A 70,482-nucleotide genomic window follows, 5' to 3' on the forward strand; every position below is an offset into this window, starting at 1 on the left:
TCATTATTCTTTAACATAATTCCCATATTCATGGCTTCTTTCATATACCTGAGTATCCGCTTAAGAGCATCCCAGTGATATCTCCCTGGATCAGACATGTACCTGCTTGCAACACTTATAGCATAGGATAGATCTGGCCTAGTGCATATCATGATGTACATAATACTCCATACTACATTAACATAAGGAATTTTAATCATTTCTATTCTGTCATCATCATTCTGTGGTTTTTGAGTATCTGAGAGTTTCAGGTGTTGTCCTAGAGGATTGATACAGTTCTGGATTCATGCATATTAAACTTTTTTAATACCTTATGAATAAAATCACTTTGTGTTAGCCATAGCAAACCTCTACCCTATCTCTCCTGATATCAATACATAAGATTCTCCTAGCCTCTCCTAAGAACTTCATCTCAAACCTATCTTGTAGTTTGGATTTTAGATTTTGAATCTCATTTATGTCATTACTAGCAATGAGCATATCATCAACATATAACAACAGATAAGACATATCGGATTCTCCCATTTTCTTCATATATACACAACTATCATATTGAGATTTCACATAGCATATGTCATGCATATATTCATCAAATTTAAGATACCATTGTCTAGATGTTTGTTTCAGGCCATATAAGAATTTTTTGAGTAAACAAACCTTGTTTCATCACCTGGTGTTATGAATCCCTCAGGTTGCTGCGTGTAAATTGTCTCCTCAAGATCCCCATGGAGGAAAGTTGTTTTGACATCAAGTTGTTCCAGCTCCATATTCTTTTGTGCAACAAAAGCTAAAACAAGTCTTATAGAACAATGTTTTACCACATGTGAGAAGATTTTATTGTAATCAATCTCACTCCTTTGTGTAAATCCTCTAGCAACTAAATGAGCTTTGAATATGATATGTTATCCTTTAGCTGTAACTTCAATCTTCTTCTTGAAGATCCACTTGCAACTCACAAGCTTCTGATTTCTTGGTCTTTCTACTAAGATCCAAGTTTTATTGTTGCATAGAGATTGCAGTTCATCTTTCATAGCCTTAATCCATTCTTCCTTCTCAGGGCCATTCACAGCTTCATTGTATGTCTTTGGTTCATTGTATTCCAGCTCCTCAGCTGTGCAGAATGCATAGTGTATGAGATCAACTTCTGCAAATCTTGTTGGTGGCTTTATAGCTCTTCTAACTCTATTTCTTGCAAGTTGATAACCCCTCAGATTTTGACTTCCAGAATTATCTATTTCCCCACTTGAGTCTTCATCAATATCAACATCATCTTCTTGAATTTTGACATCAAGCTCCACCTTAACCCGTGTTTCCATATTTTCCTTGTTTGCAGAATTTCTCATCTTGCTTGAGGTATTCAGAAATGGCATGTTACTTTCATCAAAGGTCACATCCCTACTTATGACAATCTTATTGTTTCCTGGTTCAATACACCATAACCTATAGCCTTTAACTCTCTTTTGATAACCAAACATCACACACTTGATTGCTCTAGGATCAAGCTTATCTTGCTTGATGTGGGCATAGGCCATACATCCAAAAACTTTTAGATGAGAGTAATTTCCTATAGAATTATACCACATATCATCTGGGGTTTTGAAACCAGTAGCAGATGATTGACATTTATTAATCAAATAAGCAGCAGTGCTAGCTGTTTCACCTCAAAATCTCTTAGGGAAACCAGATTCAAACAACATGCATCTAATTCTCTCAAGTATAGTTCTATTTATGCATTTGGCCACACCATTTTGTTGTGGTGTACCAGGCACTGTTCTATGTCTTCGGATGCCTTTATCTACAAATTTTTTGAAAATTTACAGATAAAAACTCAAGTCCATCATTTGTCCTTAAACACTTTAAAATAGATCCATTTTCAAGTTCTACTTCTTGGCACCAATCTTTGAATTTATTAAAAGCATCATTCTTATTTCTTATCCAATCTTTTCAGAAACACCTGCCTCCACCATTGGTTTATGATCTTGTAGGACCTCATAGGTCTGAATGGGCATATTCCAATGGTGCTTTTGATGTGTGCTTCCCAATTGAGAATGGTGACTTCTTTGATTTGCTGAGGATGCATTGCTCACAGTTGGACAACCTTGCTTTGCCAATTCAGTGAGACCCTTCTGACCCACATGTCGCAATTTTTTATGCCAAATGACAGTATTACCATTACTGATTACATCAGAATTCCCTATCACTGTCTCAGCAAGAAGATGGTACATGTTATTCTTTCTTATGCCCTTCAAAACAAGTGTTGATCCCTTTAGAAGATTCATACAACCATCTTTTGACTGAAAACTATATTCATTGGATTCCAGCATTGCCAGAGATATCAAGTTTCTTTTCAGTTGAGGGATATATCTCACCTTGATAGTGTTGCCATGTAGGTTCAATCTAATGCTTCCTATCCCCTTCATTTACAAACTTGGTTGTTACCCAGCAAAACTGATCCAAGTTCTTGCTACTCAAGGTTTGTAAACCATTATGTGTAGGGGCACATATGGAAACTACAACCAGAATCCATTATCCATGAATTATCCATATGCTTATCAACAACATTTAGCATCTCTACTTCTCCTAGATTCTCTGTGCAATCTGCAGTGTTGGGTTGTTTCTGATCATTTTCAGATTGTTTCCTCTTCCATGCATAGCAATTATTTTTAAGATGCCCCAGTTTCTTGTAGTGATGGCACTTTCTGATGAGTTCATAAATAATTTTCACAAATAAAATTAGATAAAGCGGTAAAATGATAAAGTTTTCATTATTGGAGAAAAGTTACAAGTACAAGTGAAGAGCCAGAATCCATCCCCCATTTCTATGCATAAGAGCCCTATTTATAGATGACTAGCTGGGCCTAGCCCTAAAGCCCATAAAACAGTGTGATAAGGCCCAAATCATTGACATGGCTAGAGTCGTCATAGCTGGAGATCACCAGTGGAATTTGGCATAGCTGGAGGCCATCGGTGGAATCTGTCATAGCTGGAAGCCATCGGTGGAATCTGTCATACATGGAGGCCACTGGTGGAATCTGTCATAGCTAGACTTTGACATAGCTGTCAAAGTGGGCTTCTGAGCTAAACTGTCCCAAGAGCGCCCCCTCGGGTGCACAACGCTAGTGCATATTTTACTCCTCATCACTTTCTAGTTTCTTTTGCATCACCATCCTTTCATTTTTCTTTCCCTGAAGCCTTTGTTGTTGATCCATTTTTCTTTCATTTGCCAAACTTGGCATTCTTGATGTTCAGACCCTCTGCGAGTGAGTCTGGTTTTTCATCATACAGCCTTTGGAGTTCCTTTGCTCTTAGTGCCGATTGCACCTCCTCAAGAGATATTGTATTCTCTCGACCAAACATCATTGTATCTTTCAAGTTTTCCAAAGATTTTGGCAGAGCATTGAGGAGGATGATAGGCTTATCCTCATCTGCCAATTTCACATCTATATTTTCCAAATCATCCAAAGACTTGTTGAAATCATCAAGCTATTCACCAATGTTCATTTCTTCAGAGAATCTATATGAATACAACCGTTGTTTCATATAGAGCTTATTGGTAAAAGACTTTGTCATGTAGAGCTGCTCCAATTTCTTTCATACACCAGCTGCATTTGTTTCTTTTAAAACTTCTTGGAGAACTTTATCCGATAGACAGAGAATTATGGTGCTATGGGCTCTCTCCATAATCTTCTCCTTCTTCTCATTTGTTACATCAGCAACGAAATCCTTAACACCTCTAAGAGCTGCGCCCAAACCTTGCTGCACCAGCAATGCTTTCATCTTTATACGCCAAAGCCCAAAGTCGTTCTCGCCGGAGAACTTCTCCGCCCTCATATTTTCCGAAGGCATGATGTCGTGGATCTCATTTTCCACAGACAGCGCCAATCTGTGAAGAACAAATTCAACTTCGGTCGAGATCAACCAAGAACAGATCGAGCAACTGAAATAGAAGAAAACTAAAAATAAACACCGGAGAATTACGTGGTTTGATTATTTCGAATCTACATCCACGGAGAGTCAACCGAACGTTTATTGATTATGGATGAATTCACTCAGATACTAGAACACTCAAGAAATCAATACTGAAAAACTCTCGAAGAACTTTTCTTCTCTTTTTCAATCTCTCTTAATCTTAAGCTCTCTCACGCAGGGACAGATTCAGAATTTTTTTGTTACAAGGGCACAAAACTATATATATAAAATATGTTGAAAAAAATTACGTTGATTTGGGGTTTGGGTTAGGAATAGTAGGATATACTACATTCGTCCCATAATAAGTGTCTACTTTTTTCTCGGTACAAGAATTTAGATGGAGATAATTAAAAAAAATAAATAAAAAGTAGTAGTAGAGCCCACTTTTATCTTGTGAGATGAGATGTATATGATTAAAGGGTAAAAAGATTAAAAAAATTTATGGAACTCACTTTCTTTTTTTAGAAAGTATACATTTGCTATGTGGTGAAACAAAAACCTCTACCATATCGTAATAACCTGAATAGTCAAAACTCAGGAGCACCAAGACGATTCAGGAAGTAAAGAGCCTTGAAGAAAACGAGGAATACTTATACTTTTTATTTCTCCAAAATTCCCCTCTTTACAATGAACTACACGGGTATTTATAAAGTTTACAAAGAAGAAGGGTACACTAGTCTTTTTGATATCTCACGTACTCCTCGTGCAGAAAAGTTGGTGGCCGTCGTTATCTCTTGCGATTCGTCCTTTCACTAACGGATTTGCAGCTTTTCCAACTACCAGCAGAGATAAATTAAAATCTTCTTGATATCTGTTGAATCCGCGTAGGAAGGACTCTTCGATGCCAACTGAGTCTGCGCAGGAACAACTCTTCAATGTCAACTAAGTCTGCGCAGGAAGGAACTCTTTGGCGCCAGCTAAGTCTACGCATGCCTTTAAATTTCCAACAATCTGCACAGTCCTTCTTGGTTCTATACAATAAGGAAATGTTAGTTAATAAATAAATGGAGGTGTAAAATAATAACATGCACTGATAAGTATTTACTTCTCATCATTATGGAACAAAAAAAATGTATATATTTATTATGAGACGGAGAGAATAATAAAATTTGGAAGAATTTGAGATATAATCATATAAATAAACATAGTTAATTAATAAAAATAATAAAGAATTGGGGGCACATATTGGTTTGGGATTTAGGATTGTGATATAATAAAACTTATATAAATATATATATATATATATACATATATAATTAATAATAATTAAAAAAAATAGTTGTGGGGGCACGTGCCCCCATACTGGGAAACGTGCATACGTCTCTGCTCTTACACATGTGTCGTGTGTTACAAAAGAAAGTAAAAAACTCCCTATAAACTGATCCAGCTTGGAACAGATGCAGCACTCAAAACGGCCTCCAACGGCTATATTAACTAACTAAAAACAGTTAGTATTAAAACACCATTAATAGAAGTCGTAAACACGCTTTATTCTGTTGTCATACTTAACATTTACAATAGAGTGAAGGACTCTATATTATAGAATTACCATTGGAGATGCTCTTAATTAATGGCTCCACCCCAAATAACAGGTCATTGGTTTGGGTTCTGGTTAGGTTTGGGTCGAATAAAAAAATATTACTTGAGATATAGTATCATAGTTTGTAGGAAATGAAATACATATCAACTTAGTAGCACTGCATCTAATGTGGAACAAATTTCAATTAAATCATTACATGACGAACAATATTAACTTAAACGACGGTATCGAATAGTGAGTGTTATTTCATAATCTTAAACACCGGAAAACCTATGACTAATGATCAAATATCAAAGTGAAGAAAAAATGGGAAAAGCTGGGAGAGATCCACCGGCATCAACGATGAAGATATTGCCCGAGATGTAGCTGGAAGAATCATGAATCAAATAACGAACCACAGATGTCAATGCTGGATTAATGGTTCCATGTGTTCTCAGTGGAACCGAATTTTCCACCATATTTTTTACCAACTTATAATTACTCTGTCGAAATAAACTTTCAGTCATCGCAGATCTGAACAATGATGGTGCGATTGAATTCACCCTAATATTGTAATCACCAAGCTCGAGTGCCATAACCTATTCAAATATATACATAATAAAACAATGATATATCATACTTCCTCTGTTCAATAAAATTATGAAAACATGTATAGTATTAGACTGCACGGATTTTAAGAAATCCTATAAAATGTAGTGTGAGTGGAGAAAGGGTCCTACATTGATTGTGATGTTTAGTGAGAGAATTATTACTATAAATGGGCTATGCATATTTTTATGGGACGACGAAAAGGAAAAAATATGCATGTTTTTATGGGACGCAGAGAGTATATGTGACCAACACCTCGATAAGAGCATTGAAACCTACCTTGGTCATAGAATCAAGGCCAGATTTCGAGGAACTATAGGCAAGACTACCGCGATATTGTGTGCGATTTAGGCCAAAAACTGATGAGATGTTGATGATTGAGCCGCCGCGGCCGCTATCTCGCATCCGTGCTCCGACGTACTTGGAGAGCAACCAAGAGCCTTTAAAGTTTGTTTTCACCACATTTTCCCATTCCTCCTCCGACATCTCTATTGATGTTGCCTTAATCCCTATATATAGTTTGACGCAAAAAGCACTAGAGGTTTATTATAGTATTCAGGATGTAAAATATATCATTATCTAAATTTTCAAACGTATAATTTAAAAAAAGAAAGACCTACCATTAACACCAGCATTGTTGATCAAAACATCTATGCGCCCAAACGCATCCCAAGCTTTGTCCACGCACTCGCAGATGGTCGGGCCGTCGGCCGTGACATCGAGCTCCACCGCGAGAGCTCGACACGAAACGTCAGTCGGGACGTCTACTTTGTTTATTTGATCACAAAGAGAGTTGAGATTATTGATTCTACGTGCGGCGGCGACGATTCTACAGCCGGCCTTGGCGAGGTCAACGCAGAACTCGAGGCCAATACCGGAGGAGGCGCCGGTGATCATGACGATTTTGTCCTTGAGTTGAGACCATGGCTCCAATTGGTGAGGGATTTTAGTCGTCATTTTGTTTTTGATAGGAGGGTTTAGGTTTTAGCTTTGAGTTTATTATGGTATAAAGTAGAGGTTCTTTTATAGGCCAAAAAAAGCACATGGGAAAATAGGATGTCATTTTTGATAGTGCGTGCATTAACCATAATTTGGGCAATACTCGATGCACAAACTGCCACGTCAATCTAGATTGGTTTCCAAGAGTAATTGTCTGATGATGCTAGCTAGGAGAAATTGATTATAAAAATAAGGGTGCGTTTAGCTTGATTATAAAATTTTACCTTGAAAAATTATGAATGAAAAAAAATGAGAAAATATTATTTTTTTAATTTTTATTTTATATTTAATAGAGATGAAAAAATGAGAAATTATTTCACATCACTATCGAAAGATAATATTGTTCAATATTGGAGGAAAATGAGTTGCTCAAAAAAATATTTCACGTTGCTCCGATTTTATTATTATTATTATAATAAATATGTAAAACTGGTGGAGAAATAATAAAAATATATATTTTATCTCATATTTCATCAAAGTAAATCGACCCAAATCAAATTAATATAAATTTTTATCCAGACTAGACAGAATAAAAAGTTCTCTCTTTAAACGTATAGTCTTAAACTGAAAAACACAACCACAATTAATAATAAATTTTTATCCAGACCAGAACAGACTAAAAAGTTCTCTCTTTACACGTATAGTCTTAAACTGAAAAACACAATCACAACCATTCATTACACATAAAATATGTCTCGAATGGAGGCCATGTCATATTAAATATCTATAGCAATTATAAAAGAGCCTTGTTTTATAAATTTTTATTTGTCTATATATTTTTTCATATATACTTAATTCAAGGTTAATTGTATAATTTAATATATTATAAATATATTAAATCTAAAAATATATTATGATTTAAGATTTATTTATTAGTTTTATTAGAAGTTTAAATTACTAGAATCCTTGGAATTAAAATTATTTATGTAAATATGAAACCTAGAAAATAAACATGAATTGTATATCAATTTTTTTTTCTTTTTGGTCATTTTTTTGTCTGATGACGACAAAATTAGGTGATGTTGAATTAATTAAAATTATTTTTTATGTATTAAATTTAGATTACTTTTTTTTCTATTTTCAAACGTTATTCAGTAATTTGTTCAAAAAATATACTAAAATAATAAATTTATTATAAAATAAAATAAATATAACTTACACTCATAGAAAATTATGTATTAAAATAATTTATTTTTCCGTGTGAATACACATTAGTCTCTACTAGTTTCGGTAAATAGCACTTATCATCCAACTATCTATCATAGTATTAAATATTTTGGTAAATATCACTTGTCATCCAGATAATTGAACCTTTTTACAATCATGTCCTAAGATAAATTATATTGACAAATTGGTACCTAGCTTTTCAAACGAGCTCACTATTATGTTCCGACTACCAGATTTGGGCCCATTTTGCAAGCTGGCAAGCCTGAAATCCAAGCCAATTACTCATGTGGAATTATAGAAATAACGAAAATCTCAAAAACATTTTTTTTTTTTTTCATTTAGGCAACTCATCAAATAAATTATAATGTCAACTACATATTGGTGGCAAACTCATTAAATAAACTAACATCACCGAAAAAGAAAAGCACACATACGGAGTCATCCTCCTTATTGAATTTCCAGTGAACATGCATAATTGGGTGAAACGCAAGAAATATGGAAAAATATATAGTTCGCATAGATAAAGTTTAAAGATTAAAACAAAAACAAACAATTGAATCTATTGTGAGAAATTGGAAAGGAAAATAAATCATTTTTTTTAGATTGTCATGAGTTAATTGTAAATATGTTTGAAACGTTCCATACCAATTTAAGACATTATTGTAAAAACACCTGAACGTTAGAACGATAAACGGTATATATTTACTCTAAATATAACCTATTTACCTATACAAAAAACGCAAAAAAACTCCTATGCATCCCTCCTCAGACGACCCACAACGGTGACACTAGTTGGGGGTCACCAAGAAAAGACAAATTTTATGAAAAAAAATAAATTAAATGGAAAGTCAAGAAAAATGTGTGACCTGGGAGCTCAGCCGCCCCAAGGTCATCCTGCCATCCAAATTTATGTTGTGCCACATGGCATATTTTCATTGGTGTTTAATTTCTTTTATAAATATAATTTAATTACAATTTTTTATAAATAAAATATTAAAATTCTTATTAATTTTAACTCTATAAATGTAGCTTAGTTTTATTATATTCCCACACACAAATTAAATTCATCTCTTCCTAATAATTTCACATTCAATTATAGTATATGACAATGTTTAATTATAATATGATTATAATTTTTTTTTAAAAATAAATAAATATTTATTTTATTTTCTTAAATATAATAAATAAATATGTGATTTTGATTTATATTTTATTTTAGATATTAGATAATTAAAAATAAAGTGAAAAGAAAAAATATATAGTTTGGGTTGTGTAGGTGGATGAGAGGGAAATAAATATTTTATTAAAAAGTTTAATAAGGTTGAGTTGGATGAGTGTCACCACGACTGTGGGTAGTCTCACCATGTAGATGGATTATTCACTGACCCAGTGACCCCGACCAATTCACCTGAATTTGCTCTGTAAATGTCGGAATTTTAAAAATTAAAAGTTTAACTCATAACCTTAAATTTATTTAAAAAAGTGATGAATCAACTGTAGATGTTCCATAAGTTTTGAACATACTTTGGACATTTTACCGAGCAGATTATGGAACGTTTACATGCTTGGTTTCAGAAGAAATGGTTGTTGTTCCTCATCTATTTTATGACGCATTTGAACAACTATTTCATCCTTTTAGCTTTGCATTGGTTTTGCTTTTACTATGTTGCGATTTTGGAGGATGGATTGGGGGCCGGGGCTCGATGGATTTTTCACAAATACTTGGTGCGCTGAGGTTTGGATCCATGGGGAGTCTAGCTCCTTTGGTGTCTATTGTGTTTTGTATTTGAATTTTATTCGGCAAAACTTTTTGTTTTTTGAATTTCCCGTTGTAATAGACGAGTATCTTTTTCTCTCTTATATAATTTTTCTCACTAGATTTTCTCTGTAGAGATTTTGATGATGAGGCTCGGCCTTTAATTTGCGTCTTGTGTTTGCAAGGGTTGTTAGTTTTATTTTCATTTTCTTTTTCTCAAGAAAATCTCATTTAAATACTATTCATAATCGATAATACGGTAATACATAGGGATGTCAAAAAAGCTCAAAACCGACGGGTCGACCCGAATAGACCGATAAAAAAGGTGAGCTAGGGCTGAAAATCTTTAGCCCGAAAAAATTTAACCCGAATGGCCCGAACCGAAAATAGTCCGAGCCCGAGTGGGTTGGCCCGATTAACCGAACATTTTCTTAATAATTGATTTTTAAATTTTAATAGTTTACTTTTTAATTCGATAATAACATTTTGATACTTGTAGAATATGTTTTAATTTTTTCAACAGTTAATAACAAACATCTATTATATAAAAGTGAAAGAAAGATAGTCATTTATATTAAATTTATATACAATTTATATAGGAAACAAAGTTAAAGTTAGATTTTATGCAAACTTACGTTAAAATAACACTAATTTTTGTATCCAAATTAAGGCGAAATGCCATGATTTAAAAAATATGACAAATTTTTATTACAAGAATATGATTATTTATTTTTAAAAAAATTAAACATATAAAGATCAGCTTTCGGGCGATCCACATCAATTTTAGCTACCCAAAAAATCTGACACGAACTTAAGTACACAATGTGAATAAGTACGAGTTATATATTTTTTTTAAATTCAAGCTAAAATATCATCATATGGTCATGCAAAGTAAAGTCCCCTAAATTCCCTAATAATATACTGCAAGTCACAGTAAATGAACAAAGGAATTGTGACCATCTGTAAGAAAAAAGATATGATAAACCATATGTAGGTACTCGTGTTGGATGTTAGTTTCACTGTGTGGTGCTCAAGCGAGTTCTCGATTGCTTCCTGTATCAATTTGTAGGTACCTCTGGTACCTTTGACGTTTTTTCAATAAATTCTCTTTTCTTGACCAAAAAAAAATGATAAACCATATGTAAGGACTGATTGTAAAAATAAAGCTACAGAACCAAGTGGAATAAAATCCCTTCTGGTCAATTCATCAGTAACTGGGAACTATAGAAGAAGCCAAGTCTTAAGTGATTATTAGTTGACATTGATGAGTAAGATTTAGTACTGCTTTAGTCAAAAATACAAAATAGTGGACATTATCGAATCAAATCGCTATGTCTGAGTGGCTGTTACAGCCATCAGCCTTCTCAAGATTACTTCTTTCCCAGTGATCTCTTCCTCTCAAGACTTCACCTTAACCACCATTTCTGAACGGTTGCCATTGGAGTGTTCAAAAACGGGGCGTAGCGCTGGATTAATGGATTCGTTGTTCGCCAAATGTTAGACCATACACTTCGGTGGTAACTAGCAGTGGCAGGAGCATGGTACATAAGCTTCAGGAGCTGCCAAAGAAAGATATCCCAAACATTGTAAAAGCTTCTTTACAATTTTGATTTAACAGAGTATCATTCGAGAATAAAATATATAAAAAAAACCCGTCTATCCTGTTAACAACATTAGCACTTTATAGCAGAGTAGAATACTATTACGGTATCTCTCCGACAAAGATCAGCTATAGGTACCACCAACCCGAAAGCCAGTCTATATAAAGCCTCCTAAATGAGGATGACAAAAAGAGAGAAATAAATTGAACCATTATATACTATTACTGGAAACTCGAAACCATAAGAACTGGAGCCTACGTATCTGTCCCACCAATACCCAGAGAACCCATGGACTTGAAAGGAGAGAAATTTAATACAAACTGTTGGTAGCTGCAAGTTGACCAGTAGTAAAACAAGTTCTTAAACCCAAAGAAATAAAATATAAAGGGAGATTATCACCTGCCAGTACATAAATGCTTGTATAATGTTACGCTGCCACCTGTAGATAAAATTTGTGGTGAGCAAGAACATATCACAGCAAGCAATGGGAGTTTTTATTATCATTTTTAGAGAAAAACTATGAAACAAATATGAATTGAAGTAAATGTATAATGAAGGGCAACTAGAAGTACTGACGATAACAGAGATATAATCAGAAGGAACCCAAGTCCAATTTCAGCCTGTGAGGAGAGGATGTTAAGGGTAGTTGCATTGGATTCTACCCAAATGCAAGCATCTTCCAAGTATTTCCTGTAAAAGTCCCACCAAATAAGTCACTAACATGTCCAAGAAACGGCCTTCCAAAATGACAAGTGTGTGCCATGCATCAATGTTGTACCATTTTTTCGGTGGATAAACAAAAAATAAATAAACAGAAGAGAATATACAAGGTATTAAGGCATAACCCTAGGGATACAGCTCAAAGAGCTGGGAGGGCTACCCAAGAGACTTAGAAAGCCAGGACTCTCTACAGTTTCATTAAAATCTAGTGAGTACAAACCCCCATAATCCTAGCTTGTAAAAGCTTTGAGGATAGGAACAAATAACATGTGATATAATTCACCTAAGCTTTTCCAACATTTTCCTTTCTTCTCCCTATACTAGACAATTCACGAGACAATCAAACATCCACTAATGTATTTATCACAAAGAATATATTAGGGGTTATTGCTGGAAAATACCCAAAGTTTGCCAATTTTCTAGTTTATATCATGACCTTCTTTTTGCCAAAAAATACATGAATTTAAGATTGATTCTGAATCGTCCCACGGTGGGCAATTTCATCCAAATTCAATCTAATGTCGCAATGAGGAATGACAAGTCATGGAACTATTCAGATTGAATTTGGGCGAAATTGCCCTATTCTGCCCTATTACTAGTCCGCAGCGTTGCTTAAACTTGGGCGAAATTGTTGTCCGTGGGACGATATCAATCTTAAATTCATGTATTTTCTGGCAATAAAAAAAACGTTATGATATTAACCAAAAAATTGACAAACTTCAGGTATTTTCCGACAATAACCTCCATATATTACTACCCAACCCATAGCTAGCCCCATTTTAATCATATTTATGGTTCATTACAAGAGGTGTCAGGACACAGGACAATTTAGCTACCCAATCCTATTTCAAAGTTCGCATTGCAAAGCAGGACACAGGACAATTATAGCTAAGAAAGTGTATTTGGAGCAACTGCAAGACAAGTACAGGCTTTCTTACCTGTATAAGGTTGATCTACTAAAGTTAGTCCTCAGGAACTTTGCAACATATTCAAGGGCCCGGCACATTATAGGAAGTAAAGCAACTGCCAAGAATTAAATAACCAACTTATTTACCTTGAATAGAAGCATCATATATCAAGCAACAAAAGACAGAAATACCAGAAATAAGTAGTAGGTAAGACTAACATTTGAGACACAGATGTGAACTGACGAAGGTAAGGCAGTAGATTGAGTACATAAAATCTTTGGTGACTACCACCGACTGGAACCACACTTGCAAAGCCTGCAAGTTCCATGCTCTAGGTTTCTGCAAACATTGATTAGTTATACCAAGCACAAATGGTGCACTTACAAATTGTCTACAATCTAGAGCATTAGCAATTACATATTTGGGAAATGGGCTAATCTAGAACATTACCCCGTATAGAGAATACAATGAATACAAGGAAGAGCATGCAGTCCCAAAAAAGGAAAGCCGGTATGCCCGATTTGAGAGATTCCTCGGAACAATTGGAAAAATTGAAAGGACTGCCACGGCTAAGACCTGCCAATAAAACATGTAAATCAACATGAAATACTAAAACAATACTCCACCCCAAAACTAGCAGCAAACCCCATCAGCTTAAAGATGATGAAGTCTTTCACATCTCAATACCAAGGAATCTAACATACCCAAGCATTGACAGAAAATTGAATTGTTTGCTGATCCCAACGCAACGATGTAGAACTGGTAGGTGGAGTAGTTGAGGTCCCTGATGTTCTACTAGAGGACCCTACAAGATGATTTTCCATCGTTTCACATCAAAGAATAATTAGCTTCTACAAAAAAACATAAGACTGATAACACTAAATAAAGTGAAAGTTCAATCCCGTCCTAGGTAAAAGGTGGAAATTATGACTGAGAGTCTGAGACCTGAACTCCTTTGGCGAGTATCACTGGTGTGAGCAGTTGATGATGAGGATTGCTGTGTTGGGTTTGATGTTGTTGCCGACTGGGATGAGCTGCTGGTCGTCATTGGCTCTACAACTAGATCAGGATCCTGAACATTAAAAAACAAATAAATAAGAAACATGGCGTAAAAACATCAAGTAGAACTAGAAAATAAGGAAGGAAAAATGGTGAACTTCTCTTTTGTATAAAATGTGGGAAAAGAAAGGAGGCATTTGAAGGCATAAATTTTTGTTATCTCTCCTTTTCTCATGATAAATTTATCCATCAAAGTAAACGCACCCTACATATCAAATCCCTCCCTCCTCAAATGACCATAGAGAAATAAGACTCCCATGGGTTGTTTACTTTGAGTGATAGGATGGATAAATAAACATAATCTAAGCTAATCTACCATTTACATTGATGAATTGATTAATTTTGAACTTGTTTGTCCATCTTATCCTTCAAATACTCAATCCAATGCCTTACATACATGATAGAAATACATCAAGCAATAATTCTATTATCCCACTTATCACTCAACACAAAAGGTAATTCTGGCACCATTTATGTCTAGAGTCTAGTGACAATAATAACTTCGGACTACACTCAAATGGGCATTTTCACACTCATCAAAACAGTGAAGGAAGTTGAGGACGCAAATATGAAGCTCGAAAATGATAACAACCGGAACCTCACAAGCTATACAGCAAGAAAATAGTTCAATTTCCAAAAATTTCTGCATCGGAATTAAGTCCACACCATATTAAAAAAAAAAAAAAAAAAAAAAAAAAAAAAAAAAAAAAACCGAAAAATATAACTTGAACAGTGCAAGGATCTTAAATATCTTTTCAATTCCCACGCTAGAAGAAAGCATCAAGTAAGAAAGTAAAGAAAAAACAACGAAAATTAAGCCCGAAAATAAATCCTGATTAGTCTTGAATATAATCAACAAGGTTCAATCGGCGAAAAAACAATTAAATCCCGATAAAACCCTGGCGCAAAATCACATCGAAAAGAGATCTTACGATGTAACGCTGGTAGAACTTGCGCTTGTAGTGGTTGACGACGTCGTTGCGGGAGGCCAAGTGCGGCGGAATGAGAATATTCGACCAATAATCCGCCCAGCGTGAGTCGTTGTCGTAATCGTAGGCCGCCGCCGCAATTCGCTTCAACTTCTGCGGATCCTCTCCATCTCCGCCACCCATCTTGTCTGAAGCCGGTAATAGTTTGTTTGTTGCTCCTTCAAGGTAAATGAGAAGTGGGATTATAGATCTTTCGAGTCTACACTTGACGCACTTCCCCTTCGTGTTTGTTTCCGGCCGTCACGCTTTTTGTTTTCATTTCATATTTCGCCAATGAACTTTCTATATATTACCAAAAGACCCAAATAAATTTATAAATTCTAACAACATTTTTAAACAACTAGTTTTGCCCCCACGCGAAGCACCTAAGACATAATTTTATTAAAACAAAAGTTATTTTAAAGTATTTTTTATATTTAAAATTTAATCTTAATTAAAAAAAATTATTTTAAAGAATTTTTTATATTTAAAATTTAATTATTTATTAATATTATACGAGTATCAAAAATTTTATGTCATACAATATACGAAATTATCCACGCCATTTTCTCTTATACGTACAGATAACATGAGCTCTCTCTTTCTTCTTTGTTCTCAGTGTTTTTCTTAAACCTCAATTCTTCTACTGTGCAGCCACCACTCTGAAGTCGTCAACATCTTCGCGTCGTTGAATCCCTAATCCTCCCATCGCGTTGTCGAGCTGCGCCACCGAATTGCTCTCTTTTATTATTTCTGATAAGCTTCCCTCTCTATACCCGACAACCTCTTCTACAGAATTCGATGAACTTTCCAAGAGTTACAGTAGTTCCAGATCTACAAAACTTATGAGATGCAACTGCATGGAATGAAATTGTACGAATTCGTACCATCCATTTCAAAATCCGGAGTTTCAGCCAGATAAATGGATGGCCTAAATGGACCCGTTGGCACCATCCATTCCGTTCGTTCATAGATCTGCGCACATATGTGTGGCATGAATGGTACGAAATACTCCCTCCGTCCACCATTTCATGACCTAGGGGAGGAAATACGGGTTTTAAAAAAAGTGTATTGATTATTATTTGAGTGAAAAAAGGGACTCATAAAGTGTATTGTTTATTAGTTGAGTGCAGAAAGGAACCCACAAAGTGTATTGTTTATTAGTTGAGTAGAGAAAAAGTGTATTGTTCATTGGGACCCACCAATTAAAAAATATATAAATAGTTACTAAAAATGGGTAGGATATGAATTGGTGGACGAACAAGTAGGACATGAATTGGTGGATAGAGGGAGTATTTATTTAGCACCGTTCGAGGATGTTTACGTTAGCGGATACTGTCCAGCCTATCCTATAATACATGCCCAGAAATAAGGATTCACTGGCGCAACCGACGGAATCCATTTCAAACAATTGTAGATTTAGTCCAGGCATTTAGGCTTATTTCTAATGAATAAAATGTTGTTTCGAATTTGTGTTATTTCAAATTTGTGGTATTTCGTGTTATTTTCTGTTGATTCATACAACTCGTTCCAACAATTGTCTCAACATCACCTGGGACGAATGATACTTAATGGCATGTCCGTACCATTCGTTACAAGGTTTGTCGTGCTAAATGTTGGGACGAATGGTAAGAATAAGCCAGGTTGTACCTTTCGTCCCAAGGTCTGTCGCGCAAGTGTTGGCACGAATAGATCATTTTGTACCATTTGTCCTACAAAAATAGCGCAACTTTTTCAACAAAAAAACTATAGCCTTGTAGTTTGTACTAGCAATTAGCACAAATGGTATAAATATTAGATTTCACACCATTTATGTCAAAGTCTGTTGCGCCAGCACTTGTAACGAATGGTGCGAATATGTTATTTCATACTATTCATGTCAAAGTCTGTCATGCCAACCTTGGGATGAATTGTACAAATATGTCATTCTATTCCATTCGTCCCACAAATATAGCGCAATAAAAAAATTATAGTCTTGTAGTTTATTCTAACAAATCCAACTATAATTGAAGAACAAAATTCAAATCAACATTTTATTCATTTTCTTAATTTTCCAAATAATACAGGTATAAATCATATGATCAAATCAACACAAAATATTACAATTAAATTTTCATTTTTCATCATTTCCTTCACTTTCTTGCCTTGGAGGAAAGTGTCGTGCATGGACGGTGGTGATGAATTGGAAAACTAGAGATTATTGTCATCATTCCCAATACGTCTCCGGCTACAAACTCTTCACGGTTGGAATAAAATTATTTTTTCGTGCCACTTGTTCTTCACATATGTGGTACAGACCTCGGGATGGTTGGATGAATGGTGCTAATGGTTTCATTCGCACGAATTCTTGCTTGACAGATCTTGGTACGAATGGCATGGATGGGGATAATGGCACGTTGGCCCATTTCATTCCTTCGGGTGACACGACAGATTTTGGAATGAATTATACGAATTCGTAACATTTCGTTCCATATATTTTTAGATCTGAATTTGTATGTCATAATTCTCATAGATTTGGAAGTCTTGGAACTCATCTAAGATAGAAAGGGTTGTTGGAGATAGAGGATAGCGAGAGATAGAGAGAGATTTAAAAAAAATAAGAAAGTGATAGGAGTACATGGTACTATATCGGTGGCGTCAGAGCAAAAGTTTTAACGGTGCAACAGAAGGATCAGAGATTCAGAGCAGTGGAGGTGCGACAGATGAACTAGGGTTTTAGAGATATAGAGAGTGCAAAAGTAAGGGAGAGAGAGGTTGTGCATTTTTACGTAGAAGAAATAAAGGGTTGGAGTAATTCCATCCAAAACACTTAATTTTGGCTATAATTTATTGAAAATATATTTGGGGGACAACTGTTAATTTTCACTATTTTATATAACTAGTATAAAAATTGCGTTGTGTAAGTATTATTATTATGTTTGATTACATATATTAAATTATTTGCTATAAAAAATTATTATATGAGAATAAAATTTCACTAATTTAATTAGTTAAGTTATGATAAAAGAGTGAAATTGTGATAATTTAATATATTAGTAACAATTAAGAAAAAAAAATAAGATTTACATTAAATATCCCACCTAGGAGGTGGTAAACATACTAAAAAAGATTTGGATAATAAAAAATGGGCCTTTGTTTTGAAACATGATATCGGTATATTTATTCCGTCCGTCCACAAAAAATAGTCTTTTTTGTTATTTTGGGATGTCCACAAAAATTAGCATCTTTCTATTTTTGAAATTATCGATCACATGGTGGACCCTATTATCCACTTACAATACAATTAATTATCATTATAAACACAACTTTTTAAGTGAGACATTTTCTCCACTCACAATACAATAACTATTTTATTAAAATTAATGTCGTCTCTTAATAGGACTGTTTTTTATGGACGGATGGAGTACTTTTTTCGTCCACCAACAGTATTTGATGTCCACAAAAAGACTAGAAATCACCAATACTAAAAAAAAAGACTTTTTAGTTTTTGTGCTGATTGAAACTTCCATAACTTTTCGGCTACTTAGAATATATATGAAGCTCCACAATATCTTGATGGAAAGGTATCTGAACTTGGCTTTTTAATACAATCGATCGTTCATTATTTAGAGTTGAATTAAAGAAGTTATGCTCGAAACATTAAAGGGTGGTCAAGTTGGCAGATTCTATGAATTTGCTACCTTTGGATTCGAACTCAGGACCACGAATTCATCCAACAGGGTTACGAATCAACCATAGATCTTGATGATCTAAGGGCTGAAAGTTGTTTATAATTTATATTTTAAGAAGTGTTTTTATTTTAGTCATCCCCTATTTTATTAAATGCGATTTTATTGAAAAAGAAAAAAGAAAACCTAAGAAAAACCCTTGAAAGCACAAGAAAAACAGACTAAGGGCCGGGCCTCGTTAAAACCATTCTACGGAAAACCCAGAGGGAAAAACCGTAGAATGGAAAAAGAGTACCCGTCTAAAAAAACAAAAAAAGGTGGAAGAGAGCGGAAGGGTAAGTTTCCGGAACTCCGGCCTAACCATCGTCCCCAAACCAACCCAGCTCTCACCCCACAGAAACGGCAAAACATAGGCAAGATGGCCAGTTATACGCCGTCGCCAAAAAGCCCAGAGAAGAGAACTATACGGCCGGTTAGACTTCGTCGCCGTTAGCTCAAACAAGAAAGACAAACAAAAGAAAAAGAAACACCGAGAAGAGGCAAGATGGCCGGTTATACGCCGTCGCCAAAAAGCCCAAAGAAGAGAGCTAAACGACCGGCAAGACTCCGTCGCCGTTAGCTCAAACCAAACAAACGAACATAAGAAAGCAACACAGTCGGTGATACGCCGTCGCCGTGAGCTAACCTCAAAACCAAGACCCGAACTGAGGTGATAAACAAACGGCCGGTTATACTCCGTCGTCGAGCTTACCACCCACACAAGAACCGAAGGAAAAAGGCTAGTAGTTTCGGCTGGAATGACGCCGTCGCTAGAAACTACGCTGCCAAGAGGATCTCCAGCTGCGTCAACCACCCCGTGAGTAACAACCACGCAAGACCAGGAATTGGCACCGGAATTGTGAGCATGTACCGGCGAATCAACGAGCCAAACCGCAGCATCACTTGCCCACCAACTACTCGACCGAACGCTGCAAAAGAAACTAGCCAAAACACCCCCAAAAATCAAGAAAATCAAACAAACAAAAAAGCCCACCATGTGTTCGAACAAAGTACTAAGCCAACTTTGTTTCCCAAAAACCATGCAAAACGGGATAGTCTGCCATAACAGACTCACCCCCTGCAACACCTCCAAGAAGTTTACTACACTCCAGCAGACGATCCCGGCATCAACGAGAGACACGAACAAAAGAGTGAACTGCCATATCTTGTCTTGCAGCATGCTTAATTTATTCAATCTCATGTGGCCACCATCCCTCCTCCCGTGAAGGATTCGCCATTAAATCCGCCACCTGATTTCCTTCTCGATAAATATGTGTGATTTGCAGTTGAAACCAGGTCAGAGAGCTCAAAACGCCTGCCCAAGAAGCTTTAAACCGCCAAGGAACGTCCTCAGACCTCTTACGAAGCAGCCCAACAACATACGTGGAATCCGATTCAATCCAGAGTTTGTTCCAGTTTCTCGCCCGTGCAATTCGGATTGCAGTAATCACCGCCAGCAGCTCCGCTTCGAAAGCATATCCCATGCTATGCTTATAGTGAAAACATCCTCTAACCCATCCCCAGTGATCTCTAAACACACCTCCATAACTTAAGGCCCCCGGGGCACCCAGAGCAGACCCGTCCGTGTTGACTTTCATCCAGGGTGCCGTTGGAGGCCACCAACTCACGGAAATAAAGGTCGGAGGCGGCGCAGCACGGCCTTTAATTCCAATATTTCGAAGAACCATATAGTCCTCCCAACTATTGTCCATATGACCAAGCTTCTTAAAGTTCATCTCCATCTCCATGAAAGACACTCTCACCACATGAAGAAGCCGCCTCTAACAAAACTTGTAGTTATCGAAAATGCACTTATTACGTTGATTCCAAATAGCCCATATCATAGCAATAATCCCAGCCTTCCAGTACTTACTGACTTGAGTGCTCATCTTACGACCCCAAGCAAGAACCAAAAAACTATTAATGTCAGCTGAACTCAAAGCTTCCGGAAAACCAAACCAAATGCAGAAAGTATGCCAACTGGGTCGCACCGAATCACAGTTCCAGAGGATATGATCCGGCGTTTCAGCATCCCTTTGACAAAAAATGCACCAGTTCGGCATAATCAAGCCATGCTTAATTAGCCTATCATACGTCGGCATTCTTCCATGAAGTAAACGCCAGCAGACCAAGGATCGTCGGATAGGAATGAAGGGCTCCCAAATCCAAGTTCCCCAAGAAACCTTAGGAAATTTATGGCAATGATGCGAAAAGGCAAGGGCGGCGGTTACTTTGCCTTGCAAAGAAGGCTTCCAAAAACGCACATCCGAGTTGCCAATAGGCAGCAAAAGAATGTCACAAACCACCAACAGATAAGAATTAACAAATTCCTGCGTGAAATGCCAAATGCCATCAAAAAAATAATCCGCCACCGTCTGGTTGAGAGAGTTTTTCATATAGAAAGGAACTCCACATTTATCCGCAAGACGATACCCAAGCCAGTCATCTAACCAGAAGAGAGTTGAGTCACCTTTGCCAATATAGCTGAACGAATCCCAGATGAGGTCGCCAACCTTTTCACGCAGCCCACTCCAGATCGAAGAAGGAGCAACAGTTTTCACTTTGTAGAAAGAAGTGAGATATCTGCGTTTCATGATACATAGCCAAAACTATTGCCATCAATCACCCTCCACGCCATTTTCATAAGAAAACTCTTGTTCATAGTCAAAAACGACCGAACTCCAAGACCTCCTTCAGCCTTTATAGCACAAACTCTATCCCAGCTAACCGAACACGAAGGTTGCTTACTAGTATCCCCATTCCAAAGAAAATTCCTACATTTTGTATCCAAATTTTTCAGAAGAGAACGGGGCCATCTAAACACCATCATAGAGTGTGTAAGAGAGCTACTAATCACCGAATTAATTAAGCACAGTCTTCCTGCCATGGAAAGTTGAAGACCCTTCCATCGAGCAAATTTATTCACAATACGATCATGAATCGCCTGAAGATGAAAAGCTTTGGGCTTGCCACGAAACATCGGGACCTCCAAATAGGTAAAGGGCAGATCGCCAGTGGAGAGCGCCAAAATACGCGTCACTTGTCTTTTAGTTCTCGCGGCAATGCGGTCAGAGAAAATGATTTGAGATTTGGAAGGACTGAACACCTGACCAGAGATATCAGCATAAAAATTCAGAACTTTAAGCAGAGTTCGAGCATTGGTTTTCGTGGCCTTGCAGAAAATCAGAATGTCATCTGCATAGAGAAGATGCGTCGGAAAGAACACGCCTCTACAGAATTGCATAGGAACAAGATGACCCGAGCGAACACAGTTGTGTAAAAGAGCACTAAGAGCATCTTCCGCGATTCCAAACAAGATAGGCGATAACGGATCTCCTTGCCTCACACCCAAAAAAACCGCGGAGTTCACCATTATACAGAATCGAGAGCCGGGCCGAAGAAAGAATAACCTCAATCCACTTAATAAACTGGCTGGTATAACCACAAACTTTGAGGACATTAAGAAGAAAATCCCACCGCAGAGTGTCAAACGCCTTAGAAATATCAACTTTGCACGCCATGTTTTGACCCCCGCTAGACCGCCTCAAATAGTTGATTCCCTCCGAACCAAGCATGATACAGTCGTGTATCGATCTCCCGCTAATGAAACCGAATTGATTACTCGACACATGCTGAGCAGCAACAACACTCAGCCGCACCGCCAAAACTTTCGAAATTATCTTGAAGAAGAAATTCGAAAGCACTATTGGTCTAAGGTCAGCCACCGAAACAACAGAATCCTTTTTAGGAATCAAAATGAGAGTGTTGGCGTTACATCCAAGAGGCAAATAAGATTTGACGAAGAAGGTAATGACCGCACGCCAAATATCTTTCTTGATGATGTCCCAGCAATGATGGAAAAATTTCCCAGAGAAGCCATCCGGCCCCGGCGAACTGTTAGAATCCATTTGAAAGACCGTAGTCGTGATCTCTTCTTCGTTAGGAATGGCGGACAACAAAGAATTTTGTTGATCTGAAATAATCGGATCCAAAATAGCCTCAACCTCCACAATGTTTGCTTGAACATGCGAATTCTCAGTGAAAAGATTAGTGAAAAAATCCACAATGTGATTCCCAATTCTATTCTGATCAACACACGTATCACCATCAATGGTCAGGTGAGAAATGAAGTGAGGTTTTTTCTTGTACCTGAGCATGTTGTGGAAGAAATTAGAATTCCGATCCCCATCTTGCAGCCAAGCTGCACGACTTTTCTGCTGCAACAAAGAATTTTTCCGAGAAAGGATGTCATTAATGCTAGCTTGCGCCAAAATCTCTTTGTCAAACAAATCTTCAGTATAGCCCTCAACAGCAATTTTCTCTTGAATCTCCAACAGATCCTGCTGCTTCTCCATAATCATCAAATCCACATTGCCAAACGTGCTTTTATTCCAGTTCCGGATCTCCGTTCTTAATCTCTTAAGCTTGATTATAACCGTATAGATGGGACAGGAGTTATCCACCGGCGTCGACCAAGAAGCTTTAACCAAGTCCAAGAAGCCCGGATGTAAAGTCCACATATTCAAAAAACGGAAAAACTTCCTGCTGGAAGGAAGAGTCGACTGACAGCTCAACACCAGAGGAGAGTGATCCGAAGTGTTCCTCGGAAGAATCTACGAAAAGACCGTGTGCCAAGGGTTAGCGAAATTGTCCGAATAAAAGGCTCTGTCCAATTTGGATTCCACGTGCGAAGGCATGAAACGTCTCCCCGACCAAGTGTATTTCAGACCAATAACAAGAGACTCAATGCATCCCAACGCATTAATAAAAACGCCAAATTCCTCACAAGAAGTGATATTGGGCCTACAGTTGCTGCTCCTTTCATGAGCACCCTTGACGGCATTAAAATCTCCCAAAACCACAAAATTGTTCACAGCATGATTCAGAATGTCAATCCAAAGTACACGTCTTAACAAGTAAGTAGAAGCGCCATGAACAACAGCCACACGAAAGTTCTTGCTCTGCCAGTCACAGTCAACAATAACCACTTGATCAGAAGCAAAAATCAAATTCGTACGAACATCAGGTTGAGTAAAAATCTAAATGTTAGAACACATGTTAATACGAGAATTTTGAAAACAAGGAATCAAATTGAGCGATTTCTAGAAGCTACTAGGAGTCCTGTGAAAAGCAGACTTGGGTTCGATGATACCCAACAAAAGAGGAGAAAAGGAGCGACAGTGCTCCCTTAGAACAAGTTTAGATTCATCCGTGATGCCGCGGATGTTCCAAACCAGAATATTCATAAAAAACCGACTAGTTTTTTGTGGCTAGGGATTCCTCCCTTTCCACTTCTTCCGCCCAGGTTTTAGCTGCCACCTTTGTCATTACTTTGGCACTTGATGATCCCTTATTGGTAATCACGAAATCACAGGGTGTTTCTCCGGCTTCCCAAGCTTTGTAGAGTTGATCCTTTATAATCTCCATTGATTCCGCATTAGGTTCAGCTCTCATGTGAGGTGGTCTTCAGAGACGACATTTTATGTTATCAGTGGATTGATCTGGCTTACGTTCAACTCGAGCTGATCCCAGAGGCCTGCCTCTCTTCTTTGCTGTTTGCAAAGTCTCCTTATCCTTGTTTAAGCCCTCTGCATTCTTATTTTGCACCAAGTTAGCAATTCGATTGACCTTAATGTTCAGTTCCTCTCGATTCCGAGCCTTAGTCTCACTCAAGACTAAATCAGTCTGTCCTTTTTCCAAAGTATCAGCAGCTTCTATTCTTTCAACCGGGGACTCCAATTCCCTTTCTATGGCTTTATCCGGCTGTGCAGCCTGCTGCTCTTCTCCTAAGCTATTAGGATTCTGCTCCATCTCGATAGTTTCCACCTCCTCTTCATCTGAAGTCTGTTCCGAAGAAATATGTTCCTGCTCTATCTGCTGAACTTCATTCTCGCTGACAGGAATAGTGATCGCTTCCAAAAGATCCGGCCCGGAAACATGCTGAGAATTCAACACATTGAATCTGTTCTCCGAAGGCTTCGCTATTTCCTTATCAGTTCTGGGTTGCCAAGCAGATTTCGGCTTCCCGAATTGTAATTCCTCATCGCCCTTGCTTTTCTCTTTGGCAGCGTCCACCACATTCCCTTCCATGGGCTTCTTCTGTTGCTCTATCCCTCTTTCCACCTTCCTTTTAAAGCAATTATCCAAAGTATGACCCGTGATTTTGCATTTGGTGCAAAAGTACGGCAGTTGCTCAAAGCCAACCTCCACATAGAAGGACTGATCCGGACAGTCGACGTGAATTGAGTCCGGTAAAGGAAGAGCTAAATCCACCTCCACAAGAACCCTAGCAAAGTGTCCAACATCCCCATCCGCCGTAGCTCCATCCACTTTAATAGGAACACCCACCGAGTTGCCAATACTCGATATAATCTCTTTAGTCCAATATTCCACGGGTAAATAATAGATACGCATCCAAACTTGGCAAAGCGAGGAGATTTCCTATACGGATCAAAGTTTCTCACCCAATCTCGAAGCCTGAGCGTGCCCGAAACAAGATTCCAAGAGCTCTTGCGCTTAGCGTTAAATTTATCCTCGGCAGTGGTGAACTTTATCGTATAGAAACCTTTGCTCATTGGGATAAGCTTCCAATCTGACTTTGGCTGCCATAACATCTGTAGTTCTTTCTTCAGATCCGAAACCAACCTAGGTTTTTCCCCTTTTCTGAGAAGCAATCTTCCAATCATCGCATGTTGGAATTGTTTTATGCGATCTTGATACATTGTTTCTGGAATCTTGATAGAAATCACTCCGTTATTAACAACCGGTTGAACAATGTTGCAACGATGTACCAGGATACATCAGGTTTTCTAGCCATAGGTTTAATCCCCTATATATATATATATATATATATGGGCTAAAATAAGTACACTTCTTAAGATATAAAATAAGAATAATTTTCAGCCTTTAAATCATCAAGATCTACGGTTGATTCATCATCATATCGTAACAAATTTATTAGTAATTGATGTAATAATATAGAAACATAGAAAGTCAAAGCTTGGGAACAAAGGAAATGTCAAATGTTAATAACTAGGGGTTCTTACCTTATAGCCGAATGGCGAGGCAAGGAAGGCGGATGAGCGCCGACGTTGGGTGGAGGTGCGATGGGTTGAAGGCGAGGTGGGGAGAGGCGTCATGAGTGGAGGTGCGACTGGAGGCGCGTCATTGAAAGAGGCGTCGTGGCCGTGGGTGGAAGTGGGAGCTGGGAGGCACGGGTGAGAAAGGTGTTCTATTGTTCATATTAGGACTAATTCGGCATATGACCGTAGGAAGCACAGAGCAAATTTCATAAATCATATTTGTTCTAGCTAGTTTTAATTTTTAAAATAAGATCAATTCGGTTTAACCGACCGATTATCGATTAATCGAATTTTAAACGACTCAAATATTGATAGCCAAATCAAACCGATAAACTTTGGTTATCAATTAACTACTTTTGATTCAATTTCAGTGATAACTGAAAGATGATCGAACCTATTCTACCATCCGTATTTTTAAGTGTCTCACAACCCTTTTTGTATATTATAGATGAGAGTACATGTTACATGTAATGTAACTGACACACAATACATTACAAATTTATCATAATATACTAGGAAACGAAAGAAACAATTAACCACCCAAAGAATTTCATGAAGACATTCCCCGCCCCCCCAAAGAAAAAAAAATGATTACTGCATCTTCTTCTTTTTCTTCTCCTCATACCATCTTCGGGCCTCCATCTTCAACATATGATGCAAAACATCGGCCCACGAATCAATCGGGCCGGGCAAGCACCAATGCACGCAGTCATTATACAACACCACCTTCTCTTCGGGCCAATGCCCGTATCTACTCGGGTGGCCGTCGGGCCTCAGCAACATCATCTGCGTCGCGTCCATCAATCTCATCCTCTCATTCCCTCTCCCCTCCGCCGCCCGAAACTCCTCCAATTGGGTCATATACATATCCAGCGTCGCCCCGTCCAGCACCGTCTCGTTGCTCCCCAGCGGCCGCCGCCGCGTGCAGTCGCCGCCGGCGTTCCACTCCCCGCCCTCGAAGTGCGACGGCGCGAACGTCCGCATGAACGTGACGCCCGTGAAATTCTCGAGGGCCCGGAACGCCGTCCGGAAGGCCCGGCGGTAGCCGAAGGTCTGTGGGAGGTCGGTGACGTTGGGGAGCTGGCAGTAGCGGCAGCCAACCACGCGGCGGTTCTCGTAGTAGACGGCGGTGCGGGTGAACCAGTGGCCGGCGTTGATGATGAGGTAGTCAAAGCCGTGGATTTGAGAGGTCCACGAGTCGTCGAACTCGTCGAGGAAGAGGTTGAAGAGGCCCGTGTTTGTGGGGCCGCCGGCGTCCCTCTCGGTGGAGCGGACGAGAAACGGCGACCAAAAATAAGACATTGTGAAGTTGTAGTTGACGTACCTCCAATGCTTGAAGTGCTCGTCGGCCGTCGGGGAGACGTCGATCGGGTACTCCACCTGACCGTCACAAAACCATCGACTTAGCTTACCGCTATTCAACTTTACAAATACATTATGTTATACCGACAATCACAAAATGATAAATCAGTATTATCGAATATTATGTTATGTCAAGTAAGTAACTCGATTTGATTCCATGTAAGTTAGAAATAAAACTTAACTTTGTGAGAAAAGAAAGGAAAAGCCGAATCTTAGTAAAAGCTAATTGATTAGTGGAATCAAATCGAATAGTGGTAGTTCTTTGGTTTGGGTCGGTTTCAATCGTCGGTGTAACTAAACTGTGAATTTTCTATAAAAATAGTGTAAAAATCACAAAAAGTGTAAAGTTTATGTTATTGGTGTCACGTTTTTAATTTCTTTCATGTACAAAATAAAGAATAATAACTCATCAAAGTTCAGGATTTAGTGAGTCATCCCAGTATTAAATTAATCAAATTTACAAGTTATAAAACCAAATCTAAGTATATATACGTATCACAGTGCAATTTAGGTGGTTCTTTTCAACCAGACAAATTGAAAACTGAACTTAGAATACATTACTATTCGGATTCTTTAACTCGTCGTTTTTGTAAATAAAAAATTACACTTTGACAGTGATTCAAACAATTATTAGAAACGAATTTTATGCTGACGAAAATCAATCACAAAATAAAGAAAACCATATATATATCATCATATTATATACAAAAATAATATTCCACGGTGTACTTTACTTCGCTATCAATATCCATATACATGTTAGATATACTGGACATATATGCAAGAGTTTAATAGGTACAATAAAAAATAAAACAAAGAATGCAATATAGAATACGACTAATTAATATCGGGAACAAAATAATGTGGTGATTCAGCATATTCCCTAGTTTTTGGCCTATATATAGATTTTATACACTCTCGATCTATTCGATAAAAATTTAGCCACGCGAAACGGCGAAAGCACATGCACTGTTCCACTTTACAATTACATGTATGTATATATCACTATTATAAAAATAAGTCTTTTTTTTTCACAAAATTTGATAATATCTATAATATTCTTATTTATTGTATATTTTAACAAAATCTTGATATAGCTAGGATACTCCCTCTGTCCATTACTTATAGTTATAGACGTTGTTCATTTTGGTTCGTATAATTATTTTTGACTTATTTCCATAAAAGACAATTAACTTTTAGAAAGGTATGGACCCTATCATTTTTATCAATTTATTTTTTCTTCTTAATTTTCGCATCGAAAAGAAATGTGTCACAAATAATGGGACAAAAGGAATAATATTTTTTTAATCTAAAATTTCATAAATTAATTAAAACAAAATTTAACTATTTGAGTGAACTAATAAATCATCCACTACTATTATAAAGATACACGATGGCCACCAAGATAAAAAGGAAGCTGAAAATAGTCACTTTTGCAATTTGTATCTTATTATTATTAAATTAATTCACAACCACAAAATTCTTTATTCATGAATTGATTTTATTTCGGCTATAATTCACAACCACGAAGATTTTTGTTCTTAGGATTGACCTTATTTGCCTATAATTCAAAACGCTATTTAGTAGTGAATTCCCCTTATTTAATTTTATTTACAATTCATAATCACGAAACCTTTTTAAGCGTAAATTGATCGATTTTGATTACAATTCTAAACCATCAAGTTTTTTCACCGTGAATTAATTTTAATTTACATACATTCACAACCACGAAGCTTTTTAATAATATATTAAGTCTAATTCACATGAATCAGTACTTTTAAGTAAGAATTAAATGACTATCTTTTACTTTCCTCTTTATGACTATAGTGACTATTTTTTTTTATATTAACATTTAGGGCATGACTGGTATGCAGGAATGAAATGAGAATGAAATGGTGATTCCTGCATTTATTCTCAATTCTATGGTTAGTACTGTTTTTGTAATGGGAATCACTATTTCCGATGGGATGCCTATTCCCATGCATATGAGATTAGTCATTCCTCCCCTCCCCCATGATATTATGTATTCTCACGGATATGAGATTACTATATAATAAAAGTTTTTTTGTTTAATTAAATAATTAATAATAATAATAATTGCAAAAATAATAAAATAATATAATAATAAATAAATAATAGTAAAAATAATAAAATAATTTTAAAAATAATAATAAATAAATAATATTATTAATATAATAAATAATAATTGTAACAATATTAAAACAACTTTAGTAATAATATAATACAATAAAATTAATATATAATAATAATAATAAATAATATAATAGTAAAATAATAACATAATTTTATAATAAAAAAAATATATTAATATAATAAATAATAATTGTAAAAATAATAAAACAACTTAGTAATAATATATTAATAAATAATAATATTATTCCCACCGAAAGTGGTGCGTATTCCTTATTGGACTGTCCCACCGAAAGTGGGGTATTTCTTTTTTTGGCAAAAATTAGACACCCCTTATTTTTCCTTAATCACTCCCGTATTACATTCCTCTCTCCATACTTTATCACTTTATTACATTTTCTCTCCTACTTTATCACTTTATTACATTCTCTCTCATACACACTTAAAACACTAATCTACAACTCGTTTAATCCCGTGCCAAAAGAAACGCACCACTTTACGCGGGACGGATGGAGTAAAATATTTCTAATAATAATACTTCCTCCGTCCGCCAAAAGTGGGGCACAATTACTATATCGGGCGTCCGCAAAGAGTGTACCACTTTCCTTTTAAGGAAATGGTCCCACCATCCACTTTAATCTTTTAACCTTACAAACACTCTTTATTTACAAAAAAATTCACTCCAAATTCAATCTCAACCACCTATCTCATAAAGTGGTGAGACCTTTTCTCCACTACATCAAAATCATCACCAATTTTATTAAATCACGTGCCCACCTAAAATGCCCCACTTTTGGCGGATAGAGGGAATAATAAATAAATAATATTACTAATATAATAAATAATAATTGTAAAAATAATAAAACAAATTTAGTAATAATATAATATAATAAATTAATAATAATAATAATAAATAATATTAGTACAAATAATAAAATAATTTTAATAATAATAATAAATAATATTAATAGTAAAATAGTAAATGATAATAATAGTAAAACGATATATGATTAATAATAATAATAATAATAATAATAATAATAATAATAATAATAATAATAATTTATTATTATTATTATTATTATTATTATTGTATTAATTTTATTTTATTCCTATTCATTCATTCTTTGTAAATACCAACCATAGAAATCTTATACTCCCACCGTCCCTGAAATAAGTTCCTCTTTTTCCTTTTTGGGACGTCCCCCAAATAAATTTCTCTTTCTTTCTTTCCATTTTTGGACAACTACCCCACCACTAATAATACTTTATTTATTCTTACTTTTCACTTTTTCACCACTCCCAATACTAATTATAACACTTTTTCACCTTTTCACCACACTCAATACTAATTATAACATATTTTTCTCCACTATCAATACACTTTACCATTTTTCCTTAAAATCCGTGCCGTCCCCAAAGAGGAACTTATTTTGGGGACGGAGGGAGTATATCATTCCATTCCATTCCAATTATCACTCCATTCCAAAATCAATTTTATTCCTTTCTAATTCCATTTCTGCATACCAGCCATCACCTTACTATTTTCTAGATTGATATGCGAGAGAGAGAGAGAGGGAGAGAGAGATTCAAACAAATATACCTTACCATTTTCTAGATTGATATGCGAGAGAGAGAGAGAGAGGGAGAGAGAGATTCAAACAAATATACCTTATACAATATTGTGTGGGGGCAGGTGTGTCATTTTCGAAACAATAGTATATAGTATATACACTACTAGAGAAGAAAACACCAAAGTAGGATAACACTACAGTTGTTCATGTGGGTGTGGGGCGTTGGAATTTGGATTAAATTAAAATTTCGGCTTCAAAATCTGGAAAAAGGACAAATTCAACTCCCTATTAAACAATTGGCATTGCAGATCTAGAGATCATTGATGTGCTCACGTTGCCAAGATTGGATTCCCTCTAAACTATTTTTTAAATCCATTTTTATCTATTCCCGGAAAATTAATGACCAAACATTTACACTAGCAAAGACATCACAATTGTTTGTTTGTTTTTTTTTTTTTTTTTCTGCTCATATTGTGCTTGCGAATAAATAAAAATTTATGGTTGTAATGGAAAACATTATTCAATTATGCCGTACATGATCAAATTGTCTTACTACAGAGCACATCAATTATCTTCTTGCCCAATAATTTGTACTCCCTCCGTCCCACTAGACTTGGCACTTTTGAGTTGGGCACGGAGATTAAGAATAAAGGGTTAAAAGTGTAAAGTAGGTAGGGTTCACTTATTTTATGTGAGTAGAGAAAGTAGGGACCACATACTATTTTAGGAAAGTGCCAATTCTAGTGAGACAAACAAAAAAGGCAGGCAAGTGTGCCAAGTCTAGTGGGACGGAGGGAGTATAATTCAATACTCAATGAAAATTTAAGTGCAATTATAACTTTTTAATACGATGTGTATATATAATTACCTTTACTATTAATATTTATTTTAATGAATTCGAAAAGAGATAACCTTACACATGCCACTAACTAATTACTGAATCAAGTTCTCTATATTATTATAATAGACCATCTGAAAAAGCATATTATCTTTGTCCAATTTCGTATTTTGAAACAAAAATATCCATTGTGTACATGCCAAAGGAATCATAGTACTGTTACGGAATAATTAAATATAACAATTAAGAATCATTATGAGATATTGACGAAACTACTGAAAAGAAGCGGATATATATCCATACAGTCTTTTCAGCTTTTATTTCCAGAAATAATTGATCTTAGCTGGCTAATTATAGGATGATTGCAACTTCTAATAATTTATTTTGAGGCTTCTAATAATTAAGCCAATAATTTCCCATAATTTACCTAAAAAACAAATGATAGAGACCTTTATGGGGTCAAAAAATCACGATTGTCCGCCTTAGGTAAACTAACCCGATTTACTTATTTTACATAATTTGAACTGCTAAATTACAGGTTAACTAAAACATATTGATGGTCACGTCATGTATGTACAAAATCATGTGTTATGATCTACACGATATATATCTTTTATCTCAAAACTTGTTTAGTGCTCTCCTTAAATACGATACGTCGAGTCAATATTTATCAGAATTAGCCATTTATATAATATAATTATAATTTTAAATTAAGATACTATTGATGAGACAGTTTTACACAGAGCCTCTCTCTAAAATTAAGTGACACTATCCATCATGGGAGAGGATCAATTTTTTTCCTATGTTAATTAACTAAAAATTAATCTGAACCATTAATCTTCGTATGATTTTGCAATTGTCGTAAAAAGTAGTAATATATATATATATATATATATATATATATATATATATATATATATATATATACAAAAATATTATTTTTTCTGTCCCATTTTCTATTTTGGATTGTCCGGTTAAGAATGTCGCTTACTTTACATCTTTATCACATAATTCTTTTTTGAGATATTTCAAATAGGAGAGACGGACTGATATACATGTATACACAGAATTAGTAAGAAGGAGATAAGTTTTGATAAGCATATAAGAAAGGAGACGACGATACCCGGGAGAGGAGGCAGATCATGGATTGCATCTGGTTCCTCCCAACAGAATCTCCGACGAAGGCCAAGGACTTGCCGCGGACGATATCGAGGAACTGGAAGGGGTTGAACAACGGCAAATCGCAGCCGTCGGGCTTCCACCTCCACTTCATGAACTCGGAATCGGGGCGTCCATATTTCATGCAGTTTTGGTGCTCGTGGATAGCCCAGCACGTCTTGTTCGTGTAATACGGGGCCTCCGGGTTCCGGATCCATTCGCCGCTGAAGATATCACATTTCTCGCGGCTGTCGATTATCTTGATATCTTGTGCGGGAGGATTATTGTTGGGAGGCGTCGATGGCGGAGAAGAGTAGCGAGGCTTGTTTACGCGGATTGCTATCACGACTATTATCGCTGCCGCTGTTAGTATCCAAATGATTTTTGTTCTTCTTTTCAGATTACGGGCTTTTCGGAAGGGGTGAAGCTCCATGCTTTTGGAGCTTCAACTTTGGGGGAATGAGTAGTTGGGAAATGCCTTGAGCAAGAAAGATGGCCGGGCTTTGTTTGTATATATGAGAGAGAGAGAGAGAGAGCGTGGTTTGGTTGTGTTTTGGAAAATAATTAAAATAGTATCGGGAGGTCGCTGTAGACGAGTTTTCATTAGCAGGAATTTTGTATAATTTTTTCTAATTTTTCGGCTTATAATTAATTAGAGCTTCGGATTGTATTTTGTGATATAATTAGTAGGGCATGCGATTGAACAAGTTGAACTAATTACTTGGAATAACATGGCATATTTTTGACTTTAATGTAGTAGCACTTAATTAAGCGCGAGGACGCAATTAATCAAAATGATTTTGGACGACTTGGCAAATTATTGGATTTATATCATGTTTGAGCTCGAGAAAAAGGCAAAACAAATCCATGAAGCCTTGACGAAAGAATTGGAGGTAAATTATTAATTTTAATTGTGAAAAAAGAAAAGAAAATCTATGTTTGTTTAAATTCTTGAAGAACACAAATATAAAGAGTGAGTTCAAATGAAGAACACAAAATTCCTTTGTGTTAATAATTTGCACGGTTGGCATATTTTGTCTTTACTGTTTTGCAAAACTAACATTTTTGTCTCTAACAAGTTACAGGGCTGCATGGCAGCGCTGAAATACTTTCTCTGTAGGCATCGCTAAAATACTTGGTCTCTTTATTGTGAAGTCCTTTTCCTATATTATGTTATGGTATAAAAACTTTTCATCTTAAATCATGAGTTGCAAGAAATCATGTATGCTTAGCGGACTCGGGAGAGCAGCACATCGCTGACTTTACACAATACACCACTAGTTGAACACGAAGAAAGACACAGTTCAACCAGACTAGGGGGGTAGCTGATGAGGACTAAATCCTCCATCTGCGTTGTGCTTAACAATACTGAAATATATCTCTCAATTGTTGTTGTTATTATTATTATTATTATTATTATTATTATTATTATTATTATTATTATTAGAGCTTCCCAGCGCAGGTCTAATCAAATGTCTCAGATAAAGAGTAAGAAATCCACCTACGTAGATGGAATGAAGAATTATTGTCTACTTGCGCAGACAACAAGAAGCCTACCTGCGTAGACACGAGAAGCTTACCTGTGCAACAACTAGTCAACGACTCGATCAACAGTCGGCGCAGATGACGTATGGTAATTGAGCTCCCAAAGTGCCTGCGCCGTCAAGAAGTAATTGAGCTCCCAGCGCTGAAGACTCAAGTCAGAGACAAGAATTAATATAATAGGGCTTAGGCCCAATTATCTAAGTTAATGGGCCTAAAGGCCTTAGGTTTTATTCATATGCTTATAAATATAGGTTTTATCACTAGAATAGGGAGGATGATTCATGCTACTACACTTTTAAATTGTAACTCTTATAAGATAATGAAAACTTCGAAGACCCGTGGACGTAGATCTTATGATCGAACCACGTAAAACCTTTGTCTCGTTTATTGCTTTTATCGTTTTAGATCGAGCGGAGATTTTTGTTTCATAAACGTTGAAGGGAAAAAAATTCATCTTTTATATATTATATAGATGAGGAGCACTAATGAAAAGGGTGTGTAAAATAGGTGAAGACCGTATAAAGTAAATGTATAAAGTAAATTAGACACGAAGACTTAAAAAGGTTATGAGCCTTAATTATTTTTACTTTTAAACTATGTCATTATCATTGAAACCGACAAAAATAGAAAATGTGCCATTATGAGTAACTAGCATTTTCAACCCGTGCAATGCACGAAAAATATATTTATATTCTATGTTTATATAAAATTGATAAGGAACTCAATTATCATATTTATAAACGTAATTAACAATTAATTTTAACTAAATATATTTGAGTTGAATATTGAAAAAATAAAAAATAAAGAAAAATTTACAATAATAAAAATTGATAGTATTATGAAAAGGCAAAAGAGATATAAGTTAAAAAATGAAAATAAAAATATAAAAGAAATGAAAATAGATCTATTAAAAAAAATTTGAGAGAGGAGAGAGAATGTTTTAAAATTTTAATCTTTAAATAAATATAACTTTTACATTTTAAATCAAACATTTACATAAAATATATCAAATTAAAATTCTTATCGGAATCTTTAGTTTGATATGTATATTAAATATTTTAGAATTAGTCGAATTTCATAATTTTAAAAAACACTAAAACAAATTTTGTGTTTGAAACTTCATAATTTCAAACACAAACAACCATTACTAAAAAAGTATAAACCAATTCTAACACGAACTTTGTGTTTGTACACTTTTTTTTGTGTGTTTTCTGCATGCGATCGTGCAAGAGACTCCACAATGATGATTACTATTGGATTAAAGGTGAAGATTGCAAGTCTTGAATTGGCCCAAATGGGTTAGAATCGGCCCATCTCACTCCTCCTAGATCTCCTTCATTTATGTTGGAAATAGCTGCTCGTTATTTTTTTCATAGTTCATTGGAAGTTCTAGGAATTTTAAATTAGTAAATGCCAGTAAAAATTCATTAACACGAGAAAAATATTTTCACTAAACATAGTTTAACATGGGTAAATGATTGATTATAATATGGTTTTGAAAAGCCAACGAAACTCACTTTAACACTCATAAGACAAAGTACAAACAAAATATATGAAAGAATGACTAATCCATAAAATATGTGGTGAGATGTAATGTAACAGTCAATATGAGTATGTGGGCAGATATAGCAACTTAGTAAGTAACAAGACAGTAACAAATACTGTATCAGAAACGAATACCAAGAATGATAACCAGTTCGATTAAACAACCTACGTCAGGGGGGCCTCGCCCATGAAAAATTATCAACTGAAGTAAAGATATACAAAGGACTTACACAATAAGACTCTATCTTACTTAGCCTCTACATCTTCCCAAAACCTTACCAACAGTGAATAATTGAAAGCTAGACAATGACTAACTTCCTAGGCGCACCTAATCCCTTGAGAAATAAGAACCAACAATAAATAAAGGTATATAACTCTTTTACAATGTTTGCTCAAGTGTATAACTCACAAACACTATTCTGCTAAGTATAAAGAAAGTACAATGTCAGGAAACGTACTACATATGGTACCAATTAGGGGATACCTAGCAGAACAAGAATTCTCGACTACATTGCGAGAGCTGCTATGAACAAAAATCCTCAACCATCTTGAACGAAATATGGCCTCCTTATATAGACTTTATGCTTTCAATATTATCTTGTAGCCCAAGTTAATCATTTCCTAGTCGTAGATGAAAATAGGAGTTCTAGCTTGATGAGGACTCTGCTTGGATGATCTTGTTCTATCAATCTGATAATTCTTCTTCAAGAAATAAGAGTCCAAGCGTATGGTGAATAAATTTGTGAGGTATCTGATTGATAAGAAGTATATATATCCATACAACAATTATACTTCAAATATGAGATTTATGCTTATCCTCAAGAATATCAAATCTGACATATCTTGTAACAACTCATGTACCAGAGTCTCTATTACGGTCTATATAATGACAATACAATATAGATGATCCATACTCTAACAATATCTAATGCTAAAAAAAAAACAATTAGAATGAGTTGGCTTATCTATCTTCTCCTATTTCTCTCTTCAACAACTCTAGCAAAAAATCATTCCAAGCATCTATGGGTCCAGGCAAGCACCAATGCACGCAGTCATTCGCAAAGGTCTGATTGGGCGCGGGCCAATGGCCATATTTACTGGGGTGGCCATCCGGCCGCAGCAGCATCGCCACCGTGGCATCAAACAGCTTGAACTTCCCTCGACTTCTCCTCCCCGCCTTCTGCGCAATCCGCAGCTCCTCCAGCTGTATCAGATACATCTCGAGGCTGTAATCCTCGAGCGCCACCTCGCTCCTCCGGTAGGGCCGCGTCCGCGCGCAGTCGCCGCCCTTGTCCCACGCCGCCCCCTCGAAGTGCGAAGGCGCGTACGTCCGGAGGAACGTCACACCCCCGAAGCCGGCATCGGCTATGGCGCGGAAGGTCGTGCGGAAGGCACGGCGGTAGCTGAAGAAGGAGGTGAGGTGGGCGACGTCGGGCTCTGGGCAGTAGAGGCAGCCGACGAGGCGGGTGCGGAGGTGGAAGTAGGTGGGGCGGAAGAACCAGTGGCCGGCGGAGATGACGACGTAGTCGAAGAGGGCGATCTGGGAGGACCAGTGGAGGTCGGGCTGGTCGAGATAGAGGCGGAAAGGGCGGCGATCGTCGTTGGGGTCGCTTTTCTCGGTTTTGACTAAGTAAGGTGACCACAACATCGATATGTTGAAGTCGTGCTCTCTGTATTCGTACCGTTTGTTTTGGTCCAATGGATTCGACAGGTCTACTGGATTTGCCACCTGGATAATTACATCATAATTTTTATTGAGAATAACTAGAAAAACAATAATTACTTGTGTAAATGAGTGGCAGATCAACTATTCTCAAAACTCACATTATCAAACAGTGATATGACAAGTGTTACTCCCTCCGTTTTTTTTTAAGTGTCCTATTAAGATAAATTTATTGTTCCTTTTCAAGTGTCCTATTTTAAAATTTGAGAATAAAAAATGACAAAGTTCCTACTTTACCCCTTTTTAAGTGTCATATTTCAAAATTTGAGAATAAATTTATTACACTTTGAAAATAATAAATATGGGCACAAAAGTAATACTCCAACTTCCTTGATATATGTATTTTTTTTCCATGGGACACTTAAAAAAAACGGAGGGAGTATCTCGTTATTAGATGAGTTCATTTCTTTTTAATAATTGTTAAGTTGAATTAGGTCATTGATAAAGCATAAATATTGTATAATGAGTTGAATATAAGTTTGTGTAGGTGGAAGAAAATGGAATAACTTTTTTATTCAAATATTGAATTAGTGTAGGTTGTTCATAGACTATGTTTAATTTGCATTGTTTAGTTAGAAAATGATTATTTGGATTAAGTATTCTAAAATTAATTTAAATTTTAATTCTTTTATAATAAATTTTAGGGTTTCCTATATGAATTTTTTTTAAAATAATAAATTAATAATAAGACACGAACAATAAGAAACTCATCTAGGCCTAAGTGGCCTGATCCATTTTTTTTTTTAATTTAAGCCCGATCCATTTAAAAACTTGATATGGCGTACTAGTTTCAGTGACTACTAAGAAACTTCTTTGGTAGACTCTTTAACTTTGCTTATACATATTAAAACCATGGGTTAATTGCAAATTGATGGAGATTTTACATGATTTTTTCAACGTTTGAAAAGTCATGTTAAAATTTATAAAAATGACTTAATGAACGAAACTGTGGAAAAGAATTCTAATAAAAAAATCAAAGTAATCGTGAGAAATGATAACCAAATTTCGTAAATACATAAACATAGTATAATTCTTTGTTGTATTTTATAACAATTGTACTTGCATTCTTATATGTTCCATTTTATATACTGTAATTTTTCTAAACATATATAGTTTACTGTTTAAAATTATAGACTATAAGCGAATTTTTAATAGTGTAAAAAATATATAAAAGCAAATTATGTTAACCGAACCCCGAAACTATGAGTTTAAATGCAAGTGCAAATGTTTCTTAAAATCTTAATCAAACATATAACAAACTCATATTAATTGTTAGAAATGATATATATATATACTTACTCTGGACAAGAGACAAATCAAAGACTGCATATGATTCCTGGCCACAGAATCGCCGACAAAAGCCAAGGATTTGCCCTTGAGAAGCTGCAGGAATTGGTGCGGCTCGAAAAGGGGCAGCTCACAGTCGTCGGGCTTCCACCTCCACTGCAAGAACCCGCGATCAGGCCGCCCGAACTTGAGACAATTCTGGTGCTCCTGGATTGCGTTACACGTGTCGTTCGTGTAATATGGGCCGTCGGGATTCGCCACCCATTCGCCGGAAAATAAGTCGCACTGCTCCTCATCGGAAACTCGCGATCTTATCGCCCCACGATAGCTACTCCTCCCACTCATCATCGCCTTCACCTTATCACCCTGATCGTCGCTTCTGCTTATCGCCTGCCTCCCGGTACCTTGTGGGGCAGAATCTTTTTGCGCTTCACTTCGTGGCTTTCTCATTCTCTTTCTTCTTCCCTTCGTAAGAAAAATAACATCATTTTATTTATAGGAGGCTCTTAAAATATAATTTTACATATAAATTATAGTATATATAAATAAATTATTTAAATACACAAATTTTCAATTATTCTAATTTTTTTACACAGTTGTCAATTACTTTCAAAAATAACATTAATTAAGGTGGATGCCTGAAATATTTACATGGCTTAAATAATCGATGTGCTAACGATATAGTTTAATATTATATGATTGTATTAATTTATCATTTTAACTAGTTATGGTCACACTAATTCATCAAAAATTGATAATTGTACATATGAAAAATCATAATAATTGAAAATTCGTCTGTTTCAAGACATATTTTTTTAGGTTTGTGTATCAAATTAGAATTCAATGAAAATTTGTGTACCTTGATATAATTGCCTTTATGAGATTAATAAATTAACATTATATAAATAATTTCCCCGCCTTCAAATATAGAGGGGAAAAGAAAAAAAAAATTGAAAGAGCATGCACCTTATCATTTTTTTTCCTGACGGGGGCGAGGTGGTGGTCGACTGCGGTGTCCCCGGCAGCTTTGTCGTGGTGGCAGTGGGCAGGGTCGGCGGAGCAAGGGTCTTTAGGGTTTTCAGGTGGAGGGGGTTCTTCAACATGGGACGTCAGACTAATTGGATCCTCCAAATCCTCGTACGGCACAACCGACGTCGTTTCGTACAACTTTTTCGACGTGTCTCTTAATGCAGGGTAATATAAAGGGATTGTTAAAAGAATGATTAGAGCAACCAATGGAGCAAGCCTCGATGTTTTTCTTCGTGGTTGAGGCTTCCCAATGGGAAGCTCGGAAGCCTGGAACTTCATTGCGATCAAAGATTTTAACGTAATAACATTTCAGGTTAAAAAATTCTATATTGATTTTATTATATTTTGGAGGAAAAGAAAAAGGAATTTCAGGAAATGAGAAAGGTTTGAAGGAAAAGAGGTTGAAGATGAATGGTGTAGTGAGGTTGTAGAAGAAACATTAATGGTTTAAAAAATTTCTTTGCAGGTTTAAAATTTTCTATAAGGAAAAGAATGACTGTAGATGGATTCACATATTTAGTATCGTTGTTAAGTAAATTGTTGATTCTCGTACAAATTTGTGTGCAATGAGTGTGTGATAGCATAATAATAGATGAAAGGCGCCGAGTTTAATGTAGCATCGATCTATAAGATTTTATGACTCCTATTAATCTGGTGTATTGATGGTCAAACGCTTTCCAAGGGGAAAGATATTATGGTAATTAGAGATATGTGAAGGGATTCAGCTATGGCTGCCATTTCAATATGATGCCTCAATTAATTCATCTACTTTTCATGGTAACATGATATAGATCCCTATTGTCTCATTCACCCATAATCCTACGTGCTTCATAATATTTTGTTCATATAATTATCTAAATTCCATGCACAATTTTTTATGCTTATATATTATATAATATGTCGTTAATGGGCTGCTTTGGCGTTGCTCTCTAGCGTGATGGTCGTGGGCTCGTGGCAGAGGAGAGTTGATGTTCATGGTGTGCTTATGAGTAGTTAATCATCCTCGTCGAGCAAATCAACTTGGAATTACTATATAGGGGACGTTTACTTTTTAGAATTAGATAAAAATAGTAAGATTATACATTGTTTACTTCAATGGATGGAACTTTAGGATATCATAAAGCCATTGATTATTTCAATCATTTGAGCGAGTTTTACTTAATTTTAATCAATTGAAAGGGCGAGATCAAAGAAATGCATTTTATCAATAATACAAAGTAATCATCCTCCAGAAAATAATGTGTCATCACTTTGAATTTTGTTGGCCATTTTTGCGTCTGCGACGGTTTCAGAAGTCGGGTTCACGACATTAGTTGCACGACTACTGATGCCCGTTATGATTGTGTGATCTTCCGACGGTGCTGCGCGCCCGTTTATTATATATATAGTTTTTCATATCATGTTTCAATTTCTAAATACATAGCAAATGTATGTTATCCAACTTTAAAAGGAATATATATATATATATATGTATCCATGGTCGATGATGGATATTCATTTGCCCAACATTAATATTATATCTTTGTGGTTTCGAATATTGATGATATCTTACTATTAAAAAACTTTCCAAATTTTGACCATATGATTTCTTTTTAGCCATAATTTACAAATGTATTAGTGTTTTAAGGAATATGTTTTATTGTTAAGATATAAGTGTATATAAATATCAACTGTATCAAAAAAAATATCAATTGTTCATTATTTATGTCTTGAAAAAAAAAATCGGCATCGGAGAGGTGATAAAACTTACTTTTCTATGGTTTCTAATGTTCTTAAAATGTCAATTTTGTAGAGAACTGAGTGTTCAATAATTGTTTTGTGTTTGAATTGCTTTATATTGTGGAATATGATATTTGCTCGTACTCCGGCAAAATCTACAGAAGTATTATAGTTGGATTAGGAATAATAGTCTAAATAAAAGTTATAGATAATCTCGATACGAGTTTGTGAGTGAAAAATAATCCAAAATCAGAGTTCAAATAGAGGAGATATGAGCGAAATAAGAAAATCGTGCGCAATAGTGAATAATAATCACCAAAATTGTGAAGGACCAAAGAAGAAAATCAATGATCACCATTTCGATCGCCAATTTCTCACTTAACATGTACTCCCTCTGTCCCACATTTTTGTATCCATTTATATTTCTAATAAAAGTAAGTGTGACTATTACTCAACTTTAATTATTTTAATACTTACATAAAAAAAAATGAGACCCTTATTTCACTCAAAATACACTCAACCACTTTACTAAAATTTGTATCACTCTCAATTGAATATTAAAAATTGAGACAAAAAGACTAACATGATTTCTCCAAATATATTAGTATATGTGAAAATAATATGATGATAATTCTAAAGAAAAGTACTATTGTACTTCCCCTGTTCACTATTTTTTGATCTATTTTATAATGACACAAATTTAAAAAAAATTAATGAAATATATTGTGCGTGAAGTGTTCCATTTTATTGTGAATGAAAAATTTATTAAAAATAAAATGAATCAATAATAAATAATCGATCAAAATGATAAAATTAATTAAAAATTGATGAACGGATGCAGTATCATTTAGCAGCCACCAAATTTGACCACTTTTGTCAAGTACTATAGGAATAGGATGTTAGCATCCAAAACATCTTGAACTCTTTGATTACTGACCTCTCATCAACATATTTAATTGTAATCATGCTAACCTCACTACCTATATATAGCATTATGCCATTTGATTACTCATATTTAACCAGTAATTGTGTGCCGTCGTACCGCGTCATTCTCCACGCGTCCATCAAATGACTCATTGCTATCCTCTTTTTGTTACACTTATTATTTTATTATTATACCCTCCATTACTATTTCGGGCTTCAAGAATCTTCTTCATGCTTCCCACGCCAATAAATACTTACATATATGGATACGTAATGTATTAATATATTAATTACAACATGATTATCAAAACCTTCCGTGGATTAATAATATTTTAAATATATATTGTCTCTAGCTTGTATCGTCACAAATATGATTCGATTTTTGGGGGGTCTTTAAGATCGTATAAGATTATCAAAAACCTTCCGTGGATTAATAATCTTTAATATTGTCTGTAGCCTGTCGTGACCATATATATGATTCAATCTTTTAGGGTCTTTAATATTCTATGTGAAATCTAATACTCCATCCGTCCCACGAATCTAGAGCCACTTCTTTTCGCTTCTTTTCGGCACGAAAATTAAAGAGTTGAAGATTAGTGTTTTAAATATGTATGTAATAAACTAGAAAAATGATTAGGTAAGTGTGTAGATAATAAAATAAAAAAGTGATAAAGTAAAAAAATATACAATTAATTAAGATAAGTTTAATTAGAACCTCTTATTTTTTCTCTAATTTTTATTACATATGAAAATGATTCAAGGTTCGTGGGAGGGGAGGAGTATTAATTATTAGTATCAGTGAAACAATTCAGATACATTCGAAAATAAAACGATAAAACGCGCCAGATCTATTCATATTTAATGGGAAATCAGCAACATCCGATGTGCTTGAGTCAAACAAATAAAATCAATTAAAGTTAAGTAGTTATTGGAGTGGTCAAAATTGGTGAAAGAACAGTCAAAATAGCTTGACTTAAGAGTCAAAGTAGCTTGACTACTTATTATTATTATTATTATTATTATTATTATTATTATTATTATTATTATTATTATTATTATTATTATTATTATTATTGATCTTGGTAGTTAATAATTGTTTCGTTAACTTTCATTCTTTTTAAAATTTAAACTATTAGTATTAATTTTATTGTAGGGATCAACATATTTTAATATATGGAGTTTGATATAGGGCTGAAATCTTGTAATATCCACTCTTATGGTAGTATATATATAGATCCAAATTTGGAACCATATTTTGTTTACGTGGCGCATTAAGCACGCGACACGTAGCAAATATCTTCCAAAGCTTTTAAAGGCAAAATACACGGAGGGATACAAATAAAAATATGAACTATTTTTTCAGCTTTAGATCATCAATATTTGCGATTGATTCATCTCGTTATTGGATGAATTCATGCTCATGAGTTCGAATTTCATAGGTAGCAATAAATTTAATTTTCAAAATTCATACATTTATACAACGAATTCATATGTGTTCTATATAAAAATCAGACATTTACATAAATTTTTCAAAGATTAAATCTCAGTCGTTAGATTATGAGTATACCAATGGTGTAAATTTATTCATATTTTATAGTCTAAGGATGGTTTTCAGCCTAGGGAATGGTTCAAATAAGATCACTCATATATGGTGAGATCTTTTTTTTTTTTTTTTTTTTTGAGAACCAAATAGAAACAACTTCATTAACTCAAACCAATCGAGTTCACAGCAAGAGGCAAACTAACAGCAAGAGGCAAACTAACAGCAGAAAGCATGGGAGAAAAGGAATTAAGAGCAAAGGAAGCAACTCTATCCGCCACTGAATTACCCTCTCTTGGAGTCCAACTGTACGAAACTCGACGGAACGAACGACTCATCTCATGAATCACCCTTAAAGAATCACCAAGATAGGAGAGATCATCTTCTTGTCTGACCACCTTCCAATATAACTGTTGGCTATCAGTTTCAACAATAATATTATTCACCCCTCTTTCTTGGCAAAGCTTCATCCCTTCGATCATGGCCAACGCTTCTCCTTCAACCACCGTATAAGCACCACGTTTATAACCATATCTGCACCCCTCCACGTTACCATTCCCTAACGTCAACACCGCACCAATGCCGATCCCCTTCCCAACATCCACCGCTACATCCGTGGAAATCTTAGCATCAAACTCGCTATTGCAGTCGAGATGTGCAGCCCGCTGCCTCGTACCATCAAAGCGATTCGGGGCCACCCAGATAGCTCTATTTGCGACAGCAAGACAGTCCAAGTGCGAGAGCTCCTGATGTTGGAAAACCAGTAAGTTCCGAGCATACCAACAGGACCATGCAAGTGCGGCAAACAGGCTATGGACCTCCCTTTGGGGGTTGCATCTGATTTTGTCGAACCATTCCACTATAGAACATGGAGCTTCCTGATCAAGAGGACGAAGCCGAAGCGGAGACATGGCCCACAGTGATCTAGTCCATTCACAGTCCCGCAAAGCATGCTCCGTCGATTCCACACCAATTCCACATCTACGACACATAATATCAACCTCAATACCTTTCTTAGAAAGAGCCTCCGTCGTTGGAATTGCGTTGACGAAGCATCGCCACATGAACAGTTTCACCTTAGGGATCACATCAAGGCCCCATATCCAAGTCGAAATGGGGGAAAGAGGATTAGAAGTCGACGCTTCAGCCTGAGCCACGATCTCCATAGCAAGGTTATAGCCGGATTTAACGGTGTACATATTAGACTTCCCTCGAGGCCAGAACGGTCTATCAAGAACATGAGGATTAATTTTGAGCTGTGCCTGAATAGTCCATCGATCAGAGGGAGACAACACATCAGTAAGAGAATCGGTGTTCCACTGATTCTGATCATCATCAAAGAAATCTTCCGCCTTCAACAAGGCATGTCTATGCTCCACTTTTGCAACAGAATAAGACCCTTTCCCATCAGGAATCCACTGATCCACACCAATACGGATACGAGCCCCATTTCCAAGTCTCCAAGCAATACCTCTCGCAAGTAAATCACGGCCTACTAGTAAGCTTTTCCATGCAAAGGATGGGTTGTGAGCGTTACTAGCCAAAAGCAGGTCATTTCTTGGAAAGTATCTCGCTTTCAAAGATCGGGCAAGGAGAGAAGTATCATTTACCAGAAGTCGCCACGCTTGTTTGGCTAACATGGCTTGATTAAAAAGGGAGATATCCCGAAAGCCTAAACCACCATTATGTTTTGAAGTACATAGCTTTTTCCAACTCTTCCAGTGAATGCGACGCTCCTCCTTTTTCTGGCCCCAGAAGAAACTCGCAGCCACACTATTTAACCGTTGGCAGATTTGGTCCGGGATAGCAAAACAACTCATCAAATATGTAGGAATGGACTGGAGAACAGATTTGATGAGCACTGTTTTACCAGCTCCTGAGAGAAGCCTCCGTTTCCAATCTTTTGCTTTTTTCCGAGTCCGATCCACCAACATTTGAAAGATTTCTGTTTTTGATCGACCAACCACACTAGGAATTCCAAGGTAAGAAGAGCTTTGACCCGCTCTTTGCACACCCAACAGATTCGCCAACATCACCTGCCGTATCTCATCCACACCACCACTAAACGAAATAGAGGATTTCTCTAGATTCACAAGCTGACCCGACACACCTTCATAGTCGCGAATGACCCTCTTCACAGTCTCAATCTCCACTTCATTTCCCCTTCCAAAAATAATGCAGTCATCCGCAAAAAGAAGATGGCTCATTATATGGTGAGATCTTAGATTGATTTGTAGTTGTTGAATTTAATGTATAATATGACTGATATTTACTTGGAGGGGGAAATTTTTTAGCTGGATTCGAATCTTTGAGGGAGTGAAAATTTTATTAATTTTTTTAATATTGCTATTTAACACTATGTATATACTGTTTATTCAACACTATATATTGATTTATTCATTTTTCTTATTTCTCACGAAAAATAGCAATCATATTAGAACATAATCCTATATATATGTAAATATATTTATATATAATGCTGACAATTTTATTGGTGTTTGACTATATTCGATTATGAATATGCGAACAAGAGACGGTCTCAGATAAGAATCCTGAATCCCCAACTGATGATATGACTCTCAAGTTAAAATGCAAACTAGTATATGGTTTCCAAGATACTAGCAATCAAAAGAGTGATATGAAATTAAACGCATGCATATATATATGGCATCATCTTTTATATATTTCAAAATGCAGCAGTGCTGCATAATATATGTCATGTGATTAGAGATTAATTTCTTAATTATTTGAAAATTATACACAAAACAACTCATGTGACACAACCATACCATTAATTCACTGTCATTATAAATTGATGAACATATATATATATATATATAGAAACAATAGGGCCGGATGGGCCTATTGGTGATTGAAACTTAAATTTTGTCCACAAAATTTGAAATATCAATATTTGGCCATCTTTTATGTGCTCTACCTAATCTACCCTTTAATCCAATAGATCCAACAACTTCCTTTGACCCGGATCCAGATTTAGGGATTAACCCATGCAGCAGCACATACACATGATTCAGCTTTCATCCTCTCTCTTTATCTCGCCTGCGACGTGAACTTTCATCCGGCCAATTCTCCTCTCCACCTGTATCTCGCTCTCGCGGGCGCCGACGAAGAGATTAGAGAGACGATTATCCTCTTCTCCTCCTCTATCTCACCGCGATCGACGTATCTGCAACCTCTCTCTGATTGTCCTCTCCGCCTCTATCTTTCTCTCGCAGGCGCCGACGAAGAGACTAGGCGGTGGATCTGATCTGATCGTTGCGGCGCCGCCTCCTCCATCGGCAGATCTGATCTCCGCCTCCTTCGATTTCAGCCATCGACAGATCTGATCTGATCTGATCTGTGCTGCACGTATGGCACTTATGGCACTATTAGTGCCATAAGTGCCATAAGTGCACACTTCCCCCTAGGGTTTAGATATTCCATTTAGGGTTTAGATTATCCATTTGGGGTTTAGATGTTCCATTTAGGGTTTAGATTATCCATTTAGGGTTTAAATGATGTTGTTGTGTCTGTATTTGTGCTGCACGTATGTCACTTATGGCACTATTAGTGCCATAAGTGCCAACGGAAATCCAAAATAAAACCAAGTAAAATGGTCATTTTGGCACTTATGGCACTAATAGTGCCATAAGTGCCTAACCCGACCCGGCACGTGACCCGCGTGCCTGATCCTACCCGGTCCGCCTCATTAAGGATAAAAACGTCCAAATCAATAAAAATGGCCAAATTTTGTGTTTTTTCAATGTGTGGCCATAAATTGTGTTTTATGCTTCATTTTGGCTACTTCAAAATTTTACATATATATATATATATATATATATATAAATTGTTTGTATGTATGAATAACCGTAATTCAGTTAATTGAAGAAAATTTCGCCCCCATTAAATTTGAATTCATATTTGAATGATTATTCGTGTATTACAAGCAACTTTTTCAACCTTAATATTAATTGTCATTCTCACGAAAGATAGCATTTTTACTAAATCCTTTCTCTCTCACTATATATATACATACATTTTTCTTTTCTTTTCTTTTCTTATTGTGAAGCGTTAGTGTAAAATAGGATTTATGATCGAGCTTGACAGTCCGCGGAGATTCCTTAGCTAATAGATCGTAGGTTAGTTTGGTTTTGGGGAAATTTCTCCAGCTGCATTGAATGAGGAACTTCAAATTTAGTGAAAGACAATCAACTTCTTTTTAATCTCTAATTTATGGCTAGCTTGAAATATGAAGGAAAAGTGTTGTAAAACGTGCGCGCATCTTTTAGTATCGTGATATATAATTGATTCAAGTCAGTATAGATTAAGAATATATGCATACACATACATTATGATTATATATATTATATATATATATATATATATATATATATATATATATATATATATATAGATCCCCAAAAAAACTACTCTCTCCGTCCAAAAAAATAGTCCTAAAAGAGGACGGCACGAGTTTTAATAAAAATAATTTATCATATTGTGAGTGAAGTAAGAGATTCACTATGTAGTGGGGTATTACTATTCGTAAATAAAAAAGAATTAATTTTTGTGGACGTCCCAAAATAACAAAAAATAATAGTATTATTTTTTTTGTGAACAAATGAAGTATTTTTATGAGATGAAAATGCCTAATTTTAATATCTTATACAGTAAAATTGAAAAAAAAAAAAACTTTGAAAACAAAGAAAAAAAAAGGCATAGACATCCGAAAGTATCGGGAAAGGAAGTATTTTTATGAGATGAGAATGCCTAATTTTAATATCTCATACAGTAAAATTGAAAAAAAAAAAAAAAAAACTTTGAAAACAAAGAAAAAAAAAAGGCATAGACATCCGAAAATATCGGGCGTTGAGTATCATCGTATGGTGGCGAAGATTTGGCATCTGACATCTGTCGAATGTTGATTAGCAGGAGCGTAGCAGACGGGAAGATTCAGGGACACCTGGCTGATTTGCTAATAAAATAACCAAGATTTAGTGTTTAATCATGTTTAGTGCTAATTACATCAGCTTATAGTGGCTTCAAAAGCAGACTCAACATGCATGTATCCGTGGAGCAGTGTGTGTATATATATAAGTGAAGGTTATGTCCAGTTGTCTGCCATAGAAACTTCCGACAAACAGTGATAGAATTATAATTAATTGAGTGGTGAATAAATGGAGCAAGGTGCAGCAGCAGGTTGGTGGCGAAAAGGGCCTTGGACTCCTCAAGAAGATGAGCTGCTCTTTCAGTATATCTCTCAGAATGGTGAAGGCAGATGGAGCTCTGTCTCTAAGTGCACAGGTACATATATATCTAGAGAGAAAGAGAGCTAGCCTAGCACATGTTCATGTTGTGATTAATATATGTATATATATGTGATAAATAAGGTTTGAAAAGAAGTGGGAAGAGCTGCAGGCTGAGGTGGGTGAATTACTTGAGGCCTGACCTTAAAAAAGGACAATTAACACCTCAGGAAGAAGGCATCATTATCGAACTTCATGCCCTGTGGGGTAACAAGTAATTATCTCTCTCTCTCCTCGACATTAATTTCTTTTCAAATATCAATTTTATTATCTAAGTATATATGTATTTGATGGCATGCATACAGATGGTCTACTATAGCAAGATACTTACCTGGACGAACAGACAATGAGATAAAGAACTACTGGAGAACTCATTTCAAGACCAGAAGCCCATCCACTCATCTCAAGAAGCGCAAGATTCTCAACCAACAACAAGCTCATCGTCGTCCCAATAATGTCACTATTACTGAACCCTCTCACTCTCACGACAAGGAAATGGCGTTTTCGAGCATCATCGATATTAATCATCAAAGTGCTTCATCATTTGATGATTTCGTCGCCCCATTTGAAATGGATTGTTACTTGTGGAACTTGGATGATGACCATCATCTTCCAAATATTATGCCACACGAATATTATCACCCTTTTGAAGGCGATGCAGCAGTTGATTACTACGTCCAAACTGCAGAGGTTTTGCTTTAAGGAATTTAAGCTTCATATCATCATTTACTTGTTAATTCATAGTTTCACCTTCTTTTCAAATATAAGGAAATGGACTCTCGCAATATGTTTCATTTTCCAATTTGGATATTGTAACTGTTCAGTTAAATAGAACAAAATATTCTACATCAAGGAAAAGGAATGGGCTTTCAAATGGATTCAGATAAATCGGATCGGCCCATGCAGAATTCCGTGTCTTTATTTCGAAATTATTTATAAAAAATTAAAAAAAATAAATTAAAATATTGGCCCATGCAGGTTTCGAACCTGCGACCTTCGCGTTATTAGCACGACGCTCTAACCAACTGAGCTAATAGGCCATGTTGTTAAATGTTTGAAGAAACGTGTACTTAACTAATGACTTGTTTTATTAAACATGATAAGATAAGAATGGTGCAGTCTAGAAAATTTGTGGAGATGAAAGGATGTTTGAACAGATAACAGCAAGCGAAGTAGCAGGCTACGCCGTCGGAGCTCTGCTCCTCTCCGCCACCATTTCTGCCCCCAAGATCGACTCCCTCATCTCTTCTTCTCAGCGCAGGTCATTTTATACATACATCAAACACTCCCTTTCTTCCTTTTTATTTCACTTTCTTTTTTCATATTCACAAAGAATTTATCCCATTTCCACGCAGTTCTTTAGGCATGTGTAAGAGATGCGGCGACGTGAATCGCATCGCTTGCGGGAAATGCAAGGGCTCTGGACTCATCAAACAAGGAGGACCTTTCACTTTGATTCCCGTTGTTACTGACAAATCCACATCAGTTTCTTGCAGCAACTGTCGTGGAAGAGGTTGCTTTTCCTGCCCTGGCTGCTCACCGAATCAACCTTAATTACTTCACCAATTATCTTGTAGTATTTCATTCAAGTTGTTTGTGAGTTTGTTTCTGAAATACACATATATACGAAGTTGCTTCACCTGAAATTCAATTTTGTCCAAGATAAACTTCATTTATTCCTTAACATCCTACTCACGATAAGAGAGATGATACACCATTTGATATGATACAAGTTTGCTTAATCTTTATGGCTTTGAATGCGGAAACAATCCACAGTTTCACCAGTATGCAGATTGTTGGACATTCGGAGCTTCCTATAATCTTGATAAGTGAAGGGAGAAAAGAGGCGAGGATGTTCCGCATCCACCAACTCCGGTGGCGCCTCCACCATCTCCGCCCTCGGCCCCAACAGGAACGAAGCTATCGACAGCCTCCTACCCGCTTCCTTGCACATCACACGGTGTTTCACGTTCAAGAATCTACCGTTGCTCCACACCTTAAAACCCTAAAAAAAGTTAGAACAACAATATCCTAAAGACTAAATTATCCTATGCTATCCCAACAATAATACTCATAGTGTTGTTTGCTTTGCATGATTGCGTATTTTTATCCTTAATAGTAGGATTTTAATGACATAAAAATCAAACAAAACTGGTTTAAATGATTAAAATAATAAGGGCCTTGGAATATCTCAAAGTTTCAATCCATCAAACTTAATATTAGGATTTCAATGACATAAAAATCAAACAAAACTGGCTTAAATGATGAAAATAATAAGAACCTTGGAATATCTCAAAGATTCAATCCATCAAAGTGAACAAGAGAATAATCTTATTATTTTTATCAAGATTAATCCTTCGAGTAAACGTTTGAAGATTTAATCCTAATCTAACCTCCGTCTAACGAAACTGTTAAACACTGACTTACTGCTGCAATATCTCCAAGATTGACAACAAGGGTTCCATGGCAGGGGTCGACGGGCTCGAATTGGCCGGACCTCTTCATAACCTCGAGACCGCCGACGTCTTTGTCGTCCTGCAGAAGAGTGAGGAAGCTAGAATCTGTGTGCAGTTGCACTCCAGGGGAGTCGACAGTGTGAGGGGCAAAGCTGTACTTGTTGATCCTGAACTGGCAACACCAATCATCAAAGGAGAAGCCTTTCACACCTAAGCCTTGTACAATTTTACCCCCAATAACCATCATCACTTCATTCACTGCTTTCGCATACTTGGAGAGAACAGCCCTGCAAATCATAATCAATCCCCATCAAAACATTTCATAACTTAACTAGTAGTAAGAGATACCTTTGGTGAGGAGTTGCTTCCAAGTTGGAGCAGAAAGCATCGAGAGCTTGAGGAGAAGAGGTGTCGTAGAGGCCGAGCGCCTCATAGAGCGGATTGACCGGAGACGGCGCCATGTACCCGCTCCCCGGGATGACGGCGCGGTTCCTGGCCTTCACCTCCGCCGGCAGATCCAGCAGCGATCCCACCACTTGCTTCATTTGCTGCAGCAGAGAATCCGGCAGAATTCCCTCGTAATTTACGATCCGGAAACATCCCCATTCCTCGCACGCCGCCACCAGCTCGCCGAGGGAAACTTGCAGCAGATCGATCACTGGGATTTTACTCGCCATTTCTCCACACCAATTGCCTTTGATTCTCCTTGGTTTTTATGCTGCTGTTCTTTTTCTTTTTCTTTTTTTCTAAACAAGTGGAGACATACCTTCAAGTTTTGCAAGCTCTGTTTGGTGGTGGTCGGCTTTACAAGGAATAAGTGGCAGTATGATTTTGATTGTCACAAAATATTACTCCTAGGATCACTTATTCTACGCGTAAGACGAAGAGAAGAGAGTATTATTTATTTTTTTGAAAAATCTTTCATTCATTCATTATACGTTCAGAAATTCCTGAATGATAGTAGAGAGAGAGATATATTTGCGATTTTCCGCTTTATTCATCAACTGCAAAACAGAGTACAAAGCACTGTAACAATGGTAAGGATACATATTATCTCGACCTTAGGAGCTAAGGACACATATGTTTCTATCACTTAACGCCATTATTACATGTGTCCAAGTGCGAGGAGCAAACTAGAGTTACTCCTTTCAGCATGAGTGAAAGCGAAATACACATGCAGTTGCAGAAACAAACACGCAACAAAAAACTCAAAAGCAACTAGACAAGAACAAATTCTAACCCTGTTGTGTTTTTCTAGCATAGTTGGTCTTGTCACAAAGTTAAAAGAAATACTGACGAATGAGAGTGGATGCAGTAGCTATTATTAAAGCTTGAGAAATGCTCTTATGATTCCCATCATTTCACTACCAGTAAATCGCCCGAGAATTCCCCTGGCTGCTGCAATCTCATTGAACTCGTAAACATGGTCACCTCTAAAAGCCTGACCCTGCTTTCCCTGTTTCTCTTCTTCACTTCTGTCAGCATCAGCTAAGTCATCACTAGGTTCAATGGTTGGAAGAGGAAATGGGTCGAGAGAGATATTAGAAAGTTGTGATTCCCCACCCACAGCACCGATGAAGTCTTTCAAACGACACAGTGTGAAGGGGACTGGTTCAAAGCTGTGATCACCGTATTCGACTGGAGTGGAATGATCTCCAGTGACACAAATGTAATATTGGAAAGCCCCCGTCGACTCTGTTTGCCAGAGGAGCTTAGCTAGTTGTCCTATAGCTTTATCAACAGCTTCTAAGCCTTTGGCTTTGAAGACACTTGCTTTATCATGACCGGCGTCATCTATTGCCTGCAATTTCAGTAGCGACATGTTTAGAAATACTCAGAAGACAACATAAATAGAACCTTTCAGATATCTGTATTCAAGCTGAAGAGAAAAGAGTAAGCAGAACTGAGTCAGATAAAGAAAAATAGAGATCCAACTTTCTTGCAGAGCTTCCTGTAGCAGGAGCTAAAAATGGCTACAAAAGTTTGAGAGGGGAAAAAATATTTGGCACACAAATAACATAATGACATGTTTTTATGTTCAAAGTATGCAAGAAAAAACAGTACTAGCATTGTAGCCCATCCATCAAAGTCCAGAAAACAAGTATAGCAGATTTTAAACCGACCCATGCATGCAAAGCACAATTGTGTAAGTGACAAACTGAATAGACAGGATTTTGTAGTCTCGCCACCTTAATGTGAAGGAATCCAAAGTCATAGCCATCAGGTCTGCCGGGTTTATGTTCATCTTCCCCAGGTACAAAGACATTGGGGCTTGCGTTAGAAGGAGCTGAGAGGGCTCTGGCTATTGCAGTTGCTTTTGAGGTTAGCAAGGTTCTGTAGTCTCCTGTTGCTCCTGGAGCTTCTAGAATATCAATACCAAGGGACAAACCCAAACCAGCAATGATCTTGGTAGGAGCAACCATACAAGGCCGCAGACCGTGAATCTTTTCAAATGGTGGGACCTGAATTTGTAATTTTTGGTTCAGAAGCAGTTGGCTGGTAAAATATACAGTTAACTAAAATGGAATTTTCAATCAACCAAATAGCCAATACTTTTTGTTAAATAAGAGAGGTAGGAAGTATACCTAATTTATCAAAGATTACCTCAATTCGAATCCCACAACCTCGTAAAAGGACAACATTAGCTATATTCTTTCCTTCTGCAACTCTTCTAGCATTCACAGGGTGACCAACCAAAATGTGAGATATCTCTTTAGATAGCTCATTAACAACTGCAGCTGTATTCTTTGCTTCATCAGAACCATCAAGAGGTTGAGCTTGTAAAAGCAGGCGATTATCCTTCAATGGATCTGTCCCTGATATGTTTCCACTTAATTTTGGTCCTTTAACAACCACACCACATCTATGCTCTGTTGCATACCTATAGAGATGATAATGTCACATGAGTTATATACCATTAGCAGATCACAGATCTAGCCTGACCGCTTTGAGTCACAACACAACTTAGATGCAATACCTAACATTAGCTAGCTACAATTCGACAAAGTGATTTTTTTTAATTATTATTATAGATGTAAAAGCTGGAACGTCATGCACGGATGCACCTGACTCTAACTTCATATTGAGGAAAAGAAGGCAGCTTGAGTCCATCCAGTGCTGCGCAAAGAACAGGTCCTTCTTCCTCAAAATGCCTATCTGCCCTCCTACTGGTAACTACTCCGGTACTTTCATCTAGAGTTGCAAAGTTGGACTGAGAGAAAATGAACAATGAGAATCAGCCATACTGTATATATTTCAAAATTATTGGGAAACTGGAAATGAGTATATATTAGAGAACAATTCAGTAGGTGCAATATAGAACAAGTCAGCACACTGAGGCCACTCCACTTGTATCCAGTTGGTATAACTTATAAGGGAGATTGTTGTTAAGATCAACAAGATGCAGATATAAAAAATTCTCCACTGAACATATCTTTCTTTTTGAGTTGAAAACTTGAACTAAGAGTTTGAATAATCTCAAGGCATACATCCAAAGCAATTGATAATTTACCCAATCTAAAATCTGCAAAGATCCAAGAAAAACTACCGGTAGTTTGACAAAAAAGCTCGATATCGCAGGATACTGGATAACAGCAACAAAAAAAAGGTACGTACTTTAAAAGCGATATCTCCAGGTGACATTGCTAAACCTGCACCCATGGACTCAAATGCACCTCGACCTCGATAATATGTTCTAGGATCATAGCCGAGTAGAGACAGATGTGCAGTATCACTTCCACAGCCTAAGCCTACTTCGACGGGGTCCATTAGACCGTTGACGCCAGCCGATGCAATTGCATCCAAATTAGGTATATTGGCAATTTGCAAGGGAGTCTTGTAACCAAACTTTGGCAGTGATACATCTCCCACCCCATCAATTAGAATAAAAGCAACCCGTCGCTTTGGCTCCTTTGAGTTAACCATCTCCTTTAGCCACAACACTCTTTTTTCTACCTATGCAAAATGTTGTCTGCAATCAATGCAGCCACGTTAATTTTACCCTGACATCTTTCAACAATGGATTAATGTAAGCCAATTCCCGGTATCATCATAAACTTGCAGTAAATCATGATTACAGAGATCAACAATAGAAACCCACAAAAAACTAAATAGAAGCATGATTTCCAATAGTTAAACAAAAATCAAATCAATTGCCAAGCAAAGATGAAGCAATTTCTTCTTAAAATAATTAAATATCGGTCTAATTGAAATGGAAGCAATGACATTATATCGTTTTCGTTGTTAAGAACTAAATTTATCAGATAAGCAATCATTTCCAACCAGAAAATCCATCAAATAATATAACATAAGAAGAACTAGGTACAGATTGATCAATCATCATCATATCATTGCAAACATCGTTGTCGTACCTTTGAACAATCTTAAATCTGGAAACTCAGGAAATAATATTACTCTTTCATTTATCTCAGCAAAAATCTGAAATACGTTTGATCAAACCTTAAGCAGGAGAGTGGAGTGCACAGGTAGCGTAGTTTTTATGCAATTCTCGGTCCCCCAAAGAGAATTTCGTGGTTCCTATTTTGACCCCATAAATTTCAAACTTTTCACTTCCACCCCTACTTTCTTTATTCCGAATCTATAAAATTTTGACAGTTTTGTTCTCCAAAATTTCAGGTCAATTTCACTTCAAAATTCCGAATCTAAATAAACGTGATTTCAACCAAATTCAAAATTTCAGATGTGATTTTAGCAATAAATACCTTTTCTTGAGAGAATGAAAAAAATGAGAACTTGAATAGAAGGTAAATGCCACGCCCCAATTTTAGAAGAAACAACTTAATGTCTGGCCAAAGAAAATGGAAAGGGGAGCATGCGAGGTGGCGAAATCAGTGGGGAGAAACGCGCGACGTTAAATGGCGGATCTCGCCGGAATTCGTGAAGGAGGGTTTCTGTTTTGGTGTGTATAGCAAGGGGAGAGATAGATGAAGTGAGACAGACGACGAGAGGCTAGAGAGATGATGGTGTGTCCGGTTGCTGAGAGAGAGGAGTGAGAGAAGAAGAAGAAGAAGAGAAAGGTTTGGGTTGGGCGGCTAGTGGTGCCGCCGGTTCAGGGTCGAAATTTCCGTGAACCTGAACCGGCCCGGATGAAATGTAACGGGCCGGTTTTCTGACCCTGAACTGGCGGTTCCCGGGCCGCAAAACCGGCGGTTCCGGGCTTTTTCTTTTCTTTTTTTTTTCAATTTTTTTTTGTATTCTTTTTTTATGAAATTAAATTATTTGTGATGAAATTTCAAAATTTTAATTCAACTTAAATCTTAAAATATAAAATATAAATGACTTGTGTTGAAAATTTAATGATTGTGATGAAATTAAATGATTTATGTCATATTTTTTTCTTTTATGAAATTAAATGATTTATGTCATATTTTAAAATCTTAAAATATCTCAAATTAAAAGACTTGTGTTGAAAATTAATATTTTATGAAATTAAATGATTGTGAATTTGTGATGAAATTTCAAATTTTTAATTCAACTTAAAATATAAAATATAAACATGTGTTGAAATCGAAAATATAAACATGCACTCCCTCCGTCCACGAAAAAGTGCCCCATTTGGGTGCTGACACGGGTTTTAAGAAAGCTGAAAAAGGTGGTGTAAAGGTGGTATAAAAGACTAAAAGGGTAGTGTTAATGTATTGTGGTTACTTTTACTAATCTTGCACTAACTATTTGACATTATTTTATTAGGTGAATTAAATGAAAGCATTTAAATGAGAAAACATTAAACAAAAGTGCCGATTCAATAAACTGGAAATAAATAAATAAATAAACTGAAAATTCAGAAAATAAATAAATAAATAAACTGGAAAATAAATAAACTGGAAATAAATAAATAAATAAATAAATAAGTAAATAAACTGGAAATAAATAAACTGGAAAATAAATAAACTGAAAATTCAAAAATAAATAAATAAATAAACTTGAAATTCAGAAAATAAATAAATAAATAAACTAAAAATTCAGAAAATAAATATATAAAAAATGGAAAATAAATAAACTGAAAATAAATAAATAAATAAACTGAAAATTCAGAAAATAAATAAATAAACTGAAAATAAATAAATAAACTGGAAATAAATAAACTAAAAATTCGAAAATAAATAAATAAATAAACTTGAAATTCAGAAAATAAATAAACTGAAAATTCAGAAAATAAATATATAAAAAAATGGAAAATAAATAAACTGGAAATAAATAAATAAATAAATAAACTGAAAATTCAGAAAATAAATAAATAAACTGGAAATAAATAAATAAATAAATAAACTAAAAATTCGAAAATAAATAAATAAATAAACTGAAAATTGAGAAAATAAATAAATAAACTGGAAATAAATAAATAAGTAAATAAACTGGAAAATAAATAAACTGAAAATTCAAAAATAAATAAATAACTAAACTTGAAATTCAGAAAATAAATAAATAAATAAACTGAAAAATCAGAAGAAAAAAAATAAATAAATAAACTGAAAATTCGAAAATAAATAAATAAATAAATAAATAAACTGAAATTCAAAAATAAATAAACTTGAAATTCAGAAAATAAATAAATAAATAAACTGAAAATTCAGAAAATAAATAAATAAATTAACTGGAAATAAATAAATAAATAAGTAAATAAACTGGAAATAAATAAACTGGAAAATAAATAAACTGAAAATTCAAAAATAAATAAATAAATAAACTTGAAATTCAGAAAATAAATAAATAAATAAACTGAAAATTCAGAAAATAAATATATAAATAAAATGGAAAATAAATAAACTGGAAATAAATAAACTGAAAATTCAGAAAATAAATAAATAAACTGGAAATAAATAAATAAATAAATTAATAAATAAACTGAAAATAAATAAACTAAAAATTCAAAAATAAATAAATAAATAAACTTGAAATTCAGAAAATAAATAAATAAATAAACTGAAAATTAAGAAAATAAATAAATAAACTGAAAATTAAGAAAATAAATAAATAAATGGGATTGATTAGGCGTTGGGGAGTTGGTTTCGTAGTTTTAATTAGTGAGTTAATTGTGTGGGTTAATTGCATAGATTAAATAAAAGTGTAGATTTATTAATGGCATAAGTTGTAAATAAATTGAAAAGTAAAGGGTATGAATGTACAAAAAGGTAAACAGGGCACTTTTTCGTGGAAAAAAAAAAAGGGGTAAGTAGGGCACTTTTCGTGGACAGAGGGAGTAATAGTTTCTATGTCATATTTTTAAATTAAATGACTTGTGTTGAAAATATATATTTTATGAAATTAAATGATTTGTGATGAAATTTCAAAATTTTAATTCAACTTACAATATAAAATATAAACATGTGTTGAAATCGAAAATATAAACATGTAATAGTTTCTATGTCATAATTTTAAATTAAATGACTTGTGTTGAAAATTTATATTTTATGAAATTAAATGATTTGTGATGAAATTTCAAAATTTTAATTCAACTTAAAATGTTTTCGTAAATCACGTTTTCTTTCTTCGGCTTGTCGCCGAATATTTTTGCACATAGAAGTTCGACCAATTTTTTTGACGGCCGGATTATAAGCATTTTTCATAGTATCTTCAAAAGTATATTTATCGGCATGTCTAAAAGGCAAATGCTCCATTGAAACATAACGAGCCATCTAATCTCAAGCATTTTGTGGATCAAATTTCCATAAAACATTACCTTGTTCATTACCTTGGCGTTGGAAAGCTTCGGGATGTAGTTGAGTTTGAGTTGTATGGATTCCATACTCGACAGTGTGCCTACTCTCCATGTGCCTTGCGAAGGTGCCATAACCCCCTCCCGCTTTCCATTGATAAGTAGCGTTGCAATAATTGCAATAGGCAATGAACCTCTCGGGAGCATTTGGACCATCATTTGGATTTTTAGGAGCGGGTTCCCTCCTAAAATGTTTAGTGAAAATGTTAGAAGAAAGTAATTTACTCTTACCCTTACCCTTACCTCTAGTGGGAGGGATTTCCTCCTCAACGTTGTGACGTGCTTGCTCGGCTTCCTCCTCCGCCTCTTCGTTATGCAAAGTACGCGCATATTCTTCATCCTCCGCTTCTTGAAGTTGTCTAGCATATGCTTCACCCGCCAAATCGGCAGCCTCCCGGCGTGCGCCGAAAGGTCCTCGTTCAACTGGCATTTTCACCCTTCTCCTAGAGGATGATGATGGAACTTGAACATTTTAAGTAAACTCGTGAGAAGTGGGAGTGCTATCAATATCTTCTTCGGGGTCGACATTGATAGACTTGCCACGGTTACCACGATCATGAGACATGATAACAAATAAACAAGTAGAAAAGATAATATAGATAATAGAGGTTAGAGAATAATAAGCAAGAACAATAAAGAAAATGAGCAAGTGAGTGTAGTGATAGTGTAATTGAAATATATAGTATAGTATAGTATTTAGTACTTAGTAGTAGTACTAGTAGTAATATAATGTAAAGCAAGAACAATAAAGTAAATGAGCAAGTGAGTGTAGTGATAGTGTAATTGAAATATATAGTATAATATAGTATTTAGTACTTAGTAGTAGCACTAGTAGTAATATAATGTAAAGCAAGAACAATAAAGTAAATGAGCAAGTGAGTATAGTGATAGTGTAATTGAAATATATAGTATAGTACTCCCTCCGTCCCGCTAAAGTTGGCAACATTCGTTTCGGCACGGAGATTAAGAAATTGAGTGTTATATGTTTTAATAGAGTGTGACCTACAATTGTTGACCAAATTAGTGAGTAATTGTTGACTTAATTAAAGTAATTTTGGCATTTTTAGAAAGTGGCCTATAATTGTTGACCAAATTAGTGAGTAATTGTTGACTTAATTAAAGTAAACTTTTGCCATTTTTAGAAAGTGGCCAACTTTAGTGGGACACCCGAAATAGAAATGTTGCCAACTTTAATGGGATGAAGGGAGTATAATATTTAGTACTTCGTAGTAGTACTACTAGTAAATAATGTAAAGCAAGAACAATAAAGTAAAGCAATTGAATAAGCAAGAGAATAGCTCAAGAATTATAGAGCAAGAGCAATTTAACAAGAGCAATAGCACATAAAGAATGGAGGAGAATTAGAAGTAGAAGAGAGGAGAGTGTAGAATTGTTAATACAATGGAGTGATTTTGAAGGTGGAAGAAGGGAGGTATTTATAGATAAAATTGGGTGGGGGAAAATGTGAATTAGATAAAATTGTGTGGGGAAAAAGTAGAATTATAATTATGAAAATTTGAAAAAAAAAAATAAAAACAAAAACATAAAATTTGAATTTTGAATTAAAGTGAGTGAAATGGGCCAAATGGCCGGTCAAGGCTAGGCTGGCTAGGCGCCTAGGCCTGCTGCCGCTACCCCCTTGCTGCTGCCCCCCTGCCGCATGCCAGCCCACCACCACCCAGCAGCCAGCAGCTCTCCTCGGTTCCAGCGCCGGGCCCGGCGGTTCCGGGCCGAACCGGCGGGCCGGACCGACGGTTCAGGGTTGGCAACCCTCTGAACCTTAACCGGCCCGGATGAACTGGCGATTCGGCCCTGAACCGGCCCGTTGGTCAATGGTCCGGGCCGGAACCGTTGACCGGCGGGCCGGTTCAGGGCCGAACCGTCGGTTCCGGTCGGCCCTTGGCAACACTAGTTGGGCCTATTTTGAAAATGAAGAGTGGAGTATTTTGAATTAACTAAATAATTAACGGACTAACAACACAACAGTCTAATTACTCCAATTGAAATGAAGAGAAGAGTAAAATTCCTAATAGCACCCGCGATGGGGCTTAAAAACTGGGCTCGCGCCCGCCCCATCCGTGCCCTCCGCCATTACCGAGCCGGCGGCTCGCGCACCGGGTGCACACCAGCGCTCTGGGCTCAAAAGGGAGGAGGATTGGGCGCGTGCATCTCATCGCCCAATCACACAATTTTCAACCTTAAAAAAAAATTCAAAATTCAAAAGTACCGTTGCCAATTTTCGGCCGTTGGGCCTTTTTTGTTTTTAATTTTTTATTTATTTTTATTCTTCTTTCTTCTATATATAACTCATATGTGTTCAATTTTGTTTTATATCTTTTCTTCCATCCTCTATCTCTTCTTTCATCCTATATCTCTTCTACCTTTGTTCATCTTGTTCTCTTACTACTTTTTTTGTTTTAAATCATGGAAGGAGATTGGAGAAAGTTTTGGAGCCAATACCCCCAAAATTCATCTCTCGGTGAATCCAATGCATCCAGCCAAGGATTCGCGCCGTTTACGCAAGAGTCCAATACCTTTCAAATGCAAGGCATCGAAGGAATAAACTTGAATGCCCGATTTGAGGCGGTGGCCGAGCCGGACGTGGAGGAGATAACATCTATGCTGGCCAACACCAAGCAAGGAGGTCATTACTGTCCGAATGAAATGATACTCATATGTCGTTTGTATCTCGAGCACACATGCAACTCCATCAAAGAAACCGACCAGAAAGCAGCTCAATATTGGGGCACCATATGCAAAATCTACAATGCTCAACGGCCCCAAGGCACCATTCCACGCGACATCAAGTAAATCAAGTTGCACTTCCAACGTGTCCAAAAGGAAGTGAGGTGGTGGGAGGGAATCTACAAAAAGTGCTGGGAGAATTGGGCATCCGGCATGAGCAATGAGCAAATCATTGAACAAGGCGAAAAAATATTCATTGCCGAGTGTGGTGCCAAATCTAAGTATCCATATGTATGGAAGCTACTGCGCGAATCTCCAAAATTCGCGAGTATTGTCGCGGATGTCCACGCCTCCAAAAAAATCGAAGGGCTCGGGCGGTATCGCTACAACGATTTCTAGCGAGCAGAGCATTTCCACAAGGACCTAGGGCCAGAAAGCGGCGAAGAGAGACAAAGGCAAAGGGAAAAAGAAGGCGGAGGCATCCGACAACAATTCTCGAGCTCTCGAGTACATGGAGGAGCTGGTGAAGGTCATGGGACAATTCACCCAAGCTCAACGCGACCTCGCCGATAGCATGTTGATGAGTAGGGACACCTCTCAAATGAATCCCGACGAGTTAGCGTTTCACTTGGCCAAGGTGGCAGAAATAAAGCAACGCAACAATCTCCCATAAATTCTAGAATTTATTTTATATATTTTTTTAATTTTTAAGTAATTTAGGATTTTATTTTAAATATATTGCAATTTCAATTTTCAAAATTTAATTGAGTTTTAGTTGTTTTAAAATTGAAAACAACAATAAAAATAAATACAAAATAAAAATTATAATTAGAGAGCCAAGGGGTGGGCTCTCCCATTGTGGAGAGTGGGCTCAAAAATGTGGGGACCATATTTTGAGCCATCCCTTGACTCTCCATTTTGAATGATCTAAGACTACTGCTTCTCAAAATTATTCTCAGCCGCTCTCCAGGTGAAACTTCGATCCAAAGGTCGAGGCTTTACTGAGAGATACGCATGTTATCATTAAAGTGGAAAAAATGTTCAAAGGAAGGTAATTTCTGATGATTATTTGGTTTTCTTTTTATTAATTATTATGACATACAGTTGGCATCTGCATATAATCACTAGGGGTGGGGGTGGGGGTGGGGTGGGGGCGGGGGGAGGGGGGGCTGAAGCCCCCTCCCAATTTTTGAGGTTTTTTTATGTAGATATTATATATATATATATGTGTGTGTGTATGTGTGTGTGTGTGTGTTTTGACAAATAAGAAATATAAGAAAAAAAATATAATACATTGTTTATAGTATCCAACTATCCATATTCTTGTTTAATGTTATAGAATGTTTGCGAAGATATGTTTCCTTTTTTAGTTTTGTAGCCCTAACCCTAGTTATCTCTCTCTATATATGTAGGAGCTCTCATATTGTAAAATACACTAAATATTATGCTACTACATTTTCTCTTCAAACTATGTTCTATCATTCTTCTTTACACATTTTTTTACCTTAATTTTTTATTTGTGCGCCGCCACTGCTGTTGCCAGTTTCTGAGCCGCCGCTGCACTGCTTCTTCCTTGCTGCTGTTCTCCAGCCATCGATACTTCTACCTATGGTTTGATTTTCTCAACCTTTCTACCACATGTCTGACTCTAAATCTGCTGCCCTGGGAACCACCATTAAATTGAATGGCTCCAATTATTTGCTTTGGTCTCGTGCGTTTTTGCTGTTTCTCGGATCTCAGAAGAAAAAAACACATGTTTTGAATGATCCTGTTGCGTCTACGGATCCTAAGTATGATGCTTGGAGTGCCGATGATTGTGTTGTCATGACATGGTTGTTGAATAGTCTGGACGACTCCGTCAGTAAGAATATCATGTTCCTTGACACTGCTAAGGCCATGTGGGATACGTTAAAGCAGATGTATTCCAATGAAAAGAATGTTTCTCGTGTGTTCGAGTTGTATGAGAAACTTTTCTCTCATACTCAGTCCGGCCAATCTGTTAATGAGTACTTTTCCACCCTCAAATGACTCGCTGATGAAATTCTTGTTTAGCACCCACTCTTTTGTAGTGCGACGCAGCGGGCGACTCAGTGGGAAGAATTCATGGTTGCCAAATTCCTATCTGGTTTGGAAGCTGATCTTCGACCCGTTCGCGACAGTTTGTTGTCTAGTGATAATGTTCCTACGTTATCTAATGTCTTATCTCGTGTGCTTCGTATTGCAACTGGTCGTGCTGATGATGGTTCTTCTCATACTTCTGCTATGGCTGCTCGCGGTCAAAATTTTCAGTTTGCTGGTTCTTTTCCCCCATCTGCCACGACTGCTCCTGGTCAAACATTTAATGGTGGTGGACGTGGCCATGGACGTGGACGGGGTGGCCGTGGTCATGGACGAGGTTGCGGGCCTAATGATCGCAGTTGTGAACATTGCCATCATACGAACCATACTTCTGAGAACTGCTGGAAAACTTTTGGCAAACCTGATTGGGCTAATACAGTCTTTCCTGAGCTAAATTCTTCCTCCTATGATGACATGGTTTCGGTTCCACGCGCTCAATATGACAATCTGATCCAGTCCATCAATTCTTCATCTACTGCTACCTCTACTACTGTTGCACAATCTACTACTGCTGCCTCTCCTACGGTTGCTTCTACCACTGCAGGTTATTTTGCAGTGTCTCATGGTAAGTCTTGGTTGTTAGATTCCGGTGCCTCTGTCCATATTACCGGTACAAAATCTCTTTTAATATCTTTTTCTACTTCTTCTTTACCTCCTATCTGTGTTGCCGATGGCACATTTTCTTCGGTAACGGGAACTGGTGCTGCTCGACCCACTCCTCAACTCACTCTTGAAAATGTCATGTTCGCCTCTAAATTTCCTGTTAGCTTATTATCTATTAGTCAGCTAACAAAATCTCACAATTGTTCTGCCACTTTTTATCCTACCTATTGTATCTTTCAGGACCTGCAGGCGAAGAGGACGATTGGTGGAGGACATGAACATGATGGTGTATACTACTTGGATACTGTTACTCCAGCATCTGCGCGTGCTCTTTCAGCCACTGTGTCTCCATATCAGTGGCATTATCGTCTTGGTCACCCATCTTCTGCTAGTCTTCGGAGTTTAGTTTCTATTGAGTCTTGCTGATTTTCAATGTGAGTCTTGTGAGTTGGGCAAGCACCATCGCACATCCTTTCCTTCTCGAGTCAATAACCATAGTTCTTTTGCTTTTGAACTCGTTCATTGTGATGTATGGGGTCCGAGTCGAGTTGAGTCTAGAGGGGGCTTCAGGTATTTCCTAGTCTTGGTTGACGATAATTCACGCATGACATGGTTGTATTTGCTCAAACAGAGAACAGAGGTCCCTGCTATACTAAACTCTTTTTATCATGAAGTAAAAACACAATATTCTGTTGATTGGCGTGTTCTTCGCACTGATAATACTCTTGAGTTTACACAAAAGTCTATTACATCTTTTTGTAATTCTCATGGCATAATTCATCAAACTTCATGCACTCATACTTCCCAATAAAATGGAGTTGCTGAACGCAAACACCGTCATATTTTAGATGTTGCTCGTACCCTAATGTCTCATATGCATGTTCCTAAATGGTTATGGGGTGATGCCGTTCTTACTGCATGTTTTCTTATTAATAGAATGTCGTCCACTGTGCTACATGGGGATATTCCTTTTTTGTGTCTTCATCCTGATAAACCCCTTTACCCTATTTCTCCTCGCATATTTGGGTGTGTCTGTTTTGTTCATAATCTTACTCCTGGATTGGATAAGTTGTCCCCACGGCCTATTAAGTGCGTTTTTCTAGGTTATTCTCGAACACAAAAGGGATACCGCTGTCTTGACCCTCTTACCAAGCGTCATTATGTTTGTGATGATGTTACTTTCTTTGAGTCTCAACCTTATTTCTCTCATCCTAGTGCTCAGTCTCCTAATATGTTACTCTCTACTCCTTTTCCTGTCCCGACGTCGGTGTCTTCCAGTCCTACCAAATCCAAACCCATACAGGTCTATACCCGTCGTCCCAGGCCTACAACCGTCCCAGAACCTATCCTCGAACTAGCACCATGTCCACCACCGACAGTCGTCTTCTCCTGCAGCTTTTGAAGATCCTCCACCTACCAACACTGATGCTTTACCTATCGCCCTACGCAAAGGTAAACGTACTTACACCACTAAACACCCCATGTCCAATTTTGTTTCTTTCACTCGTTTGAGTCTTCCTTTTCGTGCCTTTGCTCTTTCTCTTTTGTCTACAAATATTCCCACTTCTTACCTTGAGGCAGTTAAACATCCTCTTTGGTGGGCTACTATGGATGAGGAGATGCGTGCCCTTTTATCTCGTGGCACTTGGGTTCTTGTATCTGCCCCTTCTTTAGCGGTTATTGTCGTATGTCGTTGGGTGTTCACTATCAAGTTTCTTGTCGATGGTACTATTGATCGGTACAAAGCACGTCTTGTCGCGAAATGGTATACACAGACTTATGGTATTGACTACTTTGAGACATTCTCTCCCACTGCTCGTTTGAATTCTATTCGTAAATGTTTTCCTTGGCTATCAATCTTTCTTGGCCTATGTATCAGCTTGATGTGAAGAATGCCTTTCTCTATGGTGATTTATCTCCGACTGTTTGTATGGAGTAACCTCCGGGGTATGTTGCTCAGGGGGAGGACGCTACTAAGGTTTGTTGTCTTAAGAAGGCCATTTATGGCCTTAAACAAAGTCCAAAGGCATAGTTTGACAAGTTCAGCAATGTTCTTGGCAATATTGGGTTTAAGCAATGCAAGTCTGACCACTTTGTCTTGGTCCGACATCAATCGTCTGGAATTGTTATTCTTGTTGTATATGTTGATGACATCCTCATATCTGGCAGTGACATACAGGGGATCGATGACACAAAGAAATACTTGCAAGAACAATTTGTTATTAAGGATATGGGACGTCCTAAGTATTTCTTAGGAATTGAAATTGCTCACAGTAAGTATGGGGTTTCTCTATCTCAGCAGAAGTATGCTACAGACCTACTTAAAGAAACTGGGTTACTTGGAACAAAGCCATTTGATACAATTATGGATGTTGACCCGAATGTCTGGGATGAAAGTGAAAACTTTTTGGAGGACAAAGCTAAGTACAGACGACTTGTGGAAAAACTTATATACTCCCTCCGTCCCAATAAATGTGGCCACCTTTCCATTTTGGTTTGTCCCACTAAAAGTGGTCACTTTCTTAAAATAGAAATATTTACTTTAATTAAGTCTGATTAATTAATCTAATTAAAATATATAACTAAGCCTAAACCCTAATTAAATAAGCTTCCACACACACAAAACTTGTCTCCCGCCGCCCACCACCTTCTCTCTCTCTCTCTCTCTCTCTTTCGCCTTGCCGCCCCCTCACCGGAAGAGGACCTTTCCGGTGAATCTCCTCATCCGCTTCTCCACCGACTCGTTCGTCGCCGTCAACCGCCGCAGATCTCTCTCTCTCTTTGAAGGCTCCGCCGTCGCAGAGGTTCTCTGCCCCATTTCTGCCTCACCCTCCACAAAACACACACACCGACAGGTGTTGGGCTACCGTACCATCTCACCTCTAGAGATGATGTTAGGAAGTGCTTTCATTGCAAGAAGCTTGGACACATTAAGAAGAATTGTTATGCATGAAAAAGAAAACAACAAAATGAAGGGAATACGAATCATAACTCCGCATATGTGGCTGAGGAAAATGAAGATCATGAAGTATTAAACATCAGGAAGGGGTCAGCAGGAGACACACATGGATAATGGATCCAGGTTGTTCATTCCACATGTACCCTCACAAAGACTGGTTTATCAACCTGAATGAAGGGGATCTTGGATCAATTGTCCTAAGAAATGATTACTAATGTAATGTCAAACTCAAACTATTTGATGGGTTTGTTAGAGCATTGACTAAAGTTAGGTACATCCCTGAAATAAGAAGGAACCTGATCTCACTTGGTATGGTGGAAAAGAGGGGGTATAATTATGGATCTAAATCTGGTTAAGTATTTGTAATGAAAGGTTCCACACTTTTGTTGAAAGGAACTAGAAGAAATGGTCTATATTATCTTGATGGGGTAACATTAGTTGGGGAATCTGTCGTTGCAAGTCAAGATGAAAGTGTATTATGACATGGAAGATTGGGGTACTTAAGTGAATTGGGTCTGAACCACCTTGCAAGGAAAAGAATATTGAATGTAGGTGGAGTTATTAAACTGGATAAGTGTGAGCTTTGCATTTTTGACAAAAATAAGAAGCGCTTCTTATCCAACAAGAAAACATCTCTCAACTAAACCATTGGAATATATAATAGACATGATTAAATAATAGATAAAGTAAATGAAAAGAAAATATATAAAAAGTGTTTTTTGAGATTTGAGTTTAGTGTAAAAGGTTGAAGATGGCTTAAGAGCATTTTCAACCCTATTATCCTATTGTGCTATAAATGGAATTAATTATACGTTTGGATTCATTTTTCTAGCTGATGAAATGTTCACAAATGCATTTAACTTTTGTTTTCCTTTTTCCCTAAAAGTTGCAAAATAAAGTCTAAAGATACAAAAATTAGATTAGAAGATACAACATATAAACTTTTAAGGCTAAAATTAAAGATTGGATTAATTATAATTCATAGTCTGGCCTTTAGATGAATTGTGAAAATAATCCAACATTTAAAATATTCCAAAAATAATTTTGTCTTTCGGAATGCGTTGCAAGTATGGGGCTCGGGCCAAAATTTTTATATAGGAAATTTTGACGAAGGTCCAAATTTAATATGGATATTCAGATTTATTTTGTAAGCTGATCAAAACTAAAAAATCGAAAAGTTATACTCTAATTATGAAACCAATCAAAATGTCCATCGAATTCGGGACTTCTATGATACGTCCAATATATCCACAGCCCAGCCAGTAGTCGAAGCCCAGCAAGAAGAGCCAGCCCAGCAAGAAGAGCCAGACGAGCCCAGCCTAGCCCAACGTCGGACGCGCCGCGAGATTAAGAAGCCAGCCCGTTTCAATGTTTAAGGGCCCATTTTATTTCCTTTGTTGCGTCGCCTAGGTCATATATATTAGACTAGGGTTTTGTTTGTTGCTCATGTTAAGAATATTTTGATTGAGAACTGATTCTTGCGTGATCGTGAGAGTTTGATTTGGAGTTTCACGTTCTCCTCAACGTGATTATTAATACAACGTGATTATTAATACAACGCAATTCCGAGGCAGAGCATCAATCTCACTTGCGACAAGTCCTCCAATGTTTACAACACCACCAGCTCTTTGTGAAAGCCTCGAAGTGCACCTTTGGCGCGTCTTCTGTTGATTATTTGGGCCATATCGTTAGCGCCGGTGAACTACGGGTCGATCCTACTAAGATTTCGGCTATGCTCGACTGGCCCCAGCCCACTTCCGGTAAACAGTTACGAGGATTTCTCGGCTTGACAGGGTACTACAGAAAATTCGTTAAGCATTATGCAGCTATCGCTGCTCCCTTAACTGATCTCCTTCGTAAGGATAGCTTCGTTTGGACTGAGTCTGCTACTGTGGCTTTCGAGACATTACAGACATCTATGGCCTCCACTCCCGTGTTGAGATTGCCGGATTTCTCTCTGACTTTTACCGTGGAAACCGATGCATCAGATGTTGGTTTTGGGGCTGTCCTTTTCCAGGAAAATCTTCCCATCGCTTACCACAGTCGGAAACTTGGCCTTCGTCTCCGAGGCACGTCCACCTATCTCAAGGAGCTTCACGCCATTAGCGAAGCCATTGCTAAATGGCGCCAATATCTCCTTGGCCGCCGGTTTATTATCCGC

The 70,482-nt window shown here is 36.6% G+C and overlaps 8 protein-coding genes and 1 non-coding gene across 11 annotated transcripts; 1 reads left to right on the top strand and 8 right to left on the bottom strand.

Moving 5' to 3' along the window:
* Positions 1-5,625: 5,625 nt before the first annotated feature.
* Positions 5,626-7,079, bottom strand: LOC130988642 (uncharacterized). The gene is made up of 3 exons (XM_057912537.1): positions 6,718-7,079; positions 6,377-6,606; positions 5,626-6,087 (listed from the first exon to the last, which is right to left on the bottom strand). The coding sequence occupies exons 1-3, from the start codon at positions 7,052-7,054 to the stop codon at positions 5,800-5,802; spliced, it is 855 nt and encodes a 284-aa protein (XP_057768520.1). The 5' UTR covers positions 7,055-7,079; the 3' UTR covers positions 5,626-5,799.
* Positions 7,080-11,198: 4,119 nt separating this feature from the next.
* LOC130988643 (uncharacterized) lies at positions 11,199-15,639 on the bottom strand. The gene is made up of 9 exons (XM_057912538.1): positions 15,240-15,639; positions 14,194-14,320; positions 13,953-14,053; positions 13,699-13,824; positions 13,467-13,587; positions 13,279-13,363; positions 12,197-12,310; positions 12,020-12,059; positions 11,199-11,578 (listed from the first exon to the last, which is right to left on the bottom strand). The coding sequence occupies exons 1-9, from the start codon at positions 15,417-15,419 to the stop codon at positions 11,426-11,428; spliced, it is 1,047 nt and encodes a 348-aa protein (XP_057768521.1). The 5' UTR covers positions 15,420-15,639; the 3' UTR covers positions 11,199-11,425.
* An 8,809-nt stretch (positions 15,640-24,448) lies between these two features.
* Positions 24,449-25,668, bottom strand: LOC130990486 (uncharacterized). Its single transcript, XM_057914715.1, has 2 exons — positions 25,447-25,668; positions 24,449-25,354 (listed from the first exon to the last, which is right to left on the bottom strand). The coding sequence occupies exons 1-2, from the start codon at positions 25,666-25,668 to the stop codon at positions 24,449-24,451; spliced, it is 1,128 nt and encodes a 375-aa protein (XP_057770698.1).
* Positions 25,669-26,475: 807 nt separating this feature from the next.
* On the bottom strand, positions 26,476-33,857 carry LOC130988644 (protein trichome birefringence-like 19). The gene is made up of 2 exons (XM_057912539.1): positions 33,113-33,857; positions 26,476-27,444 (listed from the first exon to the last, which is right to left on the bottom strand). The coding sequence occupies exons 1-2, from the start codon at positions 33,578-33,580 to the stop codon at positions 26,656-26,658; spliced, it is 1,257 nt and encodes a 418-aa protein (XP_057768522.1). The 5' UTR covers positions 33,581-33,857; the 3' UTR covers positions 26,476-26,655.
* Positions 33,858-37,023: 3,166 nt separating this feature from the next.
* Positions 37,024-40,876, bottom strand: LOC130988645 (protein trichome birefringence-like 19). Its single transcript, XM_057912540.1, has 3 exons — positions 40,214-40,876; positions 39,260-39,712; positions 37,024-37,966 (listed from the first exon to the last, which is right to left on the bottom strand). Exons 1-3 carry the CDS (start codon positions 40,553-40,555, stop codon positions 37,199-37,201), a joined length of 1,563 nt encoding a protein of 520 aa, XP_057768523.1. The 5' UTR covers positions 40,556-40,876; the 3' UTR covers positions 37,024-37,198.
* Positions 40,877-49,522: 8,646 nt separating this feature from the next.
* LOC130988650 (MYB-like transcription factor EOBII) lies at positions 49,523-51,411 on the top strand. The gene is made up of 4 exons (XM_057912546.1): positions 49,523-49,763; positions 49,850-49,979; positions 50,071-51,026; positions 51,121-51,411. Exons 1-3 carry the CDS (start codon positions 49,637-49,639, stop codon positions 50,465-50,467), a joined length of 654 nt encoding a protein of 217 aa, XP_057768529.1. The 5' UTR covers positions 49,523-49,636; the 3' UTR covers positions 50,468-51,026; positions 51,121-51,411.
* Positions 50,732-50,805, bottom strand: TRNAI-AAU (transfer RNA isoleucine (anticodon AAU)). Its single transcript has one exon. It is a non-coding gene; the product is annotated as a tRNA-Ile (tRNA).
* A 5-nt stretch (positions 51,412-51,416) lies between the features above and the next one.
* On the bottom strand, positions 51,417-53,189 carry LOC130988649 (2-oxoglutarate-dependent dioxygenase DAO-like). Of its 2 annotated transcripts, none has more exons than XM_057912544.1 (3): positions 52,570-53,189; positions 52,193-52,508; positions 51,417-51,761 (listed from the first exon to the last, which is right to left on the bottom strand). In XM_057912544.1, exons 1-3 carry the CDS (start codon positions 52,896-52,898, stop codon positions 51,504-51,506), a joined length of 903 nt encoding a protein of 300 aa, XP_057768527.1. In that variant the 5' UTR covers positions 52,899-53,189; the 3' UTR covers positions 51,417-51,503. The 2 variants fall into 2 exon arrangements, with proteins under 2 accessions (XP_057768527.1, XP_057768526.1); XM_057912543.1 differs by having other exon boundaries at positions 51,417-51,770; positions 52,570-53,046.
* A 7-nt stretch (positions 53,190-53,196) lies between these two features.
* LOC130988646 (uncharacterized) lies at positions 53,197-57,483 on the bottom strand. 2 transcript variants are annotated; one of them, XM_057912542.1, is made up of 6 exons: positions 56,943-57,483; positions 55,837-56,191; positions 55,287-55,432; positions 54,826-55,102; positions 54,411-54,683; positions 53,197-54,022 (listed from the first exon to the last, which is right to left on the bottom strand). In XM_057912542.1, exons 2-6 carry the CDS (start codon positions 56,143-56,145, stop codon positions 53,546-53,548), a joined length of 1,482 nt encoding a protein of 493 aa, XP_057768525.1. In that variant the 5' UTR covers positions 56,146-56,191; positions 56,943-57,483; the 3' UTR covers positions 53,197-53,545. The 2 variants fall into 2 exon arrangements, with proteins under 2 accessions (XP_057768525.1, XP_057768524.1); XM_057912541.1 differs by lacking the exon at positions 56,943-57,483 and adding an exon at positions 56,592-56,750.
* Between the last annotated feature and the right edge of the window lie 12,999 nt (positions 57,484-70,482).

Source organism: Salvia miltiorrhiza, chromosome 6 (assembly GCF_028751815.1).
Source record: "Salvia miltiorrhiza cultivar Shanhuang (shh) chromosome 6, IMPLAD_Smil_shh, whole genome shotgun sequence".
NCBI classification, from domain to species: Eukaryota; Viridiplantae; Streptophyta; class Magnoliopsida; order Lamiales; family Lamiaceae; genus Salvia; species Salvia miltiorrhiza.

Excerpts from the sequence above, each read along its gene's own strand:
- LOC130988642 (XM_057912537.1), bottom strand. The coding sequence starts at position 7,054 with ATGACGACTAAAATCCCTCACCAATTGGAGCCATGGTCTCAACTCAAG. Across the intron at positions 6,607-6,717 it reads CAACAATGCTGGTGTTAATG|GGATTAAGGCAACATCAATA; the intron begins GTAGGTCTTTCT and ends AACTATATATAG. Across the intron at positions 6,088-6,376 it reads GCCTTGATTCTATGACCAAG|GTTATGGCACTCGAGCTTGG; the intron begins GTAGGTTTCAAT and ends ATATTTGAATAG.
- LOC130988643 (XM_057912538.1), bottom strand. The coding sequence starts at position 15,419 with ATGGGTGGCGGAGATGGAGAGGATCCGCAGAAGTTGAAGCGAATTGCG. Across the intron at positions 14,054-14,193 it reads TACTCGCCAAAGGAGTTCAG|GGTCCTCTAGTAGAACATCA; the intron begins GTCTCAGACTCT and ends ATCATCTTGTAG. Across the intron at positions 12,060-12,196 it reads CTGATTATATCTCTGTTATC|GTGGCAGCGTAACATTATAC; the intron begins GTCAGTACTTCT and ends TTTTATCTACAG.
- LOC130990486 (XM_057914715.1), bottom strand. The coding sequence starts at position 25,668 with ATGATTGGAAGATTGCTTCTCAGAAAAGGGGAAAAACCTAGGTTGGTT. Across the intron at positions 25,355-25,446 it reads CGCTCAGGCTTCGAGATTGG|ATTATATCGAGTATTGGCAA; the intron begins GTGAGAAACTTT and ends TGGACTAAAGAG.
- LOC130988644 (XM_057912539.1), bottom strand. The coding sequence starts at position 33,580 with ATGGAGCTTCACCCCTTCCGAAAAGCCCGTAATCTGAAAAGAAGAACA. Across the intron at positions 27,445-33,112 it reads TGATCTGCCTCCTCTCCCGG|GTGGAGTACCCGATCGACGT; the intron begins GTATCGTCGTCT and ends TGTGACGGTCAG.
- LOC130988645 (XM_057912540.1), bottom strand. The coding sequence starts at position 40,555 with ATGAAGTTCCAGGCTTCCGAGCTTCCCATTGGGAAGCCTCAACCACGA. Across the intron at positions 39,713-40,213 it reads TCAGGAAAAAAAATGATAAG|GGAAGAAGAAAGAGAATGAG; the intron begins GTGCATGCTCTT and ends TTTCTTACGAAG. Across the intron at positions 37,967-39,259 it reads TGATTTGTCTCTTGTCCAGA|GTGGCAAATCCAGTAGACCT; the intron begins GTAAGTATATAT and ends GTAATTATCCAG.
- LOC130988650 (XM_057912546.1), top strand. The coding sequence starts at position 49,637 with ATGGAGCAAGGTGCAGCAGCAGGTTGGTGGCGAAAAGGGCCTTGGACT. Across the intron at positions 49,764-49,849 it reads CTCTGTCTCTAAGTGCACAG|GTTTGAAAAGAAGTGGGAAG; the intron begins GTACATATATAT and ends GTGATAAATAAG. Across the intron at positions 49,980-50,070 it reads CATGCCCTGTGGGGTAACAA|ATGGTCTACTATAGCAAGAT; the intron begins GTAATTATCTCT and ends GCATGCATACAG.
- LOC130988649 (XM_057912543.1), bottom strand. The coding sequence starts at position 52,898 with ATGGCGAGTAAAATCCCAGTGATCGATCTGCTGCAAGTTTCCCTCGGC. Across the intron at positions 52,509-52,569 it reads GAAGCAACTCCTCACCAAAG|GGCTGTTCTCTCCAAGTATG; the intron begins GTATCTCTTACT and ends TATGATTTGCAG. Across the intron at positions 51,771-52,192 it reads ATCTTGGAGATATTGCAGCA|GGTTTTAAGGTGTGGAGCAA; the intron begins GTAAGTCAGTGT and ends AACTTTTTTTAG.
- LOC130988646 (XM_057912542.1), bottom strand. The coding sequence starts at position 56,145 with ATGGTTAACTCAAAGGAGCCAAAGCGACGGGTTGCTTTTATTCTAATT. Across the intron at positions 55,433-55,836 it reads CTGGAGATATCGCTTTTAAA|TCCAACTTTGCAACTCTAGA; the intron begins GTACGTACCTTT and ends ATTTTCTCTCAG. Across the intron at positions 55,103-55,286 it reads CAATATGAAGTTAGAGTCAG|GTATGCAACAGAGCATAGAT; the intron begins GTGCATCCGTGC and ends TCATCTCTATAG.